At 32.2% G+C, this 60,948-nt stretch overlaps 2 protein-coding genes across 2 annotated transcripts; both read right to left on the bottom strand.

The window, feature by feature from the left end:
* Nucleotides 1–4,716: 4,716 nt before the first annotated feature.
* On the bottom strand, nt 4,717–14,859 carry LOC134696088 (uncharacterized). The gene is made up of 6 exons (XM_063557680.1): nt 14,791–14,859; nt 12,967–13,248; nt 11,040–11,250; nt 10,133–10,252; nt 8,282–8,407; nt 4,717–7,007 (listed from the first exon to the last, which is right to left on the bottom strand). The coding sequence occupies exons 2-6, from the start codon at nt 13,128–13,130 to the stop codon at nt 5,631–5,633; spliced, it is 1,998 nt and encodes a 665-aa protein (XP_063413750.1). The 5' UTR covers nt 13,131–13,248; nt 14,791–14,859; the 3' UTR covers nt 4,717–5,630.
* A 27,662-nt stretch (nt 14,860–42,521) lies between these two features.
* Nucleotides 42,522–60,747, bottom strand: LOC134697815 (uncharacterized). The gene is made up of 5 exons (XM_063560102.1): nt 60,515–60,747; nt 46,240–46,383; nt 45,010–45,138; nt 43,791–43,913; nt 42,522–42,696 (listed from the first exon to the last, which is right to left on the bottom strand). Exons 1-5 carry the CDS (start codon nt 60,745–60,747, stop codon nt 42,522–42,524), a joined length of 804 nt encoding a protein of 267 aa, XP_063416172.1.
* Between the last annotated feature and the right edge of the window lie 201 nt (nt 60,748–60,948).

A 60,948-nucleotide genomic window follows, 5' to 3' on the forward strand; every position in this document is an offset into this window, starting at 1 on the left:
ATATGAGCAATCTATTATCAATTGGTACACAATCTGTTCAAGGTAGACGGAAAACATATTTCAATTTGAAAAATGATAGAACCAAATTCATATGTGTTAGACATTATTTTACACGGATATCCTTTTCCTTTTATTTAAAAAAAAGAAAAAAAGAAATGCTATTGATAATGCAAAGATTATATCTCGAGCTATTGCTGATCTTTTGGTTAATGGTTGTATTGAAGAAGTTGAAACCAGACCAATTTCGACATATGCTTTCCCTTTTTTTGTGCATGCATTTAACCGCGGTCGCCGGCTGAGTAATTTATATGTAATGTAATTTAAAGTTAACCAGATTAATAACTAAATGTCGGTTATTTTAAAGATTGATTGAGTCATGGGTTTCATGGCACTATAGTTTTATATTGACTGAGGGTACAAGAGGTCATAACTGAGTTACAGTTTGGAAACATAAAATGTTGCCTTAAAATTCGGAATGTTTTTCAGAGTATACAAAACAATATTTTATTTTAAAATTAAAGGGCCCAATATGAGCATAACATTACAGAGTGATTAAAGAAACATAAATAATAGTAGTTCAAATGCACGAGGAAAGGGTCAGTGGTAAAGGGGATATAATTTTTCTAGTATAAAGGTTCCTTCTAAAATTGTGTATTCGGATGCTAGCAGTTTTGCTTATGGAGCTTATATATGTCTATTAGATAATCAGATTTTTTTTCTTTTTTCAAATGTTGACTGGTTGAGGGACAGGATTAAGTTTGATATGGAGAGAAAGGAAGGCTATAGAATTATGTATAGATATTGTTCAAGGTCAGTTATCCATGCGGGGATGTCTTGAAGTGGTTTACGGACAGTCAGAATTGTGTGGGTATAGTGGAGTTAGGTAGTGGTAAAAACGCAACTACATAGTTTGCGATATCAATATTTTCTAGTTGTGTAAAGTATTCTATTAATTTAGATATTGAATGGATACCTAGAGATAAAAATGTCTAAGCAGATGCTATTAGTAAGGGTTTTTTTATTTTGATGATTGGGGCGTCAGTGTTGAGTTTTCTTTTTAAATTTATAGATTATATGTATGGACCTCATTCAGTTGATAGGTCTGCTGACAGTGATATCAAGAAAATTGAATCATTTTATTCTAGATGTTGTACACTAGGTTAATCAGGTGTGATTGCGTTTTGCTTTGACTGGAAGGATGACAACACTTGGTTGGTCACCCTATACTTTTTGTATGTATATAGTTATTAAACATTATATTGCGACAATTTTGCACTTGTCATATCAGAATAATTTGTTATGCCAACATTGTGTGGCCGAGATGCTTGAATTCAGTGATACTAAAGACAGTTTTATTTATTGTTCATTTTTATTCATGGTTCTTGAAAGAAATTATTGTCTGGTTCAAATGATTTGAAAGGCACTGTAATTGCTGTACCCATTGTGATCTAATATTGATATAATTGATTGGTTTTGAAAAATGATAAATCTTCTTTACTTTGTGTAGTTTGTAATGGTTTACGTATTTTCTACTTTTCTAGTATAACATTATAGATATGCCGCTTGGCTAGAATAACAATATAAATATGCCGTTTGGCTGGAATGACAATATTTACGGGTGACCGCTTGGCTAAAATAACAATAAAGATTGTTGCTTGGCTTAAATAATATTCAAGATATATAGCCGCTTGGCTAGAATAACATAACAGATTGCCGCTTGGCTAGAATGACAATATTTACAGGTTGCCGCTTGGCTAGAATGACAATATTTACAGGTTGCCGCTTGGCTAGAATGACAATATTTACATGTGGCCGCTTGGCTGAAATATCAATATAGATTGCCGCTTGGCTTGAATAACAATAAAGATTGCCGCTTGGCTAGAATAACAATACAGAATGCCGCTTGGCTAGAATAACAATACATACAGATTGCCGCTTGGCTAGAATACCAATACAGAATGCCACTTGGCTAGTATAACAAAACAGATTGCCGCTTGGCTAGAATAACAATACAGATGGCCGCTTGGCTGGAATAACAATACATATTGTCGATTGGCTATAATAACTATAGATTGCCGTTTGGCTTAGACATAAATACCGATCGACGTTTAGCTTAGATGAAATACAGATTGCCGCCTGGCAAGAGGAACGCTTAAGATATGCTGCATGGCTAGAATAACAAAACAGATTATCGTTCGGCTAGAGTAACGTTTTATGAGATATGCCGCATGGCTAGAATAACAATTAAAATTGTCGCTTGGCTTAAAAAACAATGCAGATTACCGCTGGTCAGAATTAAGGTTAAGATACGCAGCATGGTTAGAATAACAATACAGATTGTTGCTTGACTAAAGTAACGCTTACGATATGTCGCATGGCTAGAATAACAATACAGATTGCCGTTTGGCTATGATAACTATATATAGATTGGCTTAAATAACAATATAGAATGTCGCTTGGTTAGGGTAACGCTTAAGATATGCCGCTTGACTATAATAACTATATAGATTGCCGCTTGGTTTAAATGATAATTTAGATTGCCGCTTGGCTAGAGGAACGCTTTGTCGCTTGGCTAGAGTAACACTTTGTCGCTTGGCTAGAGTCACGCTTTGCCGCTTGGCTAGAGTAACGCTTTGTCGCTTGGCTAGAGTAACACTTTGTCGCTTGGCTAGAGTAACGCTTTGCCACTTGGCTAGAGTAACGCTTTGTCGCTTGGCTAGAGTAACGCTTTACCGCTTGGCTAGAGTTACGCTTTGTCGCTTGGCTAGAGTAACGCTTTGTCGTTTGGCTAGAGTTAGACAATATACGTATAGTGTCTTGAAATATTAAATTTATTTGTATGAGGCTTAGAAACGGGAAAATGCGAGGTTCTACCGAGCATTTTCCCGTTTCGTGCCGAATACAATTAAATTTCATATTTCAAGACACTATACATATATTGTCTTTATACTGAAATCGAAAAAAAATATTTAAAAATGAAAAAACTATGTTACAAAATTTGTTAAAAAAAAGTGTTTGGAATTTCTCCTTGGGGTACCATTTTGGGGTATTTCCCTATGAGCGTAGTCCAGGCGGTAAAACATTAACATATTAAGGAATTAGAAAGGGAAAATGAAGTTAATTGATAACATTTGATAACCATGGTATATAAATAACCAATTTGAAGACATAAAAGTTTAAATTCATAAAAGTTTGACCATTGTTACTTTACGTTGCCATGGTCGTGACGTGACGTTGTTGATGAAATACAATAAGGAGGCGGGGCTTATAGGTTAGTTGGGGTCATTGACGTATAAAGCTTACGTTTATACGTAAGCTTTATCTGTATAGTAAAATAGTTGATTGCAGTATAATTAGACAATATACGTATAGTGTCTTGAAATATGAAATTTATTTGTATGAGGCTTAGAAACGGGAAAATGCGAGGTTCTACCGAGCATTTTCCCGTTTCGTGCCGAATACAAATAAATTTCATATTTCAAGACACTATACGTATATTGTTTTTATACTGAAATCGAAAAAAAAAAATGAAAAATGAAAAAAACATGTAACACAAATTGTTAAAAAAAGTGTTTAGAATTTCCCTCTTGAGGTACTATTTTGGGGTATTTCCCTATGAGCGTAGTCCAGGTGGTAAGACATTGGCGTATTAAAGAATTAGAAAGGGAAAATGAACTTAATTAATAACATTTGATAAACATGATATATAAATAACCAATTTGAAGACATAAAAGTTTAAATTGAAAAAAGTTTGACCATTGTTACTTTACGTTGTCATGGTCGTGACGTGATGTTGTTGATGAAATACAATAAGGAGGCGGGGCTTATAGGTTAGTTGGGGTCATTGACGTATAAAGCTAACGTTTATACGTATAGCTTTATCTGTACAGTAAACTAGCTGATTGCAGTATAATAACGCTTTGCCGCTTGGTTAGAGTAACGCTTTGTCGCTTGGCTAGAGTAACGCTTTGCCGCTTGGCTAGAGTAACGTTTAAGAGATGACGCATAGCTAGAATAACAATATACAGATTGCCACTGGGCTATAATAACTAAACAGATTGCCGCTTGGCAAAATAACAATATAGGTTGCCACTAGGCTAGACTAATAATACGGATTACCACTAGCTAGAATACCATTGAAGGTATGTTGATTGTTTATAAGGTACGTTGATTGATTAGAATATAAAAATACCACTTGGACAGAAAAACAACATGTACGCTGAATCAATATCGCTGGGCTACATGGCACTGCTTGTTCAAGGTCAATGTAATGTACCTGAATGCTACATGTCGAATGTCTATAATATGCCATTAATTTACTTCAAAAGATTTACACTTTACAATTAAGTACTAAGCTAGTTTATTTTGGATATAGCTTCTTTATACGGATGAATTATTTTATAATTATGGTTTCTAAGCTTGGCGCATAGATGGTGAAATGATGACAGATAGATTTATCCGATTATGCTAAAGATTGATATGTGAAGGAAAACATTATTACTCAATTATCTGTATTTCAGAATTTAGGTATTTAATTATATTAGACTAATCATACATATGCCCGATCTTTGCTTTTTCGAAAATGCACTTGACTTTTGCAAGTGGCTTATCCCATGTGAGAGTTTTATATTATATTGATAAATGTTTTATGTTCGGTTGAGGTTACGAATTAGAACATAATTATATTTATCAAAGTTGTACATATGTCGATACAGTTTGTTTTGTTTGGTAAGGAACATGTGTTTATGCTATTTATAAAAAGGTCTGTTTGATTGGATATATAAAGTATGCGGGAAAATTTTTATGCACGGGTGGTTTGATAGTAGTTAAAGTCATTCGAGTCATTGCAGTCAAGTGCTCTAGATGCTTTTTTCCAAATAAATAATTATGAAAATTATTTATTTACAGGTCGATATTCAAGAAGAGTCGCAAATATTGATGTTGCAGTGCTAGTTAGAGACAAACAATTTCCATAATTTTCATTGATATAAAATGAATTACGTGTACTTATTATCTGAATAAAATGCACTTGACTTTTGCAAGTGGCTACTTCCATGTGAGAGTTTTGTATTATATTGATAAATGTTTTATGTTCGGTTGAGGTTACGAATTAGAACATAGTTTGGTTTATGAGAATAAAGATATATATGTAACAATCCGACAAATGGTAGAATAAGGAATGTTTGCAGATAGTTATTTGCCTAATGAGCATATTACCGATTTGTTTTCTTTTTCGCTTATTATAAAAAAAGGAACAAGTGGGGAATTATCTTATATTATAAACGAAATCAAATTATTGAACATAATTAAAAAAAAAATCACAAGCGGAACATTGATTGAACTCCTAAAAGACAATTGCCAAAAAATGAATGTCGGAAGAAAAATCTAAACAATTGCACTGAAGATCAAATTGATATATACAAACATTTTGTTGGATATTACATCACGCTTATTCATGTAGAAATAAGCGGTTAAAATCGTAATTGAAAATCACTGAATAAATTCTGCAATGTATTTCAAGTCACGAGTATTGTCACCATTGTGAATTATGCGTACAAAAGATATGTCATATTTACTGTACAAGTCGGAGTTTTTGTTTTCTTAAGGAGCAAACAACATCTTAGTGTAGATTAGTTTGATGAGTTTTTCCTTGAAGTTTTCGATTCCGGTTTGGTTTTATTGAAGTCTTTTTCTTTTGGAAGCTTTGACCTTTTGCGTACTTTGTCTAATTCTCGTTGAATTGTCCCTGTACGTTGAGGGGGTCCATTCAATTGGTTTCCTTCCTTACTATAAAATTTGATTTTACTTTCAATACTTGAAACAGTGGGTGAGTCATGTATTCCATTATTCGCATTGATAGTTTTGTTATTACCAAGAGGTTCGTACTTATCATCCGTGTTAGATTCCCAGGAAAGTGTGGGAGGGTTTATAGATCCGTCCAACGAAAAAGGTTTTGGTTCATATTTATCATCATATTGTTTGCTGTCAACTGCATCCATTACTTCTTTTTGTGTCTTAACACCTTTATGAACAGAGATATTCAATTCATCACCTTTCGTTTCTTGTCTGTCTCGAGAAGTATGACTTTTTTTGATAGAAATATTTTCGTATTGATTCTTGGATTTACTTTGAAGTTCTGTTACTTTGTTTGAATAATTTTCAAATTCATTTTCAACGCCATTTTTATTTGTTTCTTCCATTTGATCATCGCCTATATTTTTATCACCTATAGTGGAATTGCTGGTTTCATTCTTTATTTCTTCAGAGCCTTCGGTTGTTACTCCAGAACTGCCTTCAATAAGCTGTTCGTTTATCGATTCACTGTTCTTTCCAAGACAACGACAACTTTGATTAATGTTTTCAGCATCTCCCGTTTTTAAGGCACATCCTGGTTTCACATCTTGCTCTTTGTGTGCAGATAATTGTTCCCCTGGATCAATATTGAATTCATTTTCTTTTTCTTTTTTACTATTACAAAGCGGGTTGATGGAATTGAAATCCACCTTTTGTGATAAATCGTTTAGTTGATCCTTATTATTCGGTTTAGTAGGCTGTAATTCAGAATCATGTGCGTGGGTATCACCTTTAAGTGAATCTTTAGTGCATTGAATAGGATCTGACATTTGTTTGCTTGTATAATCATCTTTTGTAGTAGGAGTATCAGTTGGTTTACAACGTTTCGGTGGTCCAAATATGTTGTCTGCGGATTTTTTTCGAGGTGCTGTTTTATCCTCATAATTGGTCTGAACCGTTCCTTTTGCTAGCACTGGACCATCTTTATGTAGGAGGAGGGCTGGCCAAACGACATATTCAACAGTAGTACCAGATCTGTTATACTTATTGAATTTATTGGGATCCATTGGCTGCTCTTCAAAATTTTCATAATCAATCGCCATTGGTGGATTCGACGAAAGCACGTGCCAGCACAATTCTGAACATTTTATAATGAAATGTTTTGCGCTTGCCAAAGAATCAGGATTAGATGAAATATAGTCGTCACAACATTGCTGCAAGATACAAATGTGAAATTTTGAACATAAAAAAATAAAAATGATTTAATGAATACTTGGACATTAAATTTGTAATCTCGGGGATTCTTCCTTCCAGTACGTGTTTTGTAACATGTGTGGTAACTGAAATATTTCTGTGACTTTCTAAGAGTATATCAAATCTGCAGGAAACGAAAAAATGCCAATCAAAATCCAGAAAAGATTTGATCTTTCTGAAACACAAAATGCATTTAACATTTATATATCTAGTGGATGCCAGGCCTTAAAACTTTCCCAACTTTACATATAAGTCTGTAATCAGGGTAGTTAAATAAAACCAGTTTTGTCCATGGCCATTTTTTATGATGAACCTTAAAATAAGGTTAAAATTATTTTCATTTATAATAAAGATAGTGTCATAAGATAGTTTACCTAAAAAAAAATTCAAAAGTTACAGTTCTTTTTTCAACAAAGGAATATAATTCGATCGTTTTGAAGGTCATGTACAATGTCAAATAAAAGCTTACTTTTCATAGACGGACCACGAGCATCACTGAAGAGACATGTATTGTCGAAATGCGCATCTGGCGCAGAAAAACTGATACCGTTAATGTTATTACAGCTGTATATAGGTTTTGCTAAAATCAAGCTTGTTCTGAACAATACGAACAATTTTGAATTATGTCTTTTATAAATCTATCTTTGTATGTAAACATTTCGTTTTCGCAGCAATTTTTATTCGTTCCAAAAAAAAGTTAGCTTTTAAAAATATTCGCTACACATATCAGGATAACGTTTACGCCATTTTGCTCTATATGATGTACAGTTTTTCAATTTCAATCATAAATCATCAGCTCGATATCTTTGGGTTGTGCCAATACCTTTAGTTTCCCTTCCTTTTCTGAAGTTAGATTGCTACCTTCGCATATGGAAATCTTTAAAATTTATGAAAGCGTTTCCATCATGGAATCTCCTAACCAAATGTTTAGCAAAGATGTATTATAATTACAAGAAGAGTTTAACTAAAAAAAAAGTAGGTCAAGAGACTTCCGAAAAAGTATGAAATTTAATTTCTGCTGACTGAGTTTAAATCCTATTGTTTTTACAAAAAAGCCATGATGTAAAAGCTGTGATAAAGATAATCTTCAATAAATATATGATAAATTTTCTTCGAAAAGAATTCGATTACGTACAAATTTTCACAGGTTGTCATATACACCTTTCGTGTTTGAAGATTTAAATTTGTAACAGTATAATTTTTAACATGTCGTTTAGTCGACGTTTTATCATACCTTCCGAACAGCATCAATCAAAGTCGTACTGCATTGGAGTTGAATCTTAGCCTTTTCCTCAAAAGTTGTCACAGCTGCTATTATCATTTTATCTTCAGTGTCAATGTTACATTGCTCTGGTTTATTCTGTGTTATAAAAAAGTTAAATATTTATGCAGCACAAATTTAAGTTACAAAAAAAAACAGATTCCTAACGCGGCCTTAAGCTTTTCTCTTATATAACTGTACAAGTAACTAGTTTTAAAAAATAGATTTGATAAATCTAATAAATCTAAAATAAATTAAAATTCATATTTGTTTATCTAATTGGCATTCATACCATGTCATCATTTTATATCCATCGATACAGAATTATATAGTTTGGTTGATATTACATCACAGCATACTCCACATCTCATTGAATTGGAACGAGAAAAAAGAGAGTGAAAATAAGGTTTAAAACAGCAAAAGACAAAAGGAGTATACCCTGTTCCAAAAGTCGTACATTTATTGAGAGAATGCAAATCCGGGTTACAAACTAAAACCAAGGGAAACACATAAACCTTTAAATCAGAGACATTTTTCGTTGTTGTAAATTTCTATTTATATTTAATAAACATACGTCAATTCGTTGTGTTGTATTTTCTTTCACTTGAATATTACTGAACGGAATAGTTATGCGATAACGTGGGGAGCATTCGCTCACTTATATATATGACTGAGTTTTTCAAAACTGCTTGTTAAAATTCTATATGAAAACCATGGTCAAGAATTTATGTAAATGGAAAAAAAATATATGATTCATCAAATATTCAAAACAATATCGTAGAAAAGTATTCTAAAAACGTCTAAGTCAGGAACAGTAATAAAAAGTTTAAGTTATATGCGTATGTCATTGGGTAAAGCATGACAACAAGCAATACAAATGAATCGAATGAATTAAGCGGATAGATGCGACAAGACAAACATTAACACACACCAGAGATGGGTCCGATTACTTTCAATGTAATTGATTAAATTACAATTACTTTGTCATTTGTACGATTAAATTAAATTAAAAATTAATGATTACATCATTTCTGAAAGTGTCTGATTAAATTAATGATTACATTGGCAAAGTAATCATGATTACATCTGATTACAATGAATTAAAAAAACAAAAACATTTTGCTGATTAACGATTACAATTACAATTACCCCAACTCTGACACACACCATGATAATTTTTCAGTCATTTAGAGTCGGTGGTGATGCTACCTAAATTTAAGAAATAATTCAAGCAACCTTTACTTTATTGTAGTTTTAACATAGGCATATATTATATTCGGGATGATATTTGCCCGATCGATAGTGAAGGCTAAACTACCACGAATATAATGCCTACTCATGTTAAAACTACAATAAGGTATAGCTTGCATTATTTATCTCGATCCTGATTAGGACAATCAAGGTAATATACGATGTGCATAAGTGTAGATCGTTTGTGCAGGCTCTTCCATGAACCTCCCTTTTTTGTTTGCAAACAATCAAACGACTGGCAATGTGGTTTTTTTTTCACAGGGAAGGGTTTTGAACAGCCACTATGAACGTTGTCGTATCTAGGTCAAATATGTCAATTGCGATTTGTAACACATTGCAGTCATACTATAACAACATGTGCATCATTTAAGAGTTTGAAAGTGTTTTAAGCTAACGATATATTTTAATATATGCCAATCTGATAAAACTCATGTTTCTACAGTAGACAATATACGCATGTGCAAACAAATTTAATGGGATTTCGAGCATGGGTTTATTTACAAAGCGAAAGAAGCACATCATATTAGAATATAAATTAGAAAAAAATGTATAATAGTTAAACTAATAACTTACGTGGTCGACCTCCTTTGGTTTTGCTCCGAGAAAATGAATGAACCGTACGACTTCCAATAAGGTTTCATGGATTTTATTATTTTGTTCTTTTGCTATTTCTAAACATTTCTTGTAACACCACTAGAAGAAAGTACCAATAATAATAATTAGCTTCTGGCAAAACTAGTTTGAGGTTAACTATTAATTATCAAAAGAAAGATGTGGTATGATTGCCAATGAGACAACTCTCCACAAGAGAACAAATGACACAGAAATTAACAACTCTCGGTCAATGAGAATGTTAAATTAATGTATGCCTTTTTGTGCTTCTTTGTTACATTTGTTGTTTATGTAGAGATATTAAGATGATAACACAATATTGACTGTTGTACCCCTATTTTGACATTTTTACTCTTTGAGTATGTTTGTTTTGTCCATGCATCGTTGACAATTTAATGGAATTTGATGCGACTGTCATATAAGTGAGAGGTTTAGCTAGCTATAAAACCAGGTTCAATCCACCATTTTCTACATTAGAAAATGCCTGTACCAAGTCAGGAATATGACAGTTGTTACCCATTCGTTTGATGTGTTTGGACTTTTGATTTTGCCTTTTGATTTTTGATTTTCCTTTTTGAATTTTCCTCGGAGTTCGGTATTTTTGTGTTTTTACTTTTCACCGTAAGGCCTTCAACAATAAGCAAAGCCCATACCACATAGTTAGCTATAAAGGTAACGAAATGACAATGTAAAACAATTCAAAAAAGAAAATTAATTTGAACGAGAAAATTAGCTATTAAGTTCATTATTAAACTACTGATTTATGTTTTTCTTTCATTTTGAAAAAAAAGAGTTGCACATTGTGGTAAGGTCAAAAGACATGCTTGGAGAAGTATGGAAGAAAAATAAATAAAGTTTATGTAATTACATCTACAATCTTGATCAGTTGCTTTTCCGGTAGTTCATTAGTGTTGCCCTTTTTCTTATTCTGTTCAGTTAAATCTTCAAAGACATATGTCCATTCGTCAGTATACAGCGAGGCCCAGCGTTCTCCAATCTTTGCAGGTCTGTTTGGATTTCCAAGATCGGTTATGTCTGGGTTCCCATCTGTGAGCTTTTTGCCTGCTAGTTTGCTTAATCTAAAAACAATTTAGTTATATACATTTTTATTGTTTAATTCGTATTAACATCAATGTTGATACAAATCAAGATATATGTACAGTTTTTAATTATCCTGACTAGACAATAATATTGTACACCAACAAAAACAACGGAATTTTATGATATCAAGCGTAGATTTTTAATAGAATCTTAATTGACCTTAAAAACTCAGAAGTGTCTATTCATCCACTCATACAGAATGTCAGGTTAACATATTTATGAACGTTGTTACGATTGTTGTGGTGTTAGAGACATTTATGAGAACCCAACCTTTCCATGACATGTATTACAACACAACATAAGAACAAAATATAAAAATTTGATGGGAATGACTTGACTTCAAATCAGTATAACAACAACAAATAAACACAAAGACACAGGGTACTGACCTAATGTTTCCATTCAACATACAGCAATGAGTATTTCCAGACTACAGACCTCAAAAGCAGTGTAAGAAGTGATCACCTTATGGCATGTAAATAACATAAGTTTAGTGATAATACCACTGGTAACTGGTTAGAAGCTAGTTAAATCATTTATTATTTTTGAAGTTAGTATGACGTCCGTTTTCAAAGAACCAGTACACATTTTGTGAATTTCACAGACTATTACACATTTTGTATAGAGGCCAGCTGAAGCCCGCTTCCGGGTGAGGAATATTGTCCTGTGTTGAAGACTAACTATGGGTTTCAGCTCGCTTGTTGTCTCTTTGACACATTCTCTATTTTCATTCTCAATTTAAACTATGAGTGTGGCAACTGCCCAGTATCTGCAAGCCTAAAATATATGGCCTCTTTTGGGGAGAGCCTGAAATGTGCTTTTAATTATGATATGTTTTCGGTTGGACCAATAATACATATTATGTATAATTGAATATGTATTATTGGTCCAACCATAAACTTATTGAAGTTCTTTATTTTCATAATGCATAACTCTTTAAGTTGGTATCTAACACCGTGACTAAATAAATTTGGCTCGTTTAATTACATTTTAACAAATTATTAGTTGGAGCCTTTGACAAAACAAGGGAATTAAACAAATGTTTAACCACATGCTTCATCGGAAAAAATATATAGCAGCGATTAGTTCTTCATATTTTACAAAAAGTAGTGAATTTGAATTATGCTTAAGACCAAGTCGAATGTAGGGCTGGAGCACAAACACAAGACGTTCTACAAATAATAAAATATGGTCAATGGAAACTGACAGTGGCAATGTATATACAAAAGATATAGATACACTATTTTCTTCTAATTTCACATGTTTTATTATCATTGATAGAACGTCTAGTACCTGTGGATGAAAAGGGAGAGATGGTGGAAGAGTTGAAAGTGAGCAAATGCCCCGGCACCTACCGCCTTTTTGATTTTTCATTAAGAAACATTATAAGTTAGAGGAGATGTTGAATAAACGTCCATGATACCATCATTACAAATAACCAAACAGACATTTAAAAAGCAACATACAGAAAGGTGCACGTGTCCGTACATAAATAATTTTCAAATCTAAAATGAAATAAATTGTTAATCATTCTTACGGACATTTCCAAAAATCTAAAATTACTAACAATTGATATCATAAGTTATAAGCACTATGGACACGATATTAAGTTAACTTAACTTTTATTTGTTAGCTCCATCAAAGGCACCAAACAATTATCGGGTTTATTATATTTTTCACATGCTGTTACTTACCTCGATAACGCATCGTCCTTTTCATTTTCTAATGTTGCCTTTTCTTTTTGTAATATTGCCTTCTCGTTCCTTAATCGCTTATTTTCTCTTATCAAATTATCGTTTTCCTTGATAAGTCTTTGTTCATCATTTTTACCATCATGATTTTTCTTTCCTAGATTCATTGTTTTTTTGTTGTTGTTGTAAATTTATGTTTTATAATATCCCTTGTGTTTTTCATACCATGTCAGCAAGAAGAATCAAATTGTTGCAGCAAGTCTTGACCTTGAACAACTAAGATGGCTGAATAAGATAATTTGTTAAACAGTTATATGTTTAACGTGTATTATTGCAGCAATTTGTGTCAAAAAGACAATTTAACTGTTTTCCAGGATGTTTCGGTAAACGAAAAGCATTTGAATTTAATGAAAAAAAATCCATAAGAAGCTGTTGATACGTATCATAGTATATAATGCCTGGCGAATTACATTGCCTGTCTCCCAACTAATCACGAGTTATTGTTCATGACTATAATCAGTTTATTTTAGTGCTACTCATGCAGACTTTAAGAATGATGTTTTTTTCTAGTTTGTATATAGTCATTTGCTTGTGTATCGAAGACTACAAAGAACCAGTGCATATGACGCCATTCAATATGTTTTGAAGGTGCATCGTAACGCAATTAAAAGTAATCTCTTGAAATAATATTTTTGGATACCTTATTCAGTGTAAGGTGGACATTGAATTAGTATCTTTTTGGAGACATTTTAGATGAATCTTACTTATGTGGTAATTTGATTTTGTAAATTATTAGTGTATGTTTTGGTAATATCCATTTAACGTGGCTTGGTACTTATACATCCTGTCACTGTGCATTGGTATGTTTTTTTGTATGGTTGTCTTTCATATTTGTTTATGTGCTTTGTCTTTATGATTTTTTTTTCTTTTTTGACATAATTTGTTTGTTATTATAGTTATAAAAGATTATAACACAATGTTGACTGCTGTATCCCTTATTTTACATTTTTGTCTATAAGAATGTTTGTTTTGTTCAAACATTGTTGTCAATACAGTAGCATTTTATTTAACTGTCATACAAGAGTGAGAGGGTTAGCTAGCTACGGATTCAGGTTCAATCCAGCATTTTACACGAGAAAATGCCTATATCAAATCAGGAATATCACAGTCGTTATCCATTCGTTTGATGTGTTTTTGATTTTTCCATTTGATAAAAAAAAACTTTCCGTTTTTGAATTTTCCTAGGAGTTCGGTATTTTTTCTACCTTTCTTTAGTTTCGTTTCGATGATTTTGCGGTCAATGAAAAATTAAAGAAGGCTAGTACTAAGAGCAAGAAGGGAAAAACATTTAAAATTTATAGAATATTCAATTAAAAATTATTATAATATATCATGCCTGTTGTATTGCTTTGTTTGTCTCCAAATTAGATACGAGTAATTATTCTCAACTAAATAACTATCAATATCCGTTTACTATATGTTAATGTAATGGTTACTCATTCCGAAATTCTTAGAAATGACGTATATTTTTTTTCCATGTATTACAAAGACTATAACTAATTAACAACTGTTTATGTCGCCTCTATATTTCACATACGCCAAAACGTAGTGAATTCTAACAAAGCACCTTCAGTCAAGTAGAGAAGTTGAATAATTATCTTTTTAGAGCAATTTGAGATAAATCTGATCTAGCTAATCTTAAAGCGAAAGTGGGGTACTGTTATTGAAGAATTTAGAAACTCTTAGCAAGTTTTACTCGCAACTTTTTGAATAAATATTTAATGAGAAATAAGTAGAACATACATAGATAAACAATTTATAACTTACCCAACATGAAATCAAAAACACAATATAAAATTTATTGGCAGTTTTCCACGAGGAAGTAAAACCTATTCAATAACCTTATATATATATATGTATATATATATATAAGATTGAATCACTTATGACATTGTATATCAGATAACAGTATAAACAATAGTATAGCGACATGGATTTTAAAAATGTATAATAAGTATCTACTTGTCAAAGGCAAAATGTACATAAAACATTGCTTCACAGTTTTTTGATAGTTATAAAATTGCTTGAATGTTTAAATACATTAGACCAATAATACAATGTTGTTATTATGTATTTTATGATTTATTAGTGAACATAGTAATAAACAAGCTACAAGAATGACAAAAATATTTAAAAGGTGAGGATAAAGTCATTATCAACCTTACTTGTTTTCATCTTTCCTTTAAATAATTGAATTTCAAAGGAAGTAATTTGTTTTGTAGCTGTCTTATAGGTGTTGCAGCAACAGTAGTCGTTAGTTTGTATCTTCCATTGTTTAATCATCGCAATTAAAGTTAAAAAATCTTTAAACTGTTATACATAAAATAATTCTTCGTCATAATAGTTTATTTTCTTATAATTTGTAGATCCTATTCGGTTATACAACTCTTCAAATATTTCGGTTCCTGTACATCTTTGGCTTTTAACATATGCGTCATTGATTATTCATGATGAAGGCAAATCCCAAAAAACTCTTTAGAGGCATGAAATAATTCAAGTGTTGTCTTCTTTTTTCCTGATGTGTGGGTGAAAAGGGGAATTAGTTGTCCAGTTTAAATATTTGTTATCTACGTTTATTAACAGTCTTAAATAGATGAGAAACAAAAGACATTCAAATTGTCAAAAATAAACTGATAGCAATACAGCTAAAATGAATTCACAAACAATAATACACATAGTACACTAAAACAACATGACAAAATTAAGACTGTGCAACTCGAACCCACCAAAAACGTAGGTGATGGCAGATATTTCGGAAGGGTAAGCAGATTCTGTTCAACATGCAGCAACTTTCATGATGCTCATGTTGGTACCTTTTGTAAATAATGATATTCTCAACAAACCATCGATATGTTTTTGAAATCCACCATCTTTTTATAAAGGAATAGCAGTCTAATCTGCAATCTTTACGGTTATTACACATTTCATTGATTGTGGATGCATTGATGAGGTAATTTCGTTGTTGAAGCATCTACTATAATCGCTCTTTTTTTAGTTCAAACGATTGCCTCTGTTTGTGTTTGTAGAAGCCTTGATTTATCATCTTAAATGATTCATGAGTTTTGAACTACGGTAAACTAATGCCTTAGTGTATAACCGATGAAAGTCGGGCATCTTTATGTGTACTAAAAAAAATAATCTACTCTTAACCTCGGACTGTAAAAATCAGCTAATAAAAATATGTTGAAATATATGTCAGTTTATTTTACATTATTTTTTCTTAATTTTAGATACCTTTAAAGTAACCTTCAAACGGTTTTGTTGTGCACGAATGGTGACTTTTATTTAGAAACACATATGATGTATATGAAACCTGTAAATTGCATATCTGGTGAACTCATTTTCCCTTTTGATATTAACATTTATCATGTGTGTTATGGCATGAAATGTTATCGCTTGTTTAAACCAAATATTTTGTTAACATACTTATATATTTTATTGTACATTTATGATTTTATCAATTTTCTTTGTGTACAATATTGTCCCTGTACACAGCCAAATTCTGCTCACGTGAATTTCAATATGATTTCACCGTAAATTCACAAAATAAACTTTTGACCTACGCAGTTCGAACATATTACTAATTGATTATTTCATGTTTTCCGGTGTAATAGCTGAACAAATTAAAGCAAGGGTTGGTACATAGTTTCAACTTTTGATTTAAACGCGCTTCAACCTATAGTCATTATTAATTTGTAGTGAATTTGTTTTAAAAGTTTTTCAATTTGAGCATCAAGTATACGTTTTGTAAGGCGGAAAGCCTTATCTTGAGGTGCAAACTTACAAGGATGAGTTTTATGGCTACTCTACTTATCGTAATAAAATTTATGTTGTAAGTCTTTTAGTTTAAGGTTTCACAACAAGTATCACATATACTAAACATTACTAATCCTCCATGTAAATTTGACCGAAATTTGCTCAACAGAAATGGACACCTTTCAATAATTTCATACACCAAATATAGTTTACCAATATGTGCATTGTAGTATAGTCTTTGCAAAGCACATATAACAAAAACAATACCATTGAATCATTATTATAAAAGCATGATCAGATGAAATTTACCAAACAGACACGAACGCCGTACAATTATGACACATACTCATACAATATGAATGTAAATGACTTTAAATTGTTTTAGGTACCTGAGAAAACCCCAAAGACAATGCTAACGTGATAAAGACCTATAAATCATGCAGTTCAGTGCAATGTACGTTGATACCTGCAAGATAGAGAAAGAAAATAAAACCAAGGACAATGGACATATCACAGACAAACACTTAGAACATAAACCAAGGACAATGGACATATTACAGATGAACACTTAGAACATAAACCAAGGACAATGGACATATTACAGACGTAAACTTAGAACATAAACCAAGGACAATGGACATATCACAGACGTAAACTTAGAACATAAACCAAGGACAATGGACATATTACAGACGTAAACTTATAACATGAACCAAGGACAATGGACATATTACAGACGTAAATTTGGAACATAAACCAAGGACAATGGACATATCACAGACGAACACTTAGAACATAAACCAAGGACAATGGACATATAACAGACGAACACTTAGAACATAAACCAAGGACAATGGACATATTACAGACGTAAACTTAGAACATGAAACAAAGGACAATGGACATATCACAGACGAACACTTAGAACATAAACCAAGGACAATGGACATATTTCAGACGTAAACTTAAAACATAAACCAAGGACAATGGACATATCACAGACGAACACTTAGAACATAAACCAAGGACAATGGACATATTACAGACGTAAACTTAGAACATAAACCAAGGACAATGGACATATTACAGACGTAAACTTAGAACATAAACCAAGGACAATGGACATATTACAGACGTAAACTTAGAACATAAACCAAGGACAATGGACATATTACAGACGTAAATTTGGAACATAAACCAAGGACAATGGACATATTACAGACGTAAACTTATAACATGAACCAAGGACAATGGACATATTACAGACGTAAACTTATAACATGAACCAAGGACAATGGACATATTACAGACGTAAACTTATAACATGAACCAAGGACAATGGACATATTACAGACGTAAACTTATAACATAAACCAAGGACAATGGACATATTACAGACGTAAACTTATAACATGAACCAAGGACAATGGACATATTACAGACGTAAACTTATAACATAAACCAAGGACAATGGACATATTACAGACGTAAACTTATAACATAAACCAAGGACAATGGACATATTACAGACGTAAACTTATAACATGAACCAAGGACAATGGACATATTACCGACGTAAACTTATAACATAAACCAAGGACAATGGACATATTACAGACGTAAACTTATAACATGAACCAAGGACAATGGACATATTACAGACGTAAACTTATAACATGAACCAAGGACAATGGACATATTACAGACGTAAACTTATAACATGAACCAAGGACAATGGACATATTACAGACGTAAACTTATAACATAAACCAAGGACAATGGACATATTACAGACGTAAACTTATAACATGAACCAAGGACAATGGACATATTACAGACGTAAACTTATAACATGAACCAAGGACAATGGACATATTACAGACGTAAACTTATAACATGAACCAAGGACAATGAACATATTACACACGTAAACTTATAACATGTACCAAGGACAATGGACATATTACAGACGTAAACTTATAACATGAACCAAGGACAATGGACATATTACAGACGTAAACTTATAACATGAACCAAGGACAATGGACATATTACAGACGTAAACTTATATCATGAACCAAGGCCAATGGACATATTACAGACGTAAACTTATAACATGAACCAAGGACAATGGACATATTACAGACGTAAACTTATAACGACAATGGACAAATTACAGACGTAAACTTATAACATGAACCAAGGACAATGGACATATTACAGACGTAAACTTATAACATGAATCAAGGACAATGGACATATTACAGACGTAAACTTAGAACATAAACCAAGGACAATGGACATATTACAGACGTAAATTTGGAACATAAACCAAGGACAATGGACATATTACAGACGTAAACTTATAACATAAACCAAGGACAATGGACATATTACAGACGTAAACTTATAACATGAACCAAGGACAATGGACATATTACAGACGTAAACTTATAACATGAACCAAGGACAATGGACATATTACAGACGTAAACTTATAACATGAACCAAGGACAATGGACATATTACAGACGTAAACTTATAACATAAACCAAGGACAATGGACATATTACAGACGTAAACTTATAACATGAACCAAGGACAATGGACATATTACAGACGTAAACTTATAACATGAACCAAGGACAATGGACATATTACAGACGTAAACTTATAACATGAACCAAGGACAATGGACATATTACAGACGTAAACTTATAACATGAACCAAGGACAATGGACATATTACAGACGTAAACTTATAACATAAACCAAGGACAATGGACATATTACAGACGTAAACTTATAACATGAACCAAGGACAATGGACATATTACAGACGTAAACTTATAACATGAACCATGCAATCTGTTTACAGCGTATGAAGCGTCATCTTCGTCTTCCTTCTGAATAATAAATCTTTTAGCTGTCTACGAGGGATAAGAACCCTACGCTCAAAATTTGAAGATCGCAGTCTAGATAAAAAGGGATTTTTTTGTCAATTTCAGGTGTCAAAGTTTAGTATATGTAACTGCAGTCAATTCAATATATTTTTTTTTCTACATATCAGTTGACCTTTGTGAGATAGCACATTGTTCAATGTGTGTGTCCTGGGTTGGTACTTAGATTGGTAGCGTATAACTATTTTGCTTTCTAACTATTTTTGATCTGAGCGTCACTTATGAAAGGAATACGATGGATACCAGATTGAACTCATAGATATGTAGATTGAAAATAATCTGACAACCCCATGGCTAAAATTAAAAAAGCCAAACAGACAAATAATAGTACATAAAACAGAACATAGAAAACTAACGACTAAGCAACACGAACCCTGCCAAAAACTTGGGGGTGATCTCAGGTGCTCCCGAAGGGTACGCATGTCCTGCTCTCACCCGTCGTATTGCTTATGTTACTACAAATCCGGTAAATAGAGTCATACGAAGACGAAACGCGCATCTGGCTTATTAAATTGTATTTTTTTCCCTTTTTAGCCATGGCGTTGTCAGTTTATTTTCGATTTATGAGTTTGACTGTCCCTGTGGTATCTTTCGTCTCTCTTTTATAAGCCTGGCACCTTGCTAATTATTAACACCACTCGTTCAATGACACTGCTGGTGAACGTATCGTTACCATGGGTATCAACATTCAAGTAGTCAGACCTTCGGTGTTAACATCAATTCTATTGTCAATTTTATAAATTTACTGTTTTCAAAAGTATAAATAATTCGAAATACTAACGATTTTCTTATTCCAGTCATAGATTACTTTAGATGCATTTGGTACATTTTTTTTTAATTTGAGTCCTCAGTGTTCTACAACTTTATACTCATTTGGCTTTTTAACTGTTTTTGATCTAAGTGTCACTGATGAGTCTCATGAAGACGAAACGCGGGTCTGGCGTATTAGATTATTAGCCTTGTTCCTTTGATATCGATTTGTGTGAACTAAAGGAATGTAAATGTACTGAACTAAGTTTTAACAACCATATTTTTTATGTGGCCGTCTCAAGTCAGCAAATTGTCGGTCAGTGATTGTCGTAGGGTCTTTTTAGTCATGTTTGGTTTGGATTTGTTTAGCTGACTATACAATATGATTTTTCTTATTGTTGACGGCATATAAGGTTAGCTATAAATTCTTACATTCTATAAATAACTCTTAAGGTAGTTTTTCATTGCATAACTCAACAATCTAATAAAAGATCAATATCATGAATATTTCAACGTTATCTTATTGTATTTAGAGTATGTTTCAAGACAACGCATTAACATTAACCAATCAGTGCATAATTTTGAAAATTGTTATTTATTTAAAAAAAAAAGATATACAAATGTACCATATCTTGATTAGTAGCACACATGCATCAAATACTATATTTTACGCTTTTGTTTGCGCTTTTCCCTTATTTAATTGTTGTGGTATTTTGCTTCTTTCAGTCACTTTATCGAATGTTCTTTTAAGTATGTCTGTATGGCTTGGCATGCCTTCAACAAGATTCTCAGGTTTGTCGTAGTATTTTGTGTTGAACATTTTCGTGTTGTTTCTTGAAATAGACTCGCCCCAAAAAAATGTCGACATCGTACGGTTTTTGCCATTAAATCGTTTTGTTTTATTGTCACAAATTGGAACATCTCTTTCTTTAGTTTCTTTATCCTGCTCCTCAATTATGCTGTGTGATATCAGCAAGTGTCTCCGTCGACTTTGAAGTAAGAAGTTTGCGTTGTATTTATCATCGTCAATCACATTTAACCACATTCTCCTCTGTCTTCATGAACGAAACCTCCACACTTTGATTTGGCTATTTTTCCAAAGTATGATTTCGAATTGTCTGTGGATATTTTTTATGGCCAGGGCGTTGTCAGTTTATTTTCAAACTATGAGTTTGACTGTCCCTCTGGTATCTTTCGCCCCTCTTGCATATATTACTACAGCAAGATTTGTCACATTTATTTGTCTAATTTTAGATACTTTTCAAATAACCTTCAAACGGTTTTTTTAACACGACTAGTGAGTGTTGTTTAGATCCGCATATGACGTATATAAAACATGGATCTTGAGAGTTTTGACTCATGCATTGTTGGTAGACTCATTGTTTCTTTTAATATTAACATTTATTATACTTCACGTTAAAATGCCATATTTTGATTGGCTAAGATGAGGGTGTCAATTTACTCTATCACATGGCTGAGAGGGTGACAATTTTTTTAATGTTACCCTCTCGTCTAGACCTATCAGAAATCAATAATTCAAAGAACAATGAATTGAATTTACATCAAGGAATTAAATACAATGCTTAAGTTCTTCGTTTTGGCTCATATTATCGACTGTTAAAATAAATAAAATAAAACATCTTGCTTGACTTTTCTTGTTTTTTTCTAATGCCCGTAACGTTGTTATGAACGTGACGTCACATAAAATACTTTTAAAATATAAGTAATCTGTAAAAGCCATTAATGATAGGACATTCAGTATAATAAAATAAATAACACATAGCTGAGAGGGTGATAGAGCAGATTGGAACCCCTCGAAAAGGCATTGTCAACCTTGGCTTCGCCGCGGTTGACAATGTTTTCTCGGGGTACCAATCTGCTCTATCACCCTCTCAGCTATGTGTTATTTATATATTGTCATGTGTTTGATGGCATGAGATATTTTCACTGGTTTAAAACACTTGGTTCGTTAACATTATACTAAAATATATTATTGTTCACAATTGCTTTAAACAATATTTTCCCATGTACACAGCCATGGCAAATATTGCTCACGTGAATTTCACATGATTTCATCGTAAATGCACGAAAACTACATTTTCCTGTGTATTTCAAACATATTAGTTACAAGGATAAAAGTAAATTGATATGTAACTTTACAAAATAATTTGTTCATTTTTACCGGACTTTGTAGTCCATTTCTCTCATTAACTGATAGTCAACATTAATTTGTAGTTGATTTTGGTTTTAAAAGATTTTCAATTTGAACAGTACGGATACAATTTCTAGGCGGAAATCCAAGTTTGATGTGCAAACTTACAAGGATGAGTGTTATGACTACTCTCCTGATCATTATAAATCATTGGTTATCATACAAAATCTCATATTTTTTAGTATGAACTTTAAAATGTATACTTACTAAAAAGTCGTAGATGTACACTTGTTAGGAGTATATAGGGGGTCTCTCCAAACGGTACTTGATGAGATAGTTGGCTATTGATTGACAAACACTTGTTACACACAACTCTTTGTTATGTGACAATTTATGAAAAGATCTATATCATGAATAATCTATAATCATCTGTAATTTCTAGCAAAAACGTTGTGTTTTATGTACATTATGTTTTAAGACTACACCATTTATACTAACACACCAGAACTAAATTTTAAAATTTTTATTAATTTAAAATGAACATGCAACATCTTATTAGAAGCATAAATGCATCAAATATTACATTTTACTATTTTGAATGCTTATTTTCCCTTAGTTAATTGTTTGGGTATTTTGCTTCGTTCATCAGCCGCTTTATTGAATGTTCGTATAAATCACATGTTCATCGCTGGATATTGTTCTGCATGCTAATGGTGGTGCAATGACACTTTCAGCAGACTTCTTTCTAGCAACTAGTCTACCAATTTTAGGTTCGATATTCGTCTGAACCGATCCTTTTGCTAAAACTGGACCATCAATGTGTAAAAGAAGAACAGGCCACACAACATATTCAACAATGGTTCCCGTTCTGTTATATTTGTTGAACTTATTGGAATCCATGGACTTGTTTTCGATATTTTCGTACTCAATAGTCATTGGTGGATCTGAAGAAATCATGTACCAGCACAACTCTGAACATTTTCGTATAAACTTTTTTTCTGTCATCGATGATGTTTGGTTTAGTGAGACATAGTCATCAAAACATTTCTGAAGATCAAATAAAAAAACCCAAATAAAATTAGTTTGACAAAAGTGAAACCTTTAATTACTAGAACATACGAATAAAACGACGAAAAATGTCAAGAAGATCACAATGTTTTCACAATAAATTAATAAGATTATCAATTAATGCCTTTTGACTTCATGTCTTTGTTAAATGGTATCAATTGCAGTTTGTATTATAATAAAAACAACAATAGGCGGTTATATGATTTTGAGACATACCTTCTTAACTGAATCAACCAATGTAGAACTACATTGTTGTTGTTCTTTTGCGTTCCGAAGAAATGACTCGCTTGCTTCCATCAAAACTGCGTTTTCTTTCCCTTTCTGGTCATATGCATTGATTCGTTGATTCTATATATGAAAAAAATAATACTCCTTTCGTACATGTGATCATTTAATATAATTATATTAAAGACTGAACTATTTAATCAAGTGTCATAACTTGGTCTAGTTTAAGCAAAGTGTCAAAAATCAACACGTAACACTGTGACAAATTGAGAAAAAACCAACATTATGCTTGAATCATTAAGTTAAAGGTTTGTTGTACTATTGAAATAAAAAAAAAACTATAGCCGTCCATTCATTACTGTTTGTAATGGGTTCAACATGGAAAATCCGTTTCCCTTAAATTACTGCTCAGGTGCAATCGGGATGAGAACACACAAATTACAGCCTTGAAAACTAAAAACTGAGCAACACGAACGCCACCAAAAACTTGGTTTTTCTCAGGTTTTTCAGAGGAATGCGAAGACCATGTTCCACATGTGGAACCCGCCGTGTTGCTCCTGTAAGTACACATCCAGTAATTAGTATAAATTGTGAGGTTACATTCGGGATAAGGTGATTGGACATGCGACATTAAAAGAAACATATTTGCTGTCATATGTGATATGTAAAATTTATGAAGGGTTGATCTTAACTTAACAACATGAAACTCTTGGCTTAATAGCTTCCATGTGAGCAGCAACCCTCTTTCATATAAATTATGATAGGAAATACAAGCTCTGATAAGATCAAGTACAAGATAATTTATGTGTGGTTTATTATATAAATACGTTTTAAAATGTGTTACAAGCAAGGTCTTTAGGAGAAAAAAATAACTTTAATATCTAACATGCCCATGTTCATCAACATAAGACTTCATAATCTGTGTAGTTTTAAAATAATTGCGGTAGATAGTCATTGGATAAATTAGCACTGAATTTAAGACGTAAGGCCAATTTTGTATTTCTTTGTCTAACTTGTCTGACACGTGTATCATAGTAGTACGGCGGCTCTGTAAAAAAATTGTGCACATCCTGCTACAAGCATAAAATTTTGCATAGACCGTCCTCAACTATTTCCCTTATTTTTCAGATAGGAAGGCATTTGAAAAAAAATTCTCACTTCCAGTAAAATCCAAAATGGCGGACATCATACTTAAATTAGCGTAATATCGAAGGCTAGTTCATTGTATGTGACAAGATGTTATTAAAATGTTACCATCATAATATTTGATACAAACCTTTGTTATGTACTACTTTTGGATATATAATATAGATTAGTTGTCTTGAAATTCACTACTTACGGTAAAATCCATCATGGCGGACATTGTTCTAAAATAGGCTTATTTTCAGGGAGAGTAATTGAAATGTGTTTTAAAGTACTGCTACTATCATCATATTGTGCAAGAATCTTTCTTTGGTGCTTCTTATGGATACAATGTATAAGATACATGTCTTTAAAACCATTACTTCCGGTGATATCCAATATAGCGGATATAGAAACATTGATAATTTTTCATTTTAATATTCAACTTTTTTCAAAATGTAAAGCTGGTCATTAAACTTTTGGCTTTAAGTCATCCTAAAACCACTAATTCTATTCAGCTTTATATGTTTGAATATACAAATTAACACTTCCGGTAAGAACAAACAATATGGCGTAAATTACAAAGATGAGTCTCCAATCCATATCTTTGGTGTAGAATTTTGGATAGATTGATTAAAACAAAATAAAATCACTAATGTTCTTAAACATCTTTAGAATGACTAATTTATGGCCGCAAATACATGTGTATTCACAATCGGAGAGCCTTTTTTCAAATTTACAAAGATCGTGGTATTGTATCTTACAACTATAATGTACAAGCTCCTGATAGGATGAAGAGTTTTCACAACAGTTGTCCAAAGTGTTCCCATGATCATATTTTCCCCTTCGCCTTTCATAAGCGAACTAGTTAGCATAGGAACAATTACCAAGATTGTTACTCATTCGCACCCGCCATGGTATATTGCACGTTTTACTAGCTAAAAAAGACTGACCGATTCGTTGAAATGACCTCAATAAGTAATTCCTCTTCCAAAAACACATGTTTTCTTGCTTCGTTAATCCCATCTATTAAGGTTGTTCAATATTACAACAAAACCACGTATTATTCTATCAATGACATTGTCAAATCCATATGTGGTGCTGTTGGCTGATCAATCATCATTCTAAACGACAGAGTCACATCTTCAAACACCTTACATGTCACCAACGCAGTTCCTTTTCCAGCAAACGTGTACTCTGTCATTGCTTAGTGTATTTTACAGGTCATGGATATATATATATCTGAAGCTTTTACCACTTCCAAATGCACGCCAAAGTTCGTCTGCCCCTATGTCACTGAATAGCAAAACAGCAATAACAGCAACATCTGTATCGACTGTTCGAGTCATGACTCAGTTTAGTCTGTGTTTCACTGCATCAGACACATGCATCTTGATTCAAGTGTCACCCACTTCGTGTTAGCATGGTGCTAAGCATCATCATGTGGTGGATAACACGAAACATCCTGGGCAATTGTTTATACAACTACCTTTTCCTAAAAATATATTGAGCAAGCTGTTGCGAATGAAAACTTAAAAATTCTTTCTTATCGTCGTCATCTCTCAGAAAACTTGATTTTGAAGACAGCTTACCTATATCATAATCCAAAAGTAGTATATAACAAACGTTTGTACCAAATATAATGTTAGTAGCATGTTAATAACACCTTTTCACATACTAGCCTTCGATATAGAGCTGCTTTAAGGATGATGTCCGCCATTTTGGATTTTACCGGAATTGAGACATTACTTTAAAATTACTCCCTATCTAAGATTAAAGAGTAATATTTGAGGAAGTTGAGAAGTCAGGAGCTTGTATTCAGCGATTTTTGTTTGTTGCTGTGTAACATATTTGTTTTTCAATATTGTGTACTTAAATTAGGCAGTTGTTTTTATCGTATGAATTGTTTCACATTTTTCATTTTGGAGCTCTTTTATAGCTGCCTATGAGATATTGGCTTAGCTCATTGTTGACGGCTGTACGGTAACCTATAGTTGTTAATGTCTGTGACATATAGTCTCCATCATGAAGAGTTGATTCTTTGGCAATAATACCACATCTTCTAATATTTATATTGTCTTCCACAATTTTAAGGTGAACAGACCACAGATGGCATTGGCCATCATAACATTTTCGGCGATTTATTTTGTTTCAAAGATGTTATGTCGAGTTTTTTTTCTTATATTTGGCATTGGATTTAGACATCCGCTTTTTGATTATACAAACAAATGTTTTACTGCTGTTGTGAATACACGTCCACTACACATGCATATTTACATAGAAAACATGAAAAATTATTTGACGATGCTTTTAAATTGATCGAATTAACTTAAAAATCTTCAGCTTTGCAAATGATATTTGAAAATGTCTAAACTTCAAAAGCAATAACGATATGCATAAGTGATCAACTGACTTCACATCATTTACATTATTCAACTAATGACGACATAAAATTCACCTTTTTCAGTGTTATTTCTTTCACTTAAAAATCTTCAGCTTTGCAAATGATATTTGAAAATTTCTAAACTTCAAAAGCAATAACGATATGCATAATTGATCAACTGACTTCACATCATTTACATTATTCAACTAATGATGACATAAAATTCACCTTTTTCAGTGTTATTTCTTTCACTCCAGAACGATGAAGTATGCTAACGAGTTCCCATACTTTTTCATAAATTAATGTATTCTGTGAATTAAATATTTCAGTGCATTTCTTATAACACCACTGAAAGTAAAATAAAAACAAAAATAAAGTTTCACTGGGCTGCAATCCAAATAATAAGTTATTTTGCTTTACATTTTTCTAAATTAAAAAAAATCTAAGTTAAATCAATTTATGAACATACGAAGAGGTGGTTTAATTAACAATGCGATAACTATCCACCGGAGTAAAATCCACGTGGATGTACGCAAATATTATAGGTCACCGAACAGGCTGCAACAATGAGTTAAATCCATACAAAATTAATCAATTATATATAATACGTACGTATTAAAAAAACAAAATTATATTTTTGCACGGTCTAAATTGCAGGATATAACATGATACAAGAAAATTGGTACCGTTAATTTCATGATACCATGATAGCAGTTGGTCGTTTTATATCAGGTCTTTTCAGATTTATTTGAATCTGATAAGATGTAACAATAATTTTATAATTACGTCTACAATTTTTAACAGTTGTTTCTCTGGTGTTTCGTCTTTGTTTTCCATTTTTTCGTTCTTTTGAATCATTTCTTCAAAGACATCAGTCCATTCATCTGAATACAAAGAAGCCCAACGTTCTCCTATTTCAGCAGGTCTGTTAGGCTTACAAAGATCAGTGATGGATGGATTCTCTTCCATCAGTTTTTGACCTGCAAGTTTACTTAGTCTAGAAAAAAACAATTAAATGATATCATGAAGGATATTTTCGACTGTTTTTTGTTAGATGTTCGGAATATATGTAGGGTCAATACAAATGTTAAGCCAATTAACCCATACCTTTCATAATTTAAACAATTTGAAGAGCCAGTTTGAAGAGCCATTTCTGGAAATATCTTATGTATATTTGTTTCCCACAGTTTTTTGAGAAAAAAATAAAGTGCCTATGTTAAATGTTTGAAAAATTTAGAGAGAATCATTTCAATTGTCGTGGTGACGCGCTGTCAATGTAGCAATGGAGAACCGATAAATTTACCTGCTACCTTAAAGAGGCACTAGCTACGTACGAGATATTTTAAAAATCTAAAGTATGATTTGTTTTGTTCAATCATTAATGAAAGTGAAGTTTTGAAATACTTATTCGCTTTCATAAGCCAGTATGGTTCAGTTTTGTCAAAAAAAGCTGAGAAACATTCATTATAAACTATTTACTTTTAGGTGAATAATTCGACCTCATTGAATCCGTATTCATCTTAACTTAAATTTAACCTCTTAGCTAGGGATGGATAACGCATGCATTGTGTGTGTTGAGTTATTTAAAGGGAAAAAAATATCAACATTGAAAGTAAAACAAAGGGAAATCATTTGATTGACTAATTCGATCCACAAAACATAATTCTTATACAGGTAAAAAAACGATGAGAAACATATATTTTTAATCTATTATATGAAATCAGACTTACTTAGAAATATCTAATTGCACGAGTTGGTTTATCTGTTTTTATTTATGCTAATGTTTATATCGCGCATATGGTCATAGAAGGTGTTCAGAGAGGTCAACTCGATAGTAAATTAAAGGGCGACTAGACTAAAATACATACGAATGAAGCTTCATATTATCGAGCGCATGAACTGTAAACTGTATATGTAGGACTTTCAATAGTTTGAATAAATGTTTTACATTGTTATAAATCTGTGAACATGAATTTGGTAGCAGTTCTCTTTTAAACTATGTCTGATTAGTTGTCAGTGAGGATTTCCGAAAGTTAAGATAAAAATTAAAATCTTCCTTTATATTTCGTGAGCAGAATACGAAGTTTCAGAGGTTGAAGACTTATAACAATAGCTTACAAAAAAAATATTTTCATTTTTCAGATCCACCAGTACGTACTTTAAGTAATACAAGAGATTTTCGATCACACTTATTCTATTGTTACTCATTAGAAAGGTATATACTTGACCAATTTATTTTATCTTTTCAATGTTTTTTTATCAATCTACAGTGTTAATATACAAAAATAAAAGAATCGGAAGCGAAATGATGTAACAGGTATTTTTCTTTTATATGATTTCTGGACAGAATAGTCAACTCAAACACACCTGAACCTAAATCAAACTTCTCTTTTCGATGAATAAATTGCCTATTTTGGGGATTTTTTTCTACAGAAAAACTGTCACCGATGGCAGGGATGCAAATTGATACTTTAAGAAGATAAACCTATTGTCTTTCTTTGGAATTTTCTTCGGCAAAACTTATGCTCATGCACAAAAAAATCTTTTGTGATAATGTATGCGTATAAATGCCCTTTTGTCCGGTCTACTAGTGGAAAATACGTAGATTCGTCGAAAAATCTGTTATATTTTGAATAAGTCCTTAACCTGAAGTTATAGGTTTAGCCAAAGTCAAAGTTGTTAAGAAGTGTCTGCATGGAAGAATTGGTCATTGCTCTTGGTTCAAACTCGAGACCGTTTAAATCAAGCAACATTAATGGATTGAGAAAAACTAAAATAAGTTTCAGCAAATTATCAACTTTAATTTGAAGTTTCATATATGACTTAAAAGTTATCTGGAAAATCATTGGCCAGACATAAACATATCAGAATCATTTGACATAACAATATCGTCTGAACATATAAAAATAATATATAACATTTTTGTCATCTGCTTGACGAGAATATTATTTTGTCGGAGTTCAATATTTTTGTGATTTTACTTTTGGAATACAAATCTTTTTAATCACGATCTATTCGTCTGTTATAAGTCCGTTGCCATTGAACACATTTTCATGGTTCTGTGACTGCATAAACCTTGCATAATTAATTTCTGTAATTTTTAACTTATGATTGAAAGCATATATTTTAATATAAATTGGGTCTTTGCAAATGCTACTAGTCCGTCAGACAGGTTTAGCTTACCTTGACCTCATTTATGAGACAGTTATTAAGGTTAATTATCTTGGTCAATTTCGTATCTCGGATACAATAGTAATAGGTCACTTGTATTTGGTATACATGTCTGTCTAGCAGCAGGTACATTTGACCTTTAAATCATTTAATAGTTCATTGATCATTGTGACGTTGATGTTGATCACAGCTGTAAAAGCACATCAGATATCATGAATGAGCTCATGAAATGATGTATCTGCTCACTCAATTGTATTACTTACATTTATGTCATTCGGATAATGTATGGATAATGTCTGAATATGAATTGTTTGGCTTTATAAATATTTTGATATGAGCGTCACTGATGAGTCTTATGTAAACGAAACGTGCGTCTGGCGTACTACGTTATAATCCTGGTACCTTTGATAACTATTGACACGTTCTTGGTAGTCTTAAAAGTGTCTGAATATATCCAGACACATTCTTGACGGCCTTAAAGATGTCCTGACACTATCGCAACAGTATGAAGTAAGCCCAAATTGTATTTTTTAAACCCAACCATTCCTCCAGTGCATGAGTTTGGCTTAAAAGGAGGAGACTTCGATTATTTTCGTTTGGGACAAAGAGCTTGTTCCCATCTTGGTTCAAAACTTATTTTTTTTAGTCATCCAGACACTTTTCTATTAAAATTGAGCGTTGTATTACATAATTTTATAACTAAACTTAATACTTGTTATATTTTCCTCCTGATTTTTTTCTCAAGAAATTATAGAACAAGATAAATGTTTAAATTTTAATAATGCATGTCTGTGTGAAATCCATTCCATAAGACCAAATTGAATGGACACTTTATAAAGTCGATTAATACAGTTTTCTATTATTCCCGGAGTAGATAATATTTTATTTTAATCTTTGGGAAATTATCCAATTTGTTTTTCTGTTTAAATATTTTAATTCACAATTTTGATGAACAAACACAATTTTAGTTCTAAAAACTTTTATAAAAATAAAGATTTTAATTTTGATCTAATGACAAACTTTTTTTTTAAATTGTATTGACATGATCATTCAACTGATAAGTTTCATGGTTGGTTACATGTAAAGTAGTAATTTTTCATATGACAGTCACGTGTACCCTAGGGTGTGTATAACTTCTTTGAAATACCTTTATTTTCTGGGGACATCCTATCCAAATGTAATTCTTAATCTATATTGCAACAGATGACATTACACAAATTGTTAAATAAAGGATTTGTATAGTACGACTATCCTTGAAAGAATTAGGATACAATAATACTATACTAGTAGTGCGGCGGCTACAAGCATTTTTCAGAGGAATTGTGCACATCCTGCTACAAGCATGAAATTTTGCATAGACCTCCTTCAACTATTACTCTTTTATTTCAGATAGGGAGGCATTTAAAAAAAATTCTCACTTCCGGTAAAATCCAAAATGGCGGACATCATCCTTAAATCAGACCTATACCGAAGGCTAGTGTGTGAAAAGGTTTTATTATCATGCTACTAACATAATATTTGGTAAAAAAATATGTTATATACTACTTTTGGATATAAAATATAGATACGATGTCTGAAAAAAAACACCTACTTCCGGTTAAATCCAACATGGCGGACAAGGTACTTGAATAAGCTTATTTTAGGGAGGGTAATTGATATGTATTTTATTGTATTGCTACTATCATTACATTGTGCAGGAACCTTTCTTTTATGCTTCTCATCGATACAATGTATAGGACATCGCTCTTTAAAAACCTTACTTCCGGTAATATCCAAAATGGCGGACATAGAAATATCAATTTTTTATTTTAATATTCAACTTTTTTTCAAAATGTAAAGAAAATGTTTTTTTTTTTTTTTTGCTTGTCATTAAACTTTTGACTTCTAGTTATCCTCAAAACAACTTATTTTATTATGTTATAAAATTTTAAATGACACTTTCGTTAAAAAAAAATCAACAATATGGCGTAAATTTCAAAAATTAGTCCTCAATCCATATCTTTGATTTTGAGTTTTAGATAGATTGATTACAACAAAATAAAATTACTTAAGTACTAAAAAAATTCACAAATTACTACTATTTGGCTTAATATACATGTTTATTCAGTCACTGCCACATACAAAAAAAGCAGTGCACGGGAGACCCGATTTTCCACATTAACAACGACCGCGACATCATCTGTATCTTTCTGTATCTGTATGAATGCGTTGTCGGTACCAATTCTGGCATTAATATCATGGTTTGAGAGAGCGCCGCCGATTTTTTGACGAGGCGTAAGAGCAGATTTGACGCTCTCTACGCTTGATGCGCTTACTACAGTGTCGTCCAGTTGATACAACGCGATAACTGTTTTTACAATGAGTTTGAGCTTTAAGTTGTTTTGCTTAGAGGAATGGCAAACCACTTAGAGTGATTCTTTACTTGCTTTTCCACAATATTTGTTGCATGGTATTCTTCGAACCTCTTTGCAGTTATGCTTCTCTTAGGACGTGTTTTTGAGAATATCGTCTTGTTCAGTAGCGGGAATCAGCCCCTAAACCACTTTGTACATAAATATCAACTTCGAGCTTGTTCGTCTTGCAATTGTCTGGATGTCTTGCAGTTCCCGTTGGGCAAGCATATTGGAGACACACCCGCCCTCTCTTGACTTTTAATCTATGGTGATAAACCTTGCCGCTTGACTTTGTATCCTTTCTAGCTTATTTATGTTTGTTACCGTGTAGGGGTCCCATACTATGCTCCATATTCCATCGTTGATCTAACGACCGAGATGTAAGCTGGGTTTTTTTTGCAATCTTGTGGGCAGTATTTCAAGTTTTTTCTTTGAAAGCCTAGTGTTGAATTTGCTTTCTTTGCTACGTTTAATATATGGGTGGTTCATTTGAGGTCTCCCGAAATTTGAAGGCCTAGGTACGGGTTATGCTTGACTTGTTGTAGTATGTGTCCATTTTAACTGTAGATCTTATAGCTTTTGTTTCTGATGCTTATGATGTAGCATTTTTTGGCATTAAACCGCATTCCCCAGTACAACCACAATGTACAAGCTTCTGAAAAAATGATGAGGGGTTAGAAAGAGTTATTTAAAAGGATCCTCTTTGTCCCTTTGACATCCATTAGCACCTAAACTGGGTAGCATAAGTGCCAATTCCAATCTCGCGCCCTAAACACATGCCTTAGTATATTGCAATTTTTACATGCTGGAAAATACTAGACCAAGTTGAGGGAATACCCTCAATTAGTCGTCCCTTTTGCGCAAATAGTTATTTTCTTGATACGTTAACCATGTTAACCCCATCTGATAAGTTTGTGTGATCTTACAGTTAAACCTCGTCGATTTAGGCTGATCAATCATCATTCTTTATGTTAAAGTCACATCTTCAAATGCCATCAATGTCTCCCACGTAGTCTTTTTTCCCTTTCAAGCAATCAGAGAACCATATCACAACCGGTAAAGACATGGATCACAATAAGTGTGTATAATCACTCATTGCCAGGTACATTTGAAAGATCATTGATATATATTTATCCAAAGCTTATTCCCCTCCCAAACACAACCCATAGTTCGTCTACCCCTGTCACGGAGGAGCGAAACAGTAATGAGAGCATCATCAGTAACGACTATTCGAATCATGACTCGTGCAAGTTCGTGTTTCATTGCATCAACAACATGCACCATGATTATATTGTCAGCCTCTTAATGTGAACATGGTGATAAACTTGAAATACATCTCGAGGTAGATAAGATAGAATATCCTGAGCATTTGTTATAAGAAGCAAATGCTGCATTTAGAGAAAGGGAATACACAGACGAATCCAGAGTCAAAAAAAAATCCTCAAAATTGTCAAAGTTTTCTGAGAGATGACGAAAATAAGAAAGAATGTTTTAGTTTTCATTCGCAACAGCTTGCTCAATATATTTTGAGGAAAAGGTAGCTGTAGCAACAATTGCTCATGATGTTCTGTGTTATCCTCCACATGATGATGTTTCAAGCATAGCACCATGCTCACACGAAGAGGCAGACACTTGAATCAAGATGCAAGTGTCTGATGCAGTAAAACACAAACTTAACTGAGTCATGACTCGAACAGTCGATACTGATGTTGCTGTCATTGCTGTTTCGCTATTCAGTGACATAGGGGCAGACGAACTTTGGCTTGCATTTCAAAATGGGCAAAGCTTCTGATATATACCTATCCATGACCTGTCAAATACACGAAGTAATGAGTGATTACACGTGTGACTCTGTCATTTAGAATGATGATAGATCGGTCAACATCACCAGATATGGATTTGACAATGTCATTGATAGAACGATACGTGGTTTTGTTGTAAGATCGAACAAACTTATAAGATGGGGTTAACGAAGCAAGAAATCATGTGTTTTTGGAAGAGGAAATACTTATTGAGGCTATTCCAACGACGGTCTAGTCTTTTTCAGCAAGTAAAACGTGCAATATACCATGGCGGGTGCGAATGAGTAGCAAGCTTGGTATTGGTTCCTATGCTAACTAGTACAGACGCTTATGAAAGACGAAGGGAAAAATATGATCCATTGGAACACTTTTGGACAACACTTTTCTCTTCATCCTATCAGGAGCTTGTACGTTATAGATGTAAGAAACAATACCACGATCTTTTTAAAGGAGTAGGTCCGGTAAGGGTCGATTTTGGCCTCAAATTTCAGGTTCATCTAATGAAAGATTTTGGACACTTTATAAACACTTAAGTGTCTATTTCAATTGATTCAATTGTTATATGTGAAAAATTTTAGCTGATTAAGTCATTAAAAACCCTCCGATTCAAGCAAAAATATAAAAAATCTATCAAATATGCAAAAATTCGTCACTTTTCAGATGTTTTTTGTCAAAAATGAAAGTGGCCGCATCCGTGTTCATCCTCAACCTTTATATATGTCATGTATTATCATGAAATACAACTTACATTTCAATATTATGAATGAAAACGAATGCGGCCACTTTCATTTGAGACGGACACCGTCTAACATTTAACCAAAATGCTAAAATTGTGAAGATTTCAGTTATTTAGCATGACTTATTGATGTTAGTACCTGAAATATGTGCATTGTATTGTCAAAAACAGACCATATTTGTGTAGCAGAACCATTCTACTTTCCAATAAATAGCTAAAGGATTACATTTTCACAATTTTGCAAAACTGCTATATTTTGGGGCCAAAATGTGGTCTTACTGATCCTTTGGAAAAAAAAGCTCTCCGACTGTGTATTTGCGGCCATACATTTGTCACTCTAAATATGGTTAAGAACTTTAGTGATTTTATTTTGTTTTAATCAATCTATCCAAAACTCTACATCAAAGTAATGGATTGAGGACTCATCTTTGTAATTTACGCCATATTAAGTTTGTTTAGCCGAAGTGTTAATTTTTATATTTAAACATATAGAGCTGAATAGAATTTAATTTAGTGGTTTTGAGGATGACTTAAAGCCAAAAATTCAATGACCAGCTAAAAAAACATATTTTCTTTCCATTTTGAAAAAAAGTTGAATATTAAAATGAAAAATTATCAATATGCCTATGTCCGCCATATTGGATATCACCGGAAGTAAGGGTTTTAAAGACGTGTATCTTATACACTGTATCCATAAGAAGCACCAAAGAAAGATTATTGCACAATATAAAGATAGTTGCAGTACTTTAAAACACATTTCAATTACTCTCCCTAAAAATAATCCTATTTTAGTACAATGTCAGCCATGTTGGATTTTACCGGAAGAAGGGAATTTCAAGACACTAATCTATATCATATATCCAATAATAGTACATAACAAAGGTTTGTACCAAACATTATGATGGTAACATGTTTATTACAGCTTGTCAACTACTAGCTTTCGATATTGGGCTACTTTAAGTATGATGTCCGCAATTTTGGATTTTACTGGAAGTGAGACATTTTTTTCAAATGCCTACCTATTTGAAATAAAGGAAAAATAATTGAGGAAGATCTATGCCAAACTTCATGCTGGTAGCAGGATGTGCACAATTCTTCACAAAGCCGCTGACTATAGTCAACAAAAGAAACGATACACGACTTTTTTTAAATTTCAAGATGAAGTTTTCCGTTTATAGTACCAATATTGAAGGTAGTAATACTAACCGACCATGGAAATATAAATTCGTTTAAAAAAATTATGTTCTGCTTTCGTGACGTTGTTTGGCGAGTTTAAATTTTTTGACAAAATTAACATAAAACGACAAGTGAAAAAACAGAAGTTCCAACTAATGATGCCAACCTCTCATTTAAAGGTTAAGACATTGTTTGCCATCAATTCTTTTTAACAAATCATACAGTTTCTTTGTTTATTTGTAAAACAAAGTCCGGCCCCACAAGAAACCGTTAAAATGTATACATACCCGAGGGTATCACCAGCCAAGTAGTCAGCACTTCGGTGTTGACATGAATATCAATAATGTGGTCATTTTGATAAATTTCCTGTTTACAAAACTTTGTCGAAAAACTAAAGATTTTTCTTATCCAAGGCATAGATTACCATAGCCGTATTTGGCACAACTTTTTGGAATTTCGGATCCTCAATGCTCTTCAACTTTGTACTTGTTTGGCTTTATAAATATTTTGATATGAGCGTCACTGATGAATCTTATATAGACGAAACGCGTGTCTGGCGTACTAAATTATAATCCTGGTATCTTTGATAACTATATATTATCCATTGATTTACCATAGACAGTATGTGTAAAGTGAAATTTAAAAAAAACCGGTAACAATCTTAAAACTAATCCGAAAGGTTCCAAAGTGTGTTGTTTTCATATATAAAGCATTGATTTTAGACGAAAACATTTTTTTCTTTTTTTGCATTTCTGAGTTTTCAAAAAACACTTTTTTTACCAAAAATTAAAAATTATTTTTTTTTTTTAGAAAATTGTGTTTCAATTTTTTATCTAGCTCTCCGCAAAAATAATTTGCACCCTATGATCTTTTACACGGAATTTTGTTACTGCCGACAGGTTTAGATTTTCATTATCATATGTGCATACATTGCAAATGAAAGCTTTTTTAAATAGTGTATCTCATATTGGTTTTATATAAAATGCTTTTTGATAAATTTTATTCCAAAGAAGTGTATCGTTTCTTTTGATGACTTGTATATAAAAACCAAATTTTGGTACAATTATTGCTTATTTAACATATTAACATTGAATATTATGCAGGTAGAATGAAATATGTCTACAGTATGATTGGTTTTAATAATTTAGAAATTATCTATAGAACATAAGTATCAACATTTGTAATTATTTATAAATCACAATTTAATTGGTTTATATCAACATACCCACATATTTGTTTTTATAAAAGAATTTACATGTATATACCCAAATGTTTAATTATTTTATATTTATATACCCTAATTTGGTTTTTGTTATAATATGTGTAACTTGAAACAACAGTATATTTTAGGAAGAGAAATAAAGATAAAGTTATATCATGTATATTAATTGGTCATGATTTGTAAAAATTAGAATTTTTGGCCCCACCCCCAAATTTCATTTAACTTGTCATGTTGTAAGTCTATACCATAGACCTTCTGAAAATAATTAAATTTTGGGTCTAGCTCGTTTATTCTGTTGCCTAGCAACCAATATAATGGCGGAGTTAAACTCATCAAATATGATTATTATACAGCTTTTATATATCTATATTTGAAATTAAACCTGTTTTAAGCATGTTGTGAACTTTACACTTGTACATATTACATAATTAAATGCATATTTTTGCCAAATTCACTGTTGTTTCTCCCTAGCAACACATCTGTGCCCATGGCAACTGCAATTTGTTTTCTATTTTACAAGATTTAATTTCAAATATTTTGCAACAGACATGCAATTTAAGATGCAAATTGTAAAACTCCAAAGTAAATGTTAAGGGGAAAAGCAATATTGAAACATCAAAAAACAAAACAAAACACCAAGTATTGCTGATATATACAGAATGTGCATCTAGTGCTGGGTGGAGTCTCACTTATTAGCGACAAGAAGAATAATATAAAGACAAGAACACATATATAGCGCTAAAAAATCTTAATATTAAATATCTTAAATAAATAGATACAGACACATGCATTAAAGGGTGTTTTTAAATGCCTGTGTATTTCAATTACAGTAGTTATGTTTTAGGTAGGGGTTGGGGTTGAAAAGGGGGGGGGGGGCTTTTATTTACAAGGTGATAGAACGTGCTTCTGAAATAGTTGACCTTTTTAAGCTTGAAATAAGTAAAAAGTTAAGAAAACTATCAGCTATATATGATTAGGACACTAAAGTTCCCATAACTTCTTTGACTGTCAACTTGTTTGGTGTTCCCGCTGTGTCCATATTATTGATGTATGTGCCTGTTCCAAGTCAGGAGCCTGTAATTCAGTGGTTGTCGTTTGATTATGTGTTACATATTTGTTTTTCGTTATTTTTTTACATAAATAAGGCCGTTAGTTTTCTCGTTTGAATTGTTTTACATTGTCTTATCGGAGCCTTTTATAGCTGACTATGCGGTATGGGCTTTGCTCATTGTTGAAGGCCATACAGTGACCTATAGTTGTTAATGTTTGTGTCATTTTGGTCTTTTGTGGATAGTTGTCTCATTGGCAATCATACCACATCTTCTTTTTTATACTTTATCAACTAATATTTTTCTTTTGACACTGAGGTATTCCGCTTTTACATAAAACCACATGAAACCAAATTGTTATGGGAAAAGGAAATTTTTTTTCCTACGCAGAATATGAAAAGGTATATATTTTGAAAATGTAAAACAGGGTGAGGTAACAAAACAGCAGCACCCCTATCAATTAAGTATTGAAGTAAACCCCAACACCACCCCTCTAGACATATGTAGAGGATCGTTAGGGTTGACTTTTCGAAATTCATCTTATTTTCATTATCTATTTCAGACGTCCAGATTTATAACCATATCATTCTATAGCATTAAAAAACTGGTACATGCTACTATATCTCAAATAAATCTGTATTCTTAAAAAATTTCTATATTCATTATATTTGTTTTATTGTAGTTCTTGTCAAGTTTACTAGTTTATCTTTCACATTCACTTATCTTAGTGTCGTATGACTTGGTTTGTGATTAAAATCATGACAATATTTATTTTATATACATCAAAATAGTTGAAAACAAGAACGTGTCTTTTAATAGTACATGGATGCCCAAATCACATGACTAACAAAGGCCAGATAATCCTGAATTAGGACAGGCGCAAAAATAGGCGATGTACACATGCTATTTTTAGATCTTAAACCCCCTCTCCCTTTACCTGTCTTTTGATCCATAGTTATTTATAGATTTACTAAATAGATATACCATTTTATACATGCATGCTCACACATATATTTTTGTATTATATTGCTATAAATGTAAAATGGAGAAGACTTCATAAGTCTGTTTGACTTGTGTCTTATCCAATTTGTACTTTAACAAATAAAATATGTTTAAACTAAACTTGTAGCCAAAGAAGAAAAAAAACACACAGCAATACGCACAGTAATACTTAGTTCAAAATAAGTCTGAGTCTGATGTCAGATTAAACAACCTTGACCGAAAACTTAAACCTGAGGTGGGACACAAGGACGATCGGATGAACAGACAAATGGACCACAGACCAGAAAACATAATGCCCACAAATGGGGCGTAACAACAAAACTGGGTCCATTTTTAAAATTACACTTTAGTTTTACACATGGTTATAAAACTATTCAAAACATAACCTTTAAAAAGGTAACAGACATGTCAGTTGCTTACAGACCTGAGGCACTTGTTTCTATCAAGGGAAGGTCAAATAGCCATATATATATTATGCATGTATGTACGGATATATGGATAGTCTACCATATATGCCGTTTCTGTTCTCTTACCATCAAATTTTCTAGAACTTGTTCTCTATTCTCATTACCATCAAAGACACATGCAATTGGAATATAGGTAGTTTCATTCTCAAAATTAATTTCGTGTTTCTTGCCAATTATGTGAATTTAAGCAAAAAATCTTTTAAAATTCCCCCCCCCCCCCCCCACCTTTTCCTAACATAGATCATGGATCCGACCCTAATACCAGAGAGAGAGAGAAGATTGCCCCTTCAAACACCAGATTTTGAATTGATAATAAGCAGAATCTGAAACATAAGAAATGTACAGATGTTGTTATATATTGGTCTATCTAAAATTCCACAATTAAAAAAAATGTTCTCAAAGTTGTTATTGACTCCCTTACACAACGGAATTTTTAAAGACATTTACCGAGATATACTTATGGAAATAATATTAGGGAATACATGTTACATTCATAACCCAAAAAATAAAGTTCCTATAGGCATAAGAATGTATAAACTAAACTTTTTCAGATGAATATGTCCAATTTGAACGGCATATTTCAGCTTTTTATTGCTCCGATTGGCTATGAAAAATATAAAATAAACTATCGCACCAACCTTGCACCAAAAAAATATTTTTTCCAAAGTTTGATCTGTATGAACTTGTCAAAATGTTCAAATTTCTATTTGGTGCAAGCATGGTGCGGTGGTCAAAAATTAGAAAAACCATCCAAATTTCTGTATTTTTGCTTATTTTCCCAATTATGACGTCATTTGCACCTGCCATTGTGACGTCATTTAACATTTTTTTGTTAGATAAAAACATTTTTTTAAAATCATTGACTCATATTCTAATAATTTAAGGAGAAAAATCTGCTCTGTTCGAATTTTTATTATCTTGTAAATCTGGGGCCATTTAAGGCCATTATAGCCCCTACTCCTTTAAGACCCGATTCAAAATGTTTAAAATATGTCAATCCATACTGAGAAAAAAACATGTCGAGAATATGTCGAAAAATTTCCGGTCAGTATTCAAATTTCAAGAGTTTCTTGAGAAAATTTCATACACATTTCACATCAATCAGAATTTGTCCAGAAAAATTAAGACACAAGGCATACTTTTTGAGAATGTCGAGTAATATTTTATTCAAATTAAGACAAAGTCTTTTCCGCCTTTGGGACTTTTGTAGTGCTTGTCGTGTAGACATATACATTGGTTATATGTCAAACTAGTCTACTCTTAAAGGGGAGGGGTTTTACATAACCTAATAATGACTTCAGCTAGCCAACAAACTAACCACAGATATTACCTGTACCTACATACTAAATGCATCCTGCTGTAAACGTGATAATTTTTTTTATCATTATTGTTAACTGGTAAACATTCTTTAGAAATCGTTATCTCGTTAAATTTTTATACCAGGTTTGTCTGTAGGTGGGCCTACACCATATCGGCTTTGATTTTCTTTAAAGGCAAATCGTATTTGCCCAGGATTCTTTACACATGTGAATTCTACTTATACTAATAATATTCAAAGTTAAACATATGCGTAATGCTCTTCAACTTTGTACTGTATTTTGCCTTTTTAAGTTTTTTTATTCGAGCGTCACTGATGAGTTGTAGTTAGACAAAACGGATGTCTTGCGTACAAAATTTTAAGACTTGTATATATATTTCCTATTTGCTATTGGCTTTCAATTACCTGTCAGTACCTGAGCACACTCTCAGATATGTTCTAAGTGTCTTTGTGTTGGTGTTAGGGATAAGGGATGGATAAATACCCTGCCACGTCCAGTCTGTGTTGATGTGTTATATTTGTTAACTTTGTAACGGGCGGATGCGTTTGATGAGTTCATCTGACACATTCTTATCTAAATAATAGTTATGGCGTAGTTCCATTAAATTTGATGCAGTATACGAAGTTTCAAAGGACAAGATTTTTTATAAATAATTAACGGATAATGAGATAATGAACGACGATCAACAAGTGATAAAATGTTCATGACTAAATTGTATACGAGATGAAAAGTAACAAAAGAATACTCACCGGTTTCGAGTTGACTCTTTTTGCTTAATTTCCACTCTCAAATTTTCTAATCCTTTATTCAACGTAAAAATTTCCTCCAAATACATTTTCTTCTCTTTCACTCTTTCTTGTTTATTTGATTGCAGCAAATCGTTTAGTTTTTTTGTATCCGTTGTTCTTTCTTCCAGTTTTCTTAAATGAATGCACATCATTGTTGCATTTTATAAAAAACAAACGATATCTGACCTGTTTTTATTGTTGCTTCAATTTAATTTGTACCTTGTAACGTCAATACATGAATTCAGACATAGACACATTGTTTGTAAAATAAAATATGACAAATTATGACGGGAATGAACAAGATAATTTTAATATCTTCACAGTACACTTAGTCGTCGGGGTTTGGTGAGAGAGATTTTTTTTTGCTCTCAACTAAATAAATACATAAATAAATCATCTTTATTTTAAGAGGATAATCCCAATTATTTATAACTAATCTTCCCTAGAGTCATTTAAATAATATTAACATGTAAAGTACCCACAATATTATAACTCCTTTATCATATTTCGACTCTTTCAAATTTAAGAGTCTATCCTAAATTGAGATAAAGTATATGGCCTGTCAAATACCGTTTCGATTCCTAGCATCACTGAAGAGACATAAATTATCAAAATCGTGATCTGATGTACCAATTTGTGCACCTTATGTTTGCGATATACCATCTTTTCCGCAAGTTTATTGTTTCTTTGCGGTATTAAATTAATAATTGAGATTCATGTAGTTACATCTGGTGATCTACTTACTAAGCAATCGCCCTAGGCAGTCAGCATGTTTTAAGAACATCCATTGTTCGACCTTTTTGCCAAATGCGTTTTGTAAAAATATACTTTTTCAGTTTTTGTCTTTTGTAAAATGTTGTTTGTGATGTAATAAGACCACTCTACAAAGATTTTTTTGGCATGCACACGAATAAAAATCGCAGTGTTTCATCAAAGAGCTCATAGGTCTGAACGTTCTTTTTCAAATTAGATTTTTGTTTTGTTTTCCATGTCGTTGTCATAACAATGAAATGTTTATACTCTAGTGTTCTGTATATTACGTCACATCCTTGGTTACTTTATGGTATGCTATTATATTTACTATAACATACGTTCCGCTGTTATTCTTTTTGTATTATACATCCCGCGAGAGAAGTGAAAAATGGATTCCATACTTGCGTATTAGTGATAATGTGATTTCCAAGTTCTTGGGAAATAAAAGTGTTTTGAAAAGTATTAAAACTTACAGAGATAGATCTTTTACTTTCTCTTCTTTATCTTGTATTTCATTTTTCAGTTTACAAATGTGTTCCTCTATTACCATTTCGTTCCTTTGTTTCTCCTTTAACTTTTCATATATATGCAGTACTCTAGTAATATGAAAATAAACATAAAACTGTAGAATAATGCAAAATACACTATACAATTATAAAAAAAAGTTATCAATAAGTTAAAGGACACATTTTTTTTCAGTAAAGGCAACAGTAGTATACCGCTGTTTCAAACTCATAAATCGATAGAAAAAAACAAATCCGGGTTACAAACTATAACTGAGGGAAACGCATTTTTCAACATTTCATTAAATGATTTAACAACTTGAAGATGAACAAAAGTAGCATAATAGTAAAAAATAAACGAATAGTGTTTGAATTCTGTGTTTGATTGATTTCAACTTTACTATCTGACATTCAGAAGCCCAAGTAAGACTACAACAATGCCTTTCGTCGTCATTGACATATCGGACCATGTAACCGACTAAGCTATGGCAGAACGAGCACTAATGAATTGTAAAGAGTGTTTTTAATTTGTAAAGTACTTCCCTCGCTTCCAATAGTTTTCAAGCATTTGACCTTTTGTATGATATTTGAACGATGAAAATATAAATAATATTTGGCAAATAATGCTTTTTTCAAACTTAAAGACAGTGTTTTATAAACAAGAACGGCAAGTTCAGATTTTATTTTTTTAATTCAAGAAATTATATTATTCATCAACCTCCATTTTTTTTTTTATAAAATATCTGTAACAGACAGTCCGAATTTCACAATGTTTCATGAAAACCAACTTCCTGTATATTACTCTAATTGTCCAAAAAAAGGGCGCTCCGAGGAAAATTTAAAACGGAAAATCCCTAATCAAATGGCAAAATTAGAAACTCAAACACATCAAATGGACACCAACTCTCCTAACCCTTACGTGGTATAGGCAAGTTCTTATGTTAAAAATGCTGGATTAAACCTGTTTTTATAGCTAGCTTAACTACTCACTTGAAATGATCCTTTTTTGTGAAACAGAAGCTTCTGAGGAAAATGTAGTAGCTGGAACTAACATGTAACGTTATGTTCCATTAAAAAGATGACGACTTTTCTTGGAGCAATCGAAAACATAATATATGAGGCAGTATAGTATGTCCTATCAAATTAAAATCAGCAACATACTTTACAGGTTGATTGAATGTTGTCTTACCGTTTGTTTTCTTTTAACAAATGACCAATTTCTTCTTTCGTTTCCTGCATTTCACCTGATAATCGATCAAATGCATTTGCTTTCTTCTCGAAGTCCCTTTGTATATGTTGTATTCTTTCTCGTAGCTTACTAGATTAAATGAAATATATTTGTTTATTAATAGCTTATGTACATTTAATTTGTTGAATTTAAATTTAATTTCTCCATCTCTAAAAATGTACTCTTTTTCATTTTGTTTTAAATCAAAAGCGTGCATGTATATGTGTAGATCCGTCCGCATGGAAAATGGAACACCGGTGTAAAAAATGAACTTACTTTATGTCCTTTAAATTCAATTTACATTTTGTTCATTGAACATATTGTAAACAAATAAATAAAGACACAGAAGGCATTCAAAACTACATGTCTTCATGAAACAGACAGAAATTTGTCTTGTCTCCATCCAATAGTAGAGTAAAATGGAATGAACCCAGTACAGGACTTGTAAAAGGGTACTTTACTCATGCTTACACCAAAAGCGGATAAGCAACCTTTTCCCGTCTTATTTTAAACGAAAATCTTAAGTTAAATTTATGAATGAAATATTACTAAATTAACACCAGGTACATGATTACTCTGACATTAAGCAGAATCAGAAGAAGAAAAATGGGATCATTGGTTATTGAGGATGTTTGCTCCTCTGTTTAAAACAAAACCAGGGTGTATTGTATTGTTAACCTCTCACCATCTCTGAAGTCTAGAGGAGAGGAAAAGGAGGTTTAGCACTATGTGATGGGGTAAAAATTTTAGTTTAAAAAAAGCACGTAAAAATGTTGTTTCACTACTGCTTCTCATGGGAGGCAACCGTATTATATTTACTGGAGCTTTACCATGTTTACTGGTGGCATGCTTGACGCGCCTTTTACTTAATTCGAATGATTTAAAGAGAAAGCTTTGCAACTAACGTATTTGCAGATTAAAGGTCTTCGTCTTGCCAATGGAATCAATGTGCGTGTCTTTCAAAGTCATGTAGGCTGCTTAATCCCTACTCCAACCAGAGTGTGACAATACTACTTGTAGAAATACATAAATATTGATTTATTGAATAGTTTTGCATGTTCGTTCCATAATTATTCCAACTATTACGTTTTTTACATTAAAATCTTTATATCGTAAACTGACCTTAAGTCAGCAAGACTTTTATCATTAAAAGGCATTAAACTGCTTATATTTCTAATAAATCTTAAATACCTGTTGTCTTTTTTTTGGTCATTTTTGGCCTTTAATACGACTTCGTTGTAATTCTCCAGTTTGTCAAGTTGAATTTTTAAACTGTCGAACTCTTTCTGTTTCTCGGATGACCAGCTTGCTTCATTTAAGGGACTTTGAGCTTTACTAAAATAAACACACAGGCGTAATCTGTTATCGTTCATTAATTCACATGATAACTATAGCACAAAGAAAATGATCAAATTCCCCCTTACCCCAAAACAAACTGAATAATCAACTCATGAGCTGCTCTGTAATTATTCATAAATCTTACTTTTCGAAACATTTACGACACGACGGGGACCACATGTGGAGCAGGATCTGCTTACCATCCGGAGCACTTGAGATCACCCCTAGTTTTTGGTGGGGTTCGTGTTGTTTATTCTTAACCTTTCTATGTTGTGTCATGTGTACTATTGTTTGTCTGTTTGTCTTTTTCATTTTTAGCCATGGCGTTGTCAGTTTATTTTAGATTTATGAGTTTGACTGTCCCTTTGGTATTTTTCGTCCCACTTTTACGCTAACGATGTGTTTTTTGTAAAAAAAATTCCAGAACTACATTTATGAATAATTATAATACTAAATATGGTATTATTATGGTAGTAAGTCAACATTACATCAGCATAATCAATACAAATACATATAATTGATTTTTAAAATCATTTGACAAACTTATTCTAAGTAAATAAATAATGATGGCAAAACAAAAGATACCGGTGTTTGCAAGCTTCCTGTTGCTCAGTTTTTAGCTTATTCTTTTGTGTGTGTTTCTGATTGTCCTTTTGCATTTCTTTTGTGTTTTTAAACTCGGTGTTGTCAATTGACCTTTGACTTTTGAATTTAAACCTCTTGTTCTCTTTTCATACCATGAACACACTGAGCAAGACCTTAATCTCAAACGTTGAATCTTTTTCAATGAATATGTCTTAACATATTTCCTCAAGAATAGTACCAAAGCTCTGAAGTCTTATTCAGTGGGTTGATAGTGTCTTATAAACCCTTCCCTTTTCGTCTCTTGTTTAGTAAAACTCTATATTTTCTGCTAAAGTTAACTTCAACATTTGTTAAAATGTGCACCACGTATTGCGGAACTGTTTCGGTACTGTTATGAGTTACAATTTATGACTCATATCAGCTAAGACCCATCGAAGGAAAATCTAATGCAAAAAATAATAATACTTTTAGATATTTGGATGATATATTGGCTCTCAATAATGACGACGAGGACTTTAAAATTGATAATCTAAATATCGAGATTGGATAAATCCGATAATCTACGAGCAACTATGTAAGAATCTGTTTCTCCAATGATTAAAAAATATATTTTCTTTATTTGTTAACCGAAAATCCCCTTCGAGTGCCTTTCCCATTACGAGAATTTGTCAATTTCATGAACACCTGTATCATAACATATGTTGATTCATCCAGTTAGCTTCCCTTAAGGTAATGTCCCTTTAAATCATCCAATGATCTTTTGAGATCACCGGCAACCACACGTTGATTATTTTTTTTATACAATGGGTTTGGAAAAGGATAAATTTTCATAGAATTAGAGAAATAGTATTAAACAATCGATAACTGTTTAACCAACCGTGCAATGGCATGTTTAACCAGTCAAGGTCGTAAAAAAACTTCCATTTTTTTCAACTATTAACAGCTGATTCAGGATTGACGACACATAGCGGCGTACTAAGTTAAAAGAAAAAGTATAGGTTAAATACAAATTCAGCATAGTTCCAACAATACTACCATTTCATGATGCTCCCATTGATGTTGCATTCGGAAAATATTAAAACTATTTGGCTAATATTTAATGTGAAAAAATATTAATAAATTTGTGTAAACTGTTTCCCTTTCATTTTAGTTTAACTTATTTTTACGTTATACATTTGGCATTCATCTGAATAGCCCTTGCTACCGATGTGCAATTTCTTTACGTTTACATTCATGATGTGCATAGCCGTGATCCTCTAGTCATTGGTAACGACAGACATAACTGTGATATTAACAAAGCCATGTGTAAACCTCGTTCCTGGACTGAATTTTTTTTATAAATATTTTCTAAGAGGTCTTCATATTTCATTAAATATAAGGCGATGATTTAGTTTCTGGTCAAAGAAGTAGTTTTTCGGTCGAAGCTTATACATCACACTTCAAATTATAGTCCGTTAATTGTTGATTTATATATAAACCATTTATAATCAAACCAAGAAAAACATGTGGAAGACTAAAACCATTAGTAAGCGTTTGCTATAATTGCACTTTAAAGATGACAAGTTCAATGGGCATATGGATATTTATGTTATTAAGGAATTATAATTGTACTCAAATATACCATTCCTTAATTCTATAGTTTTAGGAACTAGACTTAGAGTGAAATAGCCACAATCGTATAAAAATTCATCAGTTCATTATAAACATGTTTAAAATCGACCAAATATGTCTCTTTATTTTCTCTAGTAGTCATTTCATGTTTCCATATTGCTATATAACTATACGCAAGAACGTTCAAGTGTAGAACATAATCTTCCTTTAAATATAACGCCCATACTAAAACAATGTAATTTATTTGAAAAGAACATTAAGAAATCCAGACATAACATATATATTTTATATCATAACAAAAACGAATTGTCAACGTGACAAAAATACAGTTTATCGACATATCTTATCAATTATGCGCGTTAAGCGTGTTTTTTAAATAGTGATATATGTCAGCACTTGTGGTATTATGCATATGTCGTGTACAAGTTGCGATTTTGTACAGGTTATAACAAGTACAAAAATATTGTACATGTTGTAACTTGTATAATGCAAAAATAAAAGTTATAACATGTACAAAAGTACCTCATACATGTTATAACCGGTACAAAACATTGCTTAAAAATGGCTTTAACTTGTACAAAATCGAAAAATAAGGATATTTTTCTATTATCGTAACAGATGATATTGACCTCAATAACATTTTCATAACTTTTTTATTATTCCTTCATGTTAGTGTGTTTTGTCCTTTTTTGATACAGTAACTGTTAATGTCCAGGGGTCAGTGTTACGAAGCATTCATAAAACCTGTCATAAGATATATCTTAGGACATGTCTTATGATCCTCTTATGACTATCTATGGACATTTCAAATCTGCTACTTATTGGAATTTATGATAAAATAAGTTCGTTTTCATGCCAATCGTAAGAAAAAGAAGTCAAAATGAACATGTTATTAAGTTGACACTAAAAGAAATAAGAGGATAGCCAGGATAGATGTGTCTACAAATCAAATTGGGAATTGAAATGGTGTATGTGACTAAAAGGCAACAACACGCCAATTGAGCAGACAACATCCAAAGGCCACAAATACATGCTTTCAAAGTAGAGGATATATATTTAAAACATAAAAATGACATTCGCCTCATGCAATTATCTTATAGTTTATAAACAAAAATTGAGTTATAAATTTACATAAGTCATGCTGAAGGCCAAAAATGTTGAAGAGTAGATCCAAAGATATTGATAATGAAGCGTGGTCCAATGAGAACAATTTCAGCTCTCTCTTGCTTCTACAGAGTAAGCATATAAGACATTGTTTTAGTCTTTGCATGCTATAAAATCGAGAGGGAGGAGTATTTCCGAAAAATTTTAGGAATCGTTCTTAAATTTTTTTGAAGAATTTAGTTACTAGTATCTAATGTAATTGTTATTGAGGAATGCAAGCTTTTAGTAAATAATTTCACACTTATTTAAGCCATGATGGACTGCATAAACGATACAATTACATGAAAACACATTTTGCCAACATAAGTCATGAAACATATATTTCTGAAACTTTGTGATTATTGTCCTCTACAGAAAAAAGACATGTTCTAGCCTATTTATTGTTGTTCTTTATGCATTGGTGAATTTAAATGGATATTTTACTTCATTTAGATTTTTTTTTAAATTTTGTACAAGTTAAAACCATTTTTAAGCAATATTTTGTACAGGTTATAACATGTATGAGGTACTTTTGTACATGTTATAACTTGTATTTTTCCATTATACAAGTTATAACATGTACAATATTTTTGTACATGTTATAACCTCTGCAAAATTGCAACTTGTACACGACACATATACTGAAGACTCTACTGATTATGTACAAAATACGCGCGACTTCGAACCGTTCATATGCCATTCGTTTTTAAGAGGATAAAATATTATCAATTAGAAGTTAAAAGTTTGATATACGTTTACTTAGGTTAACACTGTGATCAGTGGGTTCTTGAAAATGATTAATTATAAGTCTCATAATGGATTTGACATTCCCGCCAAAAGGTTACAGAACAAAGGTAAGCATGCATAACGAAATGTATCATATTTTAGCGAAAGAAAAGTATGTATTACATAATTACACCAGGGTTTTCGATATAACATACTTGTCAAAACATTTACAAAATTTTATCATCTGTACAAGAATATCATTCGTAAATAGAAATTAACACGCAGTAATCTTATACGTTCAGGTATTTTATATCCAATTTTAATGGTTGTATTCTTTGCAAAGGCCACAAATATCGGCATTCGCCTCAAAAGCTAACAAAATCTATTATGAGGGATAAAGGTACTACACTGTTGCCAGGTCATTAAAGATTGTGTATGTAGGCTTTATTATAGATTCACGTATAGGACTTTGCAACGGAAATAAACACGTTGTTTTTAGAAAACCGCTGTTTCATGAAACGAGTTATGTTCTTCTCATAAACTGTTTAATAATATGATACTAAACTTCGGCCCTATAAGGAGGGATAGTTCTTGATATTTATATGCTGAAAACATAATCTGTCAATCTGTTTGCTTGAGGTCTGGAGCTGGTATGTCACTAACTGCAAATAGCCCTTTGCTGATTTATTTATCAAGTTATCAAGGGCTTCAAAAATTACCAGACAAGTGTAAAACAATTCAAACGGGAAAACGAACGGTCTAATCTATAAATATAATGAAAACAAATAACATTTATGAGCCACATCAACACACGACAACCACCGTGGTGTAGTGGTTAGTGCATCGGACTACTAACACAAAGGTTCCTGGTTCGATTCCCGTTTGGGATGAAAATTTCAGGAACTCAATTTTCGGCTCTCCCTTGACACCATTTGCGAGTATGGTCTTGAGGAAACGATGATAGTCCGTCGGAAGGGGACGATAAATGGCTGCCCCGTGTTAAGAGAGAGCCATATCTCTTGCACGTTAAAGACACCCTTGTAGATTTCGAAAAAGAGTAGGCTAATGCCGCTACAAGGCAGCACTCGCACCCGCAAAGTGGAGAGGGATTAATATAAGTTGCAAAACTTGTTTCCCAATCCACTCTAAATAAATATGTTTAAACTAACGACAACCACTGAACATCAGGTGTTACATGTAAAAAAAGAGGTTGTAATCATTTATCTTATTATCAGTTTTTTTGTATTATATTTAATTGAAAAATTGTGTCACATTAAAAAAAAGAAAGCACTGTGTTAAAAGAAAAACAAAACAAATCAATTGATTGGAATCCTTGTTTTCCGCACCAGACTATCATGGTATCACTTAACCCTGACATTCAGAAATTAATGCAAAACATAATTACCCTATAATAAACTTTGCATACGAGAACTTCTCTTACGTAACCAAAAACCATTTTCCACAATTTCGTCTGTGTTGAAAGCAAATCTTTTTAGTATTTATCAATAGTTAACATCGATTGTTTGGGTAAACATCTTGGTAGATATGAAACTAGACTGGTTATTGCCGTAAGGAGAGGGTGGTGCCTTGAAACGAGAGTAACCAGACCACTTACTGTTTATGTCTGTTCCAAGTGATGCGTACTGCAATCAAGAGGTTATCGTTTGTTTCTGTATGTTTTTCGTTCATTTTTTTATTTTTTTTGTTTTTGTACACAAATCAATCTGTTACATTTGTCAATGATATGAAATTGAGAATGGAAATGGGGAATGTGTCTAAGAGACAACAACCCGACCATATAAAAAACACACAACAACAGAAGGTCACCAATAGGTCTTCAATGTAGCGAGAAATTCCCGCACTCGGAGGCGTCCTTCAGCTGGCCCCTAAACAAATATATACTAGTTCAGTGATAATGGACGCCATACTTATTTCCAAATTGTACACAAGAAACTAAAATTAAAAAAATACAAGCCTTTTATAGCAAACTATGCATTATGGGTTTCTCCGCCTATTTTGTTCAGCCATATTGAATCTCGTCTTGACGTAACGACACACAAGAAAAGATAATTAAGAAAATGCATACAAATGGGAATAATTAGATAATAGTGTTAAGGAAACGAATAATCAAACATAAATAGGTACGTTATATCCTAGAAAAATATCTAACGAAACAAACGTTATGTTATAAACAATCTTTTGGGGAAAATAAGTGCGACCTGAACCTATGTAGTAATTCCGTACGTTTTAAAACAGGGGAAAATCCGTAGATCTATGGTCCTCAAATAGTAAAATATAACATAAAGACGTAAGAACTACATTTCCGCAGCTACCATTTGACATCATATTGTTTTATATGGTTTTAATAATATATTATTATTTTTAACGAACGGATTAATTTTTGGGTCAGAATATATTTTAGAAATAAACATACCCTTCCTCTTTTAGAAGTTAAATGGTTATTTTTTTACACAATTGTTTGGCAAAAAAAACTTGTCTTTGGCGAAAAGTGCGGACTGTTTTTTTTTTTAAATTACCACATTACTATTTTTTCTCTAAACATGAATGTAAAATTGTCATATATCTTTAGATTATTTGCCATTTTGAAATGTGAACTTTGTATTTGACGCTAGCTTACAAGAAAACATCGAAATTAAAAATTACAAATAACGGGCTTGGGATTTTAAAAAAAAGAAGTACATTTGTTCACGTAGTTATTACGAAATAATTATTGCAAACTTCCGGTTTATAAGAATATTTTTAATTTATCTAAATGGAAAAAAATCAAAACGAAAAACACGACAAACCAACCCTCGATTCAGACTTTAAGACTGTATTTATCCTATTAGAACCGAAATAATTCACGGAAGACACATTTTATATAATATTTTTCTAGCGCTTCAAATTCACTGGTTTTTAAACTATTCAAGATAATTCTCATCTCCATCAAATGATTACAATCGTTGATACTTATCCTCTTGATTGATGCTGAGATATGTTTTTTTCGTTCATTTTGTGAATGGCAACCTTTATGAAAAGATATGTTTGAATTCTTCTCATTTCATATTTGGTCGGTCTCGTTGAAAATTTTATCCGCGCGGCTGTATATTCTCAAAATAAGTCTTAACCGTCCCTGTGCTAGCACTTCGCTGGCAAAACAACCAACTCAACAGTTTTCAGAATTTTACTTTATCTATTATACATATTGAATTGTTTTAACCCATAGATTGATCTCCAAAAATGTCTTTACTCAATCTCCATTTGTAAATTCGACAAAAGCTCTTTTCACTCTTGTTTTTTTGGGGGGAGAGCCCCATCATTATGTTTTAGCCATATTATTCATATGTTCAATCTTGTCACATCTAAATATATACATGTGTATCTGTTATATAATATAATAATATAATATAATAATAGAAAAATTATTATGAAAGTCTTTTCGCTTTCAAACGACACTTGCTTCTGAAAAATAATGAAACGTGATTTTTTTGTGGTTTTGCAAAACGAATGCAATATATATATAAACAATAGATAACATTTTTTGACATTTTTACTCTTTGAGTATGTTTGTTTTGTTCATGCATCGTTGACAATTTAATGGAATTTGATGCGACTGTCATATAAGTGAGAGGTTTAGCTAGCTATAAAACCAGGTTCAATCCACCATTTTCTACATTAGAAAATGCCTGTACCAAGTCAGGAATATGACAGTTGTTACCCATTCGTTTGATGTGTTTGGACTTTTGATTTTGCCTTTTGATTTTTGATTTTCCTTTTTGAATTTTCCTCGGAGTTCGGTATTTTTGTGTTTTTACTTTATACCTGGATAAGCGGTGGAATATTACAGGATGCCTAAAGAAAAGCTTGAACTCTTGATGTACTAATGTCCTTTTGACTTTGGTGAACGTCGTTAGTTTCGGTATGTTTTACGTTTCGTCCCCGATGGTATCACCAGCCCAGTAGTCAGCACTTCGGTGTTGCCATGAATATCAATTATATGGTCATTTTTATAAATTTTTCGAAACAACTAAGGATTTTCTTACCCCAGGAGTAGATTAGTAGATTACCTTAGCCGTATTTGGCACAACTTTTTGGAATTTTTGGTCCTCAATGCTCTTCAACTTTGTATTTATTTGGCTTTTTAACTATTTTGATATGAGCGTCACTGATGAGTCTTATGTAGACGAAACGCGCGTCTGGCGTATAAAATTGTAATCCTGGTACTTTTGATAACTATTATTTATTTTAAATGGAGCTGATTCCGCTTACATTGATTTATAATTTATCGAAACAAACCTATTTATAACTGACTGTACATTATTTGTTTTGCTAATTGTTAAAGGTCGTATGGTGACCTATAGATGCTCGAATCTGCTTTATTAAGACTATATATAGCTAATTTATTTTTATTGGCAATCATATCACATCTCAATTTTCATTATCAAAATGCACGTCTTGCGTATTAGAGTATAAACCTGGTACCTTTGATAACTTTTAACACCACTAGGTCGATGCCACTGCTGAGGGACGTTTCGTTCCCGAGGGTATCACCAATCCTGTAGTCAGGCCTTCGATGTTGACATGCATATCAATTATATTGTCATTTTGAGATAGTTCCTGCTTAATTAAGTATGAATCTTTCGAAATGCTAAGGATGTTCTTATCCCAGTCTTAGATTACCGTAGCCGTATATGGCTAAATGTTTTGGAAGTTTGAGTTCTCAATGCTCTTTATCTTTGTACTTGTTTGGTTTTATAACTATTTCTATCTGAACGTCACTGATGAGTCTTATGTAGACGAAACGCGTGTCTGGTGTATTGAATTATCAGCCTCGAACCTTTGATAACTATTCACATCACTCGGTCGATGCTACTGTTGGTGGCCGTTTCGTCCTCGACGATATCACCAACACAGTAGTAAGCACTTTGAAGTGAACATGCATATCAATTATATTGTCATTCTTATAAATTTCCTGCTTACAAATTATGATTTTTTCTAAATAATAAGGATTTTCTTATTTTCGCGGGGTGTAAATTTTCGCTTATTTTCGCGGATAGAACAAAATCGCCAAAATAAATTCCGCCAATTTAAAAGTGTACATGCAAAGGTAATGTTAAAAATGTTGAATCCGCCAAAATAATAACCGCCAAAATTTTTCGTATACCTTATTCAATGAAAATCGCGAAATTTTACACCCGCGAAAATAACCCGCTATATGGTACCTGGTAAACATGACATTAGCCTTATTTGGAACAACATTTTTGAAGTTTGTGTCCTCAATGCTCGTCAACTTTGTACTTGTTTGGTTTTTTACAATTTTGACCTGAGCGTCACTGATGAGTCTTATGAATACAAAACACGTGTCTGCCGTATTGAATTATAAGCCTGGAACTTTTGATAGCTATTTACACCACTTAATCGATGCCAGTGCTGAGGGCTGTTTCACCTACTCAGTAGTCAGCACTAATGCGGGGTTCACACATTGCCGATTATTGCTCCCGTTTGAGATCAGACAGCAATACGACTCGAAAAGTGGAAAGACGATATCACCGACCCAGGAGTCAGAACTAAGTAGCAGATGGAACATTTTTAAGACTGATTTATTTACGTCAATTGTATAAACATATTCTAATTTAAATGTTTCAGAATAGAGTCTGTATAAAAAAAAATTAACATAAAAACTAATTTATGGAAATCTATTCAAAACATAATAAAACAAAACTTACATCCATAATCTTGATTAGTAGCTTTTTCTAGCAGTTCGATAGTGTTTTTCGATCTCTTATTCTGTTTTGGTAAGTCGTCGTCGAAATTTGTCTATTCATGAGTATACAAATAAGCCCAATTTAACATCCGTACTTTTTGACCTGCTTGTTTACTTAACCTCAAACCACTTCAGAAATACCGTCTTGATTACATGATTTAATTCGTATTGCTATCAATCAGATAATTAAATCAAATTGTCATGCATCAACAATTTGATTGCGTAGACATACAAATTGGATTGTACACACACAAAAACAAAACGTGTCTAAATGGTACAACTGATACATATTCATAGCATTTTTTTAAAGAAAAGCCCAGAGCCAAAATTTGTGAAGACAAAAAAAGAAAAAAAAAAGAATAAAACTGGTTTGGATACCCTACATATTCATTTCGAATATTAAATAAATGAAATTCCAAGGCAAATATTTTCTATTAATTTTGGGTTTTTTGGCTTATGGTGTCAATTTTTTTCTATTATTATATTATATAACAGATACACATGTATATATTTATATAAATGTGACAAGATTGAACATGTGTATGACCTCATTATTATGAATAATATGGATAAAACATAATGATGGGGGCTCCCGAAAAAATTGGCACAGAATTGAAACAACGTAACATGGGAAATAGAAATAAATATATTACATTCATTATTCTGATATTAAATAAGTTCGTTTTTTCCTTGTTTGAATTGTTTTTATAGCTCATTTTGTGGATTTTAGCTTTAATAATTGTTAAAGGCTGTACGATGACCTAATGGTCCATTCAGATGTCGTATTGTCTTTTCTAGACAGTTGTCTCATTGTCAATCATACCGGATCTTCAAATTTTATTCGAAAAGTAAAACGAAAAAGACAAAAGACACGGAATAAAGAAGTACTTAAATTTTTAAAACTAGTTTTAAAAACATCAATAAATATATCTAGAATTGATTTAATCTTAAGACTCCGTATGAATTCTAATGATTGAAAGCCATATGTGAAGTATAAATACAAATATCTTACCTCCTATAGATTTATAGATATATGATTGATTAAAAGGCTACACGTGGTGACTATAGATAAAGGAAGATCTGGTATGAGTACCAAATAGACAACTCTCAATCCTAATAACAATTATAAAAGTAAACCATTATAGGTCAATGTACGGCCTTCAACACGGAGCCTTAGCTCACACCGAACAATAAGCTATAAAGGGCCACAACATTACTAGTGTAAACCATTCAAGCAGGAAAACGAACGGTCTAATCTATATAATAAAACGAGAAACACGTATAAATTACATAAACAAACGACAATTACTGTAAATGTATATATAGGGTGTCCTAATAAATATAGAATTAGTTACCATACATGGTTAGTTACCATATATATGTGGATAGTAAGGAGATACTTCCCTTCAAAACAAAAAAGTTGACATAACCCTTTATGAAAATAAATACGATGGTGAAAAAATCTAAAAGGATTAAACAGAATTATAAATTTATGACAAAAGGTTGAAATGAATTCATAAAACATAAAACAAATTTTTATTGTTGGCATTAAGAAGTAACTTTCTTTTCAAAACAAAAAAACAGATCTGAAAGGTTTCAACAGACAACGAAATTGATACATATAATGAACGATAGAAATAAATTCATAAAATAATTTAAAAACTAAAAATTAGTTATTATGGACGTCTGTTTTCTGTATAAACAATTGAAAGTGACTCTTAAGTACTAAGTATTGAAGACTTATTAAAAAAAAGGGGTATGATTGCAAATGGGACAACTTTCCGCATGAGACCAAAATGACACAGAAATTAACAACTATAGGTCACTCTACGGTCTTCATCAATGAGCAAAGCCCATACCGCATAGTCAGCTATAGAAGGCCCCGAAATTACAATTTTAAACAATTCAAACGAGAAAACTAACGGCCTTATCTATTTTTAAAAATGAACGTAAAACAAATTTGTAACACATAAACAAACGACAACCACTGAATTACAGGCTCCTGACTTGGGACAAGCACAAACATACATAATGTGGCGTTGATAGGCCGCTGGTCAAAATATAACATGTGAAGATAAATTCATCACACGGTGTGCTAGGGACCTTATACTATATATATATTGGGTCAGTAAATTCAATATGGGGATTCGAGCTTCGCATATATATCGTATTTGGTCACTAACACACCATGTAACTAATAATATAATCAGATTATACTGAGTGTAGCAACATTCTAATTCCTGTGGACTTGAATCATACGCACGTGGCTGTGTAAAAGCTGAAATATGCATTGATTGTAATGACATTTAATACGTTGTATTGAATCTACTTGAACTGAAATTATTACACGTTATAGCACATAATTATTATGACAATAGTTCCGCGGACTCTTAAAAAATATGTAACAAATATACATAGAATAGTACGGAAGCGTATTAGCGCCACACATTTTTTTTTTCCTATGTTTGCGTTATAACGCAAACCTTTGCGTTATAACGCAAACCTTTGCGCTATAACGCAAACCTTTTGCGTTATAACGCAAACCTTTGCGTTATAACGCAAACCTTTGCGATAAACGCAAACCTTTGCGTTAAAACGCAAACATTTTATGTTATAACGCAAACCTTTGCGTTATAACGCAAACCTTTGCGTTATAACGCAAACATTTGCGTTTAACGCAAACATTTGCGTTTAACGCAAACCTTTTGCGTTATAACGCAAACATTTGTTTTATCTTATTTCTTATTTAAGATTCAAAGGAAACAGTAGTTATTAATGGAGGTGGCTGTATATATTAAAATTTATCACCTTTGTAGTCATTGCAAAGTAAAATGCTTGAATAATTAGATCATATCAATGACTAATAATGAGCAGAATAATATAAGAAGATGTGGTATGAGTGCCAATTAGAAAACTCCCCATCTAAGTCACTATTCGTAAAAGTAAACCATCATAGGCCGAAATTACGGTCTTCAACACGGAGCATTGGCTCACAAAAAACAACAAACTATAAAGGTCCCCAGAAACGATATCCATGTTACTACTAGTATATATCATGTATATATTACAAAGAAAATTGAGTAAATTGAGGTTTATTATACCTAAAAAAAAATCAACCCTGCTAATATAGCTATAACCGAATATAAATATACTTCCAAAGTAAGCTCTCGATTGAGAAATGTGTAAAGTAGGTTAGATTCCAGAAGCTACCCTTTGGCAATAAATGTATAGAATGAAGATGTTTTATTAATAAAATATGTTCTCTCTATTCACATTGCTACCCAAGCATCTTAAAAATACTACATTATATTGAAATGAAAATTCAATGACTTTCTATCAAAGAATCTGGATCATATTCTGAAATTTAAAAAAAATATGTATCCTTATTAATAATTCATTTTAAAGCAGTAAGATCATTTTGTCTATTTGACTTGGAGGTTTCACAATTGTATGACATTATTTTTGATCTTTCAATTTAAATATGACTATATACTAAACTATATCTATTTTCTTGTTAAATTCTATACTTTTCTGATGCACAAATCAGTCTTAATTTATGTATAATTGCACTTCAAGTATTCCATTATTCCTTTACATATTTATTCTAATGATTTGGCCTTGGATGTATGTTTCTTTTTTATCTACTAGTAAATCACATCCGAAATGAATGACTGACGAACATATATACAAAACTTAATGAATAATTGAAATCAAAATGTTTGCGTTATAACGCAAAGGTTTGCGTTATAATGCAAAGGTTTGCGTTATAACGCAAACATAGGGGAAAAAAAAAAAAAAAGTGTGGCGCTAATACGCTTCCGTAGAATAGTACCGAACAAAGCAATCAACTCCTTTGCGAATTAAATAAATAAATAGGTGTAGATTTAGGTCAAATTCTGATCAAGTCGAAAGTTGGGCTGGGGAAACGTGAAGGTCTTGGAAGGGGAGATTGTCACAACACAAAATACAGAAATGAAATAGTAGGGGGAAGACAAATGCATTGTCTCCCGACTCGAACAAAACTATTTATGTTTCATTAAGAGACATTATAGATAAGAGGAGCTGTAAAGTAAACGTCAAAGTGACAGACACCCAACGATAGGTTAACTATAAATCATACTTTAAATCAGCTTGTGAATTAGTTTAACAGACACGTGACCGGGTCTGACATATGTGTTACTATTATTCGAATTGGGTTATGAAAACAGGACTAACTAGTTTCTTTCATTATCTGATCTTTGTCAATGATAGCAGGTTGCTATCGGTTGTTGGTCTATTGTTTCACAATATTTTTCTTACCTCCATACTAATGATACTGTGTCAACCTTTTTAGTTTCAAATGTTGCCTTTTCTTTTTCTGATGTTGCCTTTTCTTTTTCTAATGTTGTCTTTTCGTTCTTCAGTCGCTTATTTTCTCTTCTTAAAATAACGTTTTCATTGTTTAGTTTCTGTAAACAAATTTCTTTAGTCTCTAACACCATTTTCAATTGCTCAGCATCTTTACTGTCATGATTTTCCTTCCCAAGATTCATTGTATTCGTAAATTTATGTTGAATACTACCCCTGCTGATGTGAACTTTCTTTCAAATCTACAGTGATTAATTAAAATTTTCAGGAGATCACGACTTTGAACCAGAAAGACGAATGGCTGGAATAGTGCTGTTTTCATCAAATAATGAATTGTTTAATATGTTCTATCTCGAAATATCCGTGTAGCAATTTGAGTAGATCGG

Source organism: Mytilus trossulus, chromosome 14 (genome assembly GCF_036588685.1).
Source record: "Mytilus trossulus isolate FHL-02 chromosome 14, PNRI_Mtr1.1.1.hap1, whole genome shotgun sequence".
NCBI classification, from domain to species: domain Eukaryota; kingdom Metazoa; phylum Mollusca; class Bivalvia; order Mytilida; family Mytilidae; genus Mytilus; species Mytilus trossulus.

Bases quoted from the DNA above. Each gene is read 5' to 3' on its own strand.
- LOC134697815 (XM_063560102.1), bottom strand. From the start codon at position 60,747: ATGAATCTTGGGAAGGAAAATCATGACAGTAAAGATGCTGAGCAATTG. The intron at 45,139-46,239 runs GTATTTAAGATT...CATTTAATCTAG, and splicing joins GACCAAAAAAAAGACAACAG to TAAGCTACGAGAAAGAATAC. The intron at 42,697-43,790 runs GTAAGTTTTAAT...CATTCATTTAAG, and splicing joins AAAGTAAAAGATCTATCTCT to AAAACTGGAAGAAAGAACAA.
- LOC134696088 (XM_063557680.1), bottom strand. From the start codon at position 13,130: ATGAATCTAGGAAAGAAAAATCATGATGGTAAAAATGATGAACAAAGA. The intron at 8,408-10,132 runs GTAAGTTATTAG...TTTATAACACAG, and splicing joins AACCAAAGGAGGTCGACCAC to AATAAACCAGAGCAATGTAA. The intron at 7,008-8,281 runs GTATGATAAAAC...TGTATCTTGCAG, and splicing joins TGATTGATGCTGTTCGGAAG to CAATGTTGTGACGACTATAT.